We start from the raw sequence: 62,754 nt of genomic DNA on the forward strand, positions 1-62,754 counted from the left end.
CATTTGTGCTTTTTATATTCACTAAGACCAGTTGCTGTTCAATTCCCCATAAAAAGCTTGAAATATTCACAATGTTATGCTCAGAAAATTGTTTTTTAATTTTTTAAAAAATAGTATTTCTGCTGATAATAGAAATAAAATTAAAATTAGGAGCTGTGGTTTTTTTTAAATTTTGGGGTTTCAGAAGACAAATTCCAGCTATTTTCACAGAAACAGAATTCCATTCTACCCTTCTTTCAATTTCTCCCATTCCATAGTAAAATCAATCTCCATTGATAGCTTTTTTTTTCCCCATCATAGGTACAGGTTCATTCAGGTACATCCATTTTCTTGTCTGTCCTCAAAATAAAATCTGAATATTCATGCTAGGGAGAGGCTGTGCCACTGAGTTCAGTGGAATTTTGGTCTTTTAATTAAGCTAGGCCAGAATTTCTTCCTGAATGTGAATTCCTTCAAAAACTCCAACTTTTTATATCATTGTAAGCCATGCATATGTTTTAGGACTCCAACATATTTATTCCCTATTAGGATTTTTATCAAAATTAATTAGTGCTGCCTACAGTTCACATATGTGGTACAATCTCAAATTAGTTATTTTGGTGTTCCTGTACTTTATTTTACCATCACAGATTCAGTATTCACTGTATCAAAGGCATAATAGAAAAATACTCTTTTAAATGCTGGGGTTTTATCCTTTTTTAGTCTTATTGTTTCGTTCTCTTTTGAAAACTTAATTCATTAATAATTGTAAAAATTTTTCATGCCAGTAGTTTAGCCTCTTGTTGCCAAAGAAGTAAGCAAATTCCAGATCCCATATATTTAACTGTACTGACAGGCTAAAAAGTGAGGCTCTGCTGCATTTCTTCAGCTGAAGGTTTGCTTCAGGATTTTTCTGCTCCTATGTAATTAGGTTTTCCCAAATGAAAGGAGAAGTTTACATATTTCTCACAAAGAAATCCCCCAAACAAAACCAAAACAAACCCCCAAACCCAACAGCTTTTCCAGAGTCGTACGCCTGCTTTGACTATATTTTCTGAGCAGCATTATGCCCTGCAGCCAGGCTAAATTTGGACTGCTGGATACCTGAGACTGACACAAGCTGACCATGTTTGTGTGGGAAAGCAGGAATTTTTTTGTGTCATTTTTTGTTGGAATGCACATGTGTGTTCTAGGCTGCCATGTAGGCAGGCTGATCGCACGAGGAATGGCCAAACTCTCATGTCACATACAAACAGCTCTTAAACTGTTTTTGTGATTTCTCACAAGAAATGATGTCATGCTATCAATTATTTTTCCTGTGCAGATCTGTCTTTTCCTTTTGCATTAGGTCCTAGCACCTCCATTCCCGTGGTGTAAATGTGTCTAATCTTAGTCCAGTTTTTCAGGTCAGCAACCAAGAGAGTCTTTCCAAAGCAGAATACCACCCACCCTTGCTGAACACATGCAGGAGTATTGGAAAGACTGAGATGAATAACAAGTAATATTTTGGTACCTAGAAAACAACCTTTTCATATTCAGGTGTCAGAAGGGCTAGAATTAGAAACTTTAGACCATGAAGAGACCAGGAATTTCCACTCCTAGTTATCTAAAACTCTGCCTCTATCCCTAAAATGGATGTTATTCTCCCTGTACCTGTGCCAAACAAAACTTTTTATTTTTTTAAATTTTGTATCATTATGAATGAAACAGGGTATTAATGAAGAGGCAATTTATGTTAATCAAAAATAGGAATCAAAATTTCCTGAATTTTAATTAAATGTTTAAATATTCTGTTTCATCCAGAGGACGTGAATTGGAGAAAAGGATATACTTAGTAAATTTAAAGCATTCATTAACTGTGTGCCAACATTTTGAAATCCCACTAAACTTTATTCATGGATTTTGAAGCCAAAACATTTATAGATATAAATGCACAGGATTTTACAGAACTATTTCTATTTCCACTTTAGACAATGAGTTGTATAGTAGATTACTTTTTAATTGCTTTTAAAGTAATTCCTTAAAAAAAAAAGTTGTATATTTACTAAAGAAAATGTGTTTTATCCATAATTTCAAAGTTGCTAGCTTCATAATGAAAAGATTCACTATGTTTAAAGGAATGGTTTTTACTTTAACTTTGTCCCATCAGATATTCTAGACCTGTAGGAAAAGCCTGTTGGAACCTGTTGCTAAAAATTTGTCTGGTTGAGGAAAGGATAGCCAGCCACCTCTAAGTCAAATGGCAAAAAAAGGGCAAAGTCCTGAAAACCTCTTTGTGTGACCTTCTTGTGCCTGTGGCTGGAGACTTGTCTGTACTTTTCCATTGTTTGTGTTAAGGGAGATTAAATTAATGAGAAACTTCTTTCAAGTGGGAAGATTGACAAAATGGTAATCTGATCTAGGACTATTCATTCCAGATTTGGCAAGGGAAACTGAAATCTGGGCATTTCTGGCTGTTGTTAAAGGTGAGATTTGCTGGCTTGGGTGATCCCTGACCAACCCCTCATCCCACGGCACAGGAACCACTGTTCCAGTTCTCCAGCTCTAAAGAGAAGCCAGTGCATGGAGACACCAGGGGAAATCTCCAAGGCACACCAGAGACAAGGCTTTTGCTCATCTACAGAGACCTTGGGGTTTTCACCAAGGGTTTCATGAAGAGCTAAATAAAACCACACACTGCAATGAACATGTGTCCCTCAGGAGCTGAGACCTTGTCTGAACCTCAAAGATCTGGTACCTTTTCATCCTGTGTCTCTGCTTTCTGAATCAGGGATAGGAGGAAAAATTCCTTCTGTACCTCATGCCATCAATAGAATAAAGTATCAGCCCTAGTCCTCAGTATCACTCACTTCTGGCACTGCCATTATTCACTACTTTTGCTCATTCATTCATTTTGCTCATTCTTCTTGGAGCAGCCTGTGCAGGGACATCAAGGAGTGATGTAGAGTGGGCTGTGGGAAACAGAACAGCCTCGACTTACCTCCTGCATGATGTTATCCTCCAGCAGTGAGCTAAAACATTGCAGAAAGCCTCACTGCAGAGCAGGCATTTTACTTGCTCTTAACTGAACCACACTAAGAGAAAATGGTGAGATAGGAATAAATATGCAAAACATTTTTGGGAAATGTCTAGGCTGTTATAGATGCTTCACCAGGGTTTAGAAACTCTAGTGCTTTTATGTTCACTTCTTTTGCAATAATGAAAAGATTTTAAAATGCAGGATGAAAAGCTTATAACAAGCAGTGCTTTTCTGAGAGAACTCTAGAGAGATTACACAAATTTTCCTACAAGCACACTAAGTATAACTTCTGACTAGACTAGTGTAAGAAGAGAAGGTTTAGTGGCTCTTTAAAACTCAAGTGTGCCTGCTTAGTCAGTCCTAGCTCTCCTTCCACTCCCCCTTCTTCTGCTGCTGGGTAACTTTTGTTGCAATATGGGTGTGACTTTTGATGGAGCTTCCCCCTCCCAGTTATGTCATTACTTCAGTTCCTTTGAATCTGAATAAAAAGTGCAGCAAACTTCAGACTCATTGACTGCAGGCTTAGCAAGCGTCGGGGCTTTTCTTCTTTCTGCAGCTTGCAAGGATCTTTGGATTTTGCACAACAATTCCAAGAAAACAATGGCCAACTTCTCCTTCTGGACAGTTTTTGGATTATGTTTGCTGAAGCTCTGTCTAGCAGAAACAGGTAAGGTTTTTATGAATGAAAAGGCTTATGATTGCTAAGTTAATGCTTCAGACAGCAAGTGTGCTTCTGCTACATAGCTAACAGCTTTCCTGCATCTATAAACTTTTGTTATTTCAAGCGTTATCAGAGATGTTTTAGAAGTGTAATCTCAGTTGTGCTGGTCTGTACAATCACGGGGAGCTGCATGTTGCTTGTAAAGGGCAATTCCAAACCTGTAAAAACTGAATTGCAGAACATTAAAGAATGAAGTTTAAAGCAGGAACAGAACCACACTAGGGAATTCCCAGTGGCTCTGGTGAAGCTCAGTTTGACAATGTGACTCCAAACGCAGTTTGCTCTCCCAGCTCCCTTTCGGACTGCAGAAAAGGGGGGGGGTGGTGGAAGGAAGGGGGTGAGCCCCCCCAGCTTACAGCTGCATTCTGGAGTTTACATCAGCTAACCTACAGCTGAAACAAGCTGCATCTGGGCACAGCCTTGCTGAACAGGAGAAAAACTGCAGGGATCTCTGCTGAAATTGGGAGAGCTTTTGTGCCAGGCGTGCTTGCTTCTGACTTTCTAAGGTCTCTTCGGGGCTGACTGACGAGCTTTTGGGACAAAGGGGGTTGGAAGTGACAAAGTTCAGTTGTGTATCACTTACCTTCCTGCCACTTGGTTATCTGCTTCAAATATTTGTATTTAAAAATCTAAGGGTAATACAGAGGAAAAAATAAAAAATCCAAAGTGACAAAAAGCTTTTGAAATTTTACATGGTTCAGGCTCAACCATGTTTTAGGGGAATGACCATACTTTTAGCAGACTCTCACTGTGACTGCAACTGCCTCCAGGCATTTTGTGGTTAGGGATAACAGTTGTGCTTCTATATTGTTTTTGTACTCATCAGTTCCAGAGTCTAACAAAATGCATTTTTCATGGCCATTGTCACCCAAGGGCTGTGTGTGTGTCTGTGTGTGTATAGTAAATATGTGTCTCATTTGCTTGAGCAGCAGGGGATAGTTCTGTTAATGGTTGCAGCTCTGCCAGGCTGGGAATGGGTGTGTCATGGGGAACAAGTTCCCAGTGCTTCTGTGAGAGCTGAAGCAGCTTTCCTCATAGCTTTTCTTTCTAAAATCGTGTGTCCAATGTACCAAAATGCTCTTGCTAAGACCAGGTTTATAGACAAAGCCTTAAGAGAAAGGGCAGGGCTTCTGTAGGCAAGTAAGGTGTGTCTAAGATGTGTTTAAATCCTTGGCTTGGTCCACGTCTGTGCACTGTATAAATATCACAACTGCTCGGCTGATTTTTACTTCTGTGGAGTGTCCTGGAGTGTCCTAGAGAGCAGGGTCTGCACTGACTCTGGGAGCTGTGTGTTTTTACAGTGAGACAGAAAGCCCCATTATTGAGCCCTCAGCATTGTTACAAAAAGTGTGTCAAACTTCACATATGCCCTCCAGGGAAGTTTCTTTAGTGGCTTAGTAAGGTATTAGAATATAGCTACAGTATATTTGAGTTGGTATACAGTACATTCCAGCATGACTTTGTAGTCGGTAATGATTTGAAAACAGCAGTTGATGGTTTTGTTTTCTATTTTTAGCCAGTGATTTTGCTGTGTATCATAGACTGATTCCCCAATTGCTGGTGGGAAACTCCTGAACTGGAATTTTGATCCTTTTAGTACAGAATTTTATGGAATGAAAGAGGACCATGTTGCTCTTAATGTGATTTCAGAAGGAAAAATGAGATACAGAGAAAGCTGAAAAACTTACTCATCCTGATTTCTGTGGTGTTGTGACTATGCTGTCACTGATATGTGTCTCACTCTTGGTGTTGACATGACTTGTCTAAGGAGTCTGGATCCCAGAGTATATAGATGCTGACATCTTGGTTAATGATGTTTTCAGAGGAATTTTCTCCTGCAAGCATGATGTATTTGTAGAAATATTTTTCTCAAAGTTTTCCTTGATTAACGCAAAACCAATCCAAGAATTTTGACCCCCAAATTTGGAAGAAACTGAAAGAGAAGTAGTAGTGGTAAGGCTGAAATGGAAAGAGGGAGAATGAGTCTGCCCGTGGGAGGAAGGAGCTTGCCTGTTAGCACTGGAGAGGTTGCCAGAGCCCCATTCCAAGGTAGGGCTCTGAGACAGGGCTCCTGCAGCTGCTGGTAGCTCACAAAGGAAGAGACCTGCCTGCCCCTTGGTTTGCATATCTGTCCTGTAAATTTGTAAATAAAGCAGTTTGAAGAAGCTCTTTGTGCTAGTTTATTTTCACTCAGTCCTTCCAGTGTGTATCTTGGCAGTTTCCCAAAGCTGCAAAGTAACCAGACTTTATTAAGAGTTCACTTGAACTTTCCATCATTGTTTGGTGGAAGGGTTGCGGAGCTGTCCTGGAAACGCTCGCACACACAGACCCAGCAAAGCGTGGCAGGGGATTGTTTTGCAGTCTTTGGAGAAATGTTTGAAGATTCTTTAGGTGCTGGTGTTCACCACAATGAAGAGCCATTACCTTGAAAATAGGAAGTCAGAGAAAGGCTTAATGAGGACAGATAGCATCGTACAATTGAGGAAGAACTTTTTCAAGTAAATGCTTTTAAAACCACTGGTAGCCCTAGCCAAGGTTAAACTAAATGTTCATCCATATGTGGTCTGTCTTTCTTTCCAGAAGAGTTCCCATGACTTTTATAGTGATATAAAAGTCATATTATAGTGTGAATATTGCAGGTATTCATCTATCACCTAGACATGCATGAGGTTTGACTGTATCAAGAATGTGCCAGGAGTTGGAGACATCGTGACATGCTGATAGACAGATAAACACCAGAGAGAATCATGAGCTCATCATTACTCCTAAAATACCTGTTGAAAAGATGTGATAATATTTGATAATACTAGTTCTGAATGTAGTTGATAAGGAGACAGTAAATCAGTCAAGGAATTTAGAAGCTTTTAATATTCCAAATGCTGTAAAAAGGCTTCTCCATCTGCTTTCTGGTCCCCTTGCATCACATTTTTGTTCCAGAACTAAGGGGTAAGTGCTTGAAAATACAGTCAAAATGGAAGATGAGAATTCTCCCCTTCATATATCACTGTTTGGTCTTTTATTTTAAAGAGAATAATATGTGAGAGAGCAAGGGGAGGAGTTCTGCAAAACTCACCTCTAAAATTGGTTTCTCCAGGACCAAGGCTAAGTGTATATAGTTATTTGTGAAATATAACTTCACAGAGAGGGTAATTGTGAAACAAACATGACCCATCACAGTAATCTTGCTTACTTTGAAAACAATGCAACATTGCACTGAACAGTTAATGGTGTTTGAAACACATCATATTTTAGAATCAGCTGGCATCTGGGAGCATGCTGATTCAATTTGTCAGCATTTAACTGAATTCTTAAAATAGAGAAATGGAAACTTCCAACTTGCTAGAAAGCAGAGCACATCCACAGCCTAGTTTGGCCTTTGCCTTTACCTGTCAGGGTTTCTGTGTGATGAACCTGGTGGTTTGGACCATTCTCTGTGTGTTACCCACGACCGTGGGCAGGAAGCCAGTTTGGTGTAGCTGCTGGTCATTTTCCAGGAGTCCATCATCTCTTAACAGACAGCCATCTCTCCCTCCCAGAGAGGTAATAATAATTTCAAAGCTATCAGACACTGTAATTATCAGTGGCCATGATGGGTGCTGCTAATAGCAGTGGCAGAGAGGATTGTGTCAGGGCCGTGTTTATCGTTTCCTCCCCGCAGTAATATCAGTAGCAGCTGGCTGTGATTTCCCTCCCTCGCCGCAGCTGCCGGAGCTGCCCCCGCCCTAGAACATCCTATGAATGAGTCTGCAGGCAGTAATGTGCAGTGGCAACTGAGGAAAAGAGGGGTTTTCCTTGGAGAATCTTTCCAGTCAGACAGAAAGTTCAGCTAATTGCAACTTAAAGTTCAAACCTCTGTGACTGTTTCCTGCCTAACGAAACCTGCAGTCATTTTTTGAGTCTGTGCTTTCAATTAAGAACATAATTGAACTTTCTTTTGTAAGCACTGGCTTTGGGACTTTCCAGTTCCTCTACATGACAACACTGGCAACTTTATATAATGCAGCTGTCTTATTTTGGTATAATAACCTTCAATTCTCAAATTGTGAAACGTTAGAAAAAACCCACCCCAAACAACAAAAAACCTTAAAAGGAGTTGAAGAATAATCTTCAGTTTTAGCTGTTAAAAACATGAAAGCACAAGCAGGGTATGCTAATTCAAAGTAAAAATCACAGAGAAGACCTGAATTCTACTTACATTTGGAGTTTGAAAATACTTTGCTTCACGCTTTTTTTTCCCTCTCTTTTCTGTTGATGATTGATGTAGCTTAGTAGCTGGAAACTCTAAGAGACTGTGTTGTGTCTTATAAAAACAAAAAAAAAAAAAGAAAAAACGCCAGACATGCCCCAGCTGTGTTAAAACTTCATCTCTCTGCTGATTATGCTGTTCCAAAAGCAGTGTGAGAGGGTTGTAAAAGGGATTGCCAGGGCACATACTGTCAGCTGCCTAGGAAAAGGGCAGTAGCCTGCAATCCTCAACTTCACAATTAATGTTTTACTAAGTACCTGCTTTCATAAATAAGATGCTGCCTCTGAACGAACGTGTAATAGTAAAAAAAACCTGCCACGGCATAGCTTTTGTTAATTATGTATGTCTCACAGTGACAGCGTGTTAGCAAAACAGGTTCTCAGAAGTACATTTCCCTAGGGGGCTTTTTTATTGTTATTTTTGTTAATGGATAGGTGTCTGTAAAGAAGCAGGGTGTGGTGTGTGTGGGTAGCTGTAATGAATAGTTTCTTGCAGATTTCCCATACAGAAGCGAGAGGTTAGCTCAGTGGATGCTCTGTGGGCACCCGGACCCCTGTGAGCAGATGCGAGGCGGCAAGCAGGCTGCTGGCCAAACTGCTGTGTGAAATTGAGCAGCAGCCCTGGGCTGGCAGCCTCTCCGCGGGAGCTCGGCTTCCCAGCAGGGATGGGATGGTGCCAGGGCAGCGGGGCTGCGGCGCTGGCAGGGAGCGCTCGGAGCGCCCATGCCCGCTGGAAGCGGGGGAGATTGAGATTGGTATTGAGCTCTAAACTTTTAAACTCCTCTTTTTCCACAATGTAACCAAATCATTTTATAGCCTGCTGAGAAGAGATACTTGGTGGTTCCAGCTCATACTGAGTGGGCACAGCTAAGGTTTTAGAGAAGCACTTATCCCTTGACAATTCTTGTATTAAAAAATGGAGCGGGCTGGGAGCGCTCCTCCCGCAGCCTGGCCATGCGGGGCTTCGGCCCTGCTGGCTCTGATGGGAGCGCTTCACCTGCTCCTCGCCATCGGCCACCTTCCATCTCAAAGTGTCCCTGTCACGGAATGAGGGACTGACGCAGTATGTCACTGCTAAGGACAGCCAGCTCCATCCTGGGATGGGATGGTGCCAGGGCAGCGAGGTTGCGGCGCTGGCAGGGAGCGCTCGGAGCGCCCATGCCCGCTGGCAGCAGGCGGAGCGGGCTGGGAGCGCTCCTCCCGCAGCCTGGCCATGCGGGGCTTCGGCCCTGCTGGCTCTGATGGGAGCGCTTCACCTGCTCTTTGCCATCGGCCACCTCCCATCTCAGTGTCCCTGTCGCGGGATGAGGGACTGACACAGTATGTCGCTGCTAAGGACAGCCAGCTCCATCCTGGCGCTCTGGATAAAGGCACTGCACAAGGAAGATGGAGTAGTTTCCCGGGCAGGTTCAAGGGAAAGTAGTATTTGCCAGTTAGAAAGAAACGTGATCCATTCATGATGGAGACACTGAGGGTGTGCCCTGAACGCATCTTTCACTCACTTCCTTATTGTTCCTCCTCCTGCTTGATTAGGTGTCCTTCATTATTTACTCGTCCTTTCCCTTTTCCATCATTTACACAGGTGTGTAAATGTTGAAAAAAAAAGCTTATTTTTCTAATGAGTTTTCATATTTATAAATGTAGGCTTTTGTTCTCTGTTCTCATATGTTGTTTATACATAAATTTGACATATAGGAACCCTTAGAACATGGAAGTGAAATAGTACATATTTTCTTTTAATCAATTTCACCAGTAGCAGTGCTGTAAAAATCAGATAAAACTTTATTGCTCCAACAGTTTTATCCTGTTTACTTGTGTGTTTGCTATCTTTATATGCACTGAGGACTGGCAGCTTTTTAGAGTTCAATAGCAATTGTTTCCTGTTAGACAACAGCAAATGCAAAGTAGAGTTTCCTTAAATGCTTTCCTTCCATGCTTATCTTCTTATGATTAGTGATGTTTGAAGCTGTTTGCCAAGTGAGAACTGACTTACATCTTTTGCCCTGCTGTCAGAATGAGCACTTCTTTAGGTTCAAGAACTCGAAAATTTATTTAATACTTAGCTGAAGAATAGCTTCTTAAATTTAGTCCTTTTGCTCCTGTTTGAAGCAATACCTCCTAGTGATAAATATCAACTGTCTTATTGAGACTTTGGAGGTATTCCTACTTAAAGCTTGATGCTCTGGGAAAGGCTGTAAGGTGGAGTGTCCAGGGACTTTGGGAGATTGGTATTAACAAAATACCACTCTTCCATTGCACTATTCAGAGTAACTTTGTCTTGTGAGGAGCACAATCTGTCCTAGCACAGAAAATAAAAATGCCCTCCTTGAGATTGGCATTGAGCTCTAAACTTTTAAACTCCTCTTTTTCCACAATGTAACCAAATCATTTTATAGCCTGCTGAGAAGAGATACTTGGTGGTTCCAGCTCATACTGAGTGGGCACAGCTAAGGTTTTAGAGAAGCACTTATCCCCTTGACAATTCTTGCATTAAAAGCAGGAACTGCCAGACACTTTGAGCATGTGAGACACATTCCCATGGTGACTGCCTAGAGAAAAGTTTCTTTCCTGCATTTGTGGCTTGCCTCAGTAAAACCCTGGATCCATTTTCTCCCTGTTGTGGTAGAGAATATTGCAGAGCACTTCTAAGAGTGTCTATGATGATTTTTGTGTCTTGTGACATTTCTACAAGATCAGTTCTATTCACTCTTTTTTTTCTTTTTTTTTTTTTTTTCTCTCCTCCTTTTATTCTTATGGCTTAATTTCCTGGCTGCTTTTTGGGTGGGAAGGGATTACAGTAGTTTTGTTTATTTTCTCAGCATACTCTTGACCTGCCAAGTCTCACACATTATCCACTAGTGATACTGTTTGTGCTCACACTGGACAGAGCACAGCATGATCTCTTTTTTTAGAGCAGTGAAGCAAGGGCAATCTTGGAGCATCACAGAAGAGTAAGATCAGCACAGTTGTTCAGGTCATTTTCAAGGGCATCTCCAGGCATATACACTAGACAGTGTTTTCTGTCTCTGTGGGTTCATGTGGGTTAGAAGATGCCCAGTTGTCCAGTTTTCCAGGAGGAGACATATCCTGTGAGCAGGAGATTTTTGAGACCAATGACTAAATCAGAATTTGCTTTCCCATATTGCTTTGATGGGAGCTTATTTTAATTCAGGTAGTACATATAACAAGTTTGTGTTTCCTTCTGGAGCTGGAGATCACTTTTCTTCTCCTTTTATATTTTTTAACAATCCTATTACTTATGTATAAGCCAAGGGGACCAGACCTATTGTACATTGGTGCTGCTAAAATAATATATTGCATAAAGAATAGTGCAAGACTGGTAAGATGTTTCTACAGTGCCCTTAAAGAACAGTAGAATTTCTATCCAAAATTTTGTATTTGCAAATTAATAGACTCTTTAATTAACTTATTTTGCTGAGAAAATAAGGAAAAACTAAAAAAGCTCTCTATATCTAACTAGGCTACCCTTCAAAATAAAATGTTATTTGCTTCAATTGCTTCTGTGTTATGACAAACCCCTTAAAAATGTAGCCCAGCACTGAAAGTCTTAGGCCCAGCAAGGTTTATATCCATTAATAACCTACAAAAGTATTTATTGGTAACATTTACTTGAAACACATCCACATCTTCAAAGCTCGAGGCAGACATTTGTAACAAAAACAGGTGGTCTCCCCTCAGAATATCCTACAGTACCTTAAACATTCAAGCATTTCAACACCAGCACATGTCTGAGATGTATTCCTTCTGTTTTTCATCTGCTTGATTCTTCTGACTATTGTAGAAGAATTCTTGAAGCAGATTTGCTGTCTTAGGCTTTCTCAATGTATCACTTCGGAAATAGATGGTGTCTCTGTTGAAATTTTGTTCTGGTTTTTTTTTTTTTCCCTTCCATTGCACAGAGTTTACGTAAATATTACAACATTTGGTCAAGAAGGAGTTATCTGGTGGATTTCATCAACACCTTCAGCAGAGCTGGAGTCAGGCTGAATGTATTTAAATTACCCTAGAACTTCAAATCTGAAGTCTAGGTATAGTAGTATTTAACAGAGAAATAATACTCCCAACTAGTGAGAAAGAAGTGAACTGACAAACTGCTGCCAGCAGAAAATACTGATTTGTAATTTTTGTAGCCCATGGGAAGTCAGTGTTTTTATTCCCACTTCACAGGTAGGACAACAGAGAGACAGAAATGTAGCTGTAAATAGAACATCTTCTCCAAAGTCCAGCTCCTTGTCCCATTAACAAGACCAGTGTCTCTTTAGCCTCAGTTTCAGAAAGCAGGTATCATTTCACATCCAGGGCTATTCCAGATGAAAGAAGCATTATGATTAATTGTAAGAAAATCGTTCTTGTGCAATTATTATTCTACTGGGTAGGAAGTGAACAAGAACATGGAGGACCAGAGCATTCTCTGAAAACTGTTACCGTAAAAATGGGAAACTCTCTTCAGTTACTGTTTGGCAATCGGTCACTGAGTCTGGTTGTGCAATCCTTCTTCAGCCAAAAAATATGTGTGAGAAAATACCCCTTATGAGTAAGAGTAAGTGTTTTCCTAATTTTTGAAACACCCACATTGATGCCTTAAGTTATATCTTTCATATTTTGCAGATTCTGTACTGCATTAGTATATAACTCTGAACTTCATATGAAGTGTTCGCAAGTTCTCCTCACAGTTCTGTCAGACAAAACAATCCTTTTCCAGCCTGAGAACCAAGGGCACCATTGCAGCTTCAGGCCCCAAAAGCATAAACAACATCAAACTGAGGAGAGCAATCTGGGAGGATGGGACTTCATGACCTGAAGCTGTAATTGGACAATTAACCCCAACATGTAAATGGACCAAAACTTATAAAAGTGTGAAAACTCATGACCTGTTGTTCATCTTGGGTGCAGCCACAGCTGGGCTCTTGTTGTGCCCAAGGTGTATCCTTTGAAGGCCTTTTAATAAATACCTACTTCATTCCTTTAACACTGTCTAGCCTCTCTTCTAGGTAGCCTCTCAAGGCATCAATACAACCAACTTAAAATTTCTTAACAGTATTAGTCTTCTGTCTGACTTTATTACTCATAGTGCTCAGGTCATGCCATTTTATCAACACAGTCACAGTCACATCACAGTTGACTCACAGGAATTGCAAGGCAATGTATTGACACCTTTTTTCCACCCCTGATGTGATACAAATATATCCACAGTGATAGTCATGGCAACATGACTAATTGAAATATATCTTTTACTTTTTAACTTACTGGGTTTGGTATCTTGAATTGATTTCTATATTGGGAATAGCCCGATACCTCCCACCCTTCCGGAGAAAGTAGTTCTATGAGTCAGGTCAATCAGCAGTTTGTTACAGCAAGGTGTGTCTAAGACACGTTTTTAGGCTGTTCAAGGAAGACAAGAGGATCTATGCACAATGATTGGTAGCAAATCACCTGGAAAAGTGGTTTCTCACTGCATCAGCTACTTCTGCTGTATCTAAGACATCACAGAACCACACTATGGCTTGGGTTGGAAGGGACTTTAAAAATTACCTCAGTCCAACCCCTGCCATGGGCAGAGATGCCACCCTCTAAATGAGGTTGCTCAGGGCTCCATCTAGCCTGGTTATGAATGCTTCCAGGGGTGGAGCTTCTCTGGGCAGCCTTTTCCAGTGCCTCCCACCCTCACAATACGGAACTCGTTCCTAACATAAAATCTAAATATTTTCTCTTTTAGTTTAAAACTGTTCCCCTTGTTCTATCACCATCTGCCTGTGCAAAAACTCTCCCTCTTTAAAAAAATAATCCTTTAAGTACTGCAAGGCTGCAGTGAAGCCTCCTTAGTGCCTTCTCTTCTCTGGGTTGAAGAACCCCAGGTTTCTCAGCCTCTCTTTGTAGGAGGTGTGCTCCAGCCCTCCAGTCATTTTCATGGCCCTCATCTGGACTTGCTCTGAAAGGTCCATGTCCTTATGTTGGGGACCCCAGAGCTGGATGCAGTGCTCCAGGTGGGGTCTTACAAGGGCAGAGTAGAGGGAAATAATCACTTCTTTGCCCTGCTGGCCACGTTCCCTTGCATGCAGCTCAGGATGCTGTTGGTGTTTTGGGCTTGGAGCACACACAGGTGGCTCATGTTCAGCTTTTCATCCATGACAAATCCCAAGTTCTTCTCATCAGGACTGCTTTCAATGAGTTTTTCTCCTAGCCTGTACTCTTATGCCCTGGGTGGATGCTTTGTCTAGTGCTCTTGATAAACCATTTAATGAATTTTGCTTCAAGTAATGTCCTTGGTGGGAGTAAAAGTATTGTGGTGATTTATTAATTAGTAACTGTCTCAACTTTTGTATTTATTAAGATAGCAAATTCCCAAACTGATGTTTGAATTGACTCTTGCTCAAAATGAATCCAGTGTCATAGAACTCACTGTATCTGAGCTGAGGTCTGCCACTGTATCATTTACCATTCAAATGTGGATTCTGCTCTGGATCTTCTTGTAAAATCCAGCTATATCTCATGAAAACAAATTACTAGAGTCAGTGAGCATCACAACAAAATCACTGGCTTCACAATGATTGCAGCACTTTTGGGGAACAATGATGCTTCACTATTTGAGGATGATTACATTCACGCTATAGTGTATTGCCTTTATGTATCTCTACTGCCTAAATACATGTAGAATTTAATGTAGTATTTGAAATCACAGAATATCAAGGCCACACTGCCAGTGCCTCTTTCCCATTCTTCCCTCAAGCAAGAGAATCTTCATGACTGTCATGAAATTTTAAATTTAAATCAACTTTTTTTTTAATAGGAAAAATATCACTCTTCCCACCACATTTGTGATAGCAACAGCATTGTGTACATCTTAATATTTATTGCACACTCTAGTTGTTAAATGTGCCTTTTTATGAAACCAGTTCAAAAAGATTCATAACTAAGACAAGAAGAATTATTAAAGAAATTTAACTGCTTATGTAGCTTTGTGTATGAATAACCTGCATACATCTTAGGAAAGTTACTTGCTACTCAGCATTTTCAGTAGGAATCTCAAGATTCTTGAAACCCTAGTATATGTGTGGATAGAGCCACAAAGACTCCAGAAAATGGAAATATTTTGCCACCAAAAATTCCAGGAGGAGTTGCCTGCTGGCCTAGGCAATCTGGTTACAGGCTATGGGATCCCTGTCATTCTTGTATTAGGGGAAAAACAAAGGGAGTAGTGGATGTGAAAATATTCTCTTCGGAAAAACAAAGGGAATAGTGGAGGTGAAAATGTTCTCTTCCATCATCAGAAGCTTGCATAAGAACTTTTCCTTTGACTTCTGCAGATCATGTCCTACATTGTGAGGCATATTCTGAGCAGCCTTCCTTTCTTTGGTATATCTACCAGAGTCATGTTATCTTTGTTTTAACTGGCTGGTTTTCAGAGCTTTGGAAAATATTCCTGAGTTTCCTTTCTTTGATGGGACGAGTGACAGAGCAGGGAATAGGAGTAAGGTCCTTTGGGCTCCAGGCTGGGGATCTGTCTGATGAGTCTCTGTGTGTATGTGTGTGTCAACTGCTTTTATCCCAAATAACTAAATCAGTCTAACAGTGAAAATCAGACTCCAGCTACTGTTCTCCAGCTTTGTTGCATGTGTTTCTTCACGTGGGCTGCATGGAACTGATCCCAAGTGATTCTCCTCACAGCCCTTGTTACTCAGCCTGTGGGGTTAGACTGCTCACTGTACAGCCTGGAGCTCTCCTTGTATCGGCAGTGTTGATTTTGTTTCCATCATTTCGAGGGGGGCATATCAGATAACTAATTGCACACTATGATATCACTGCCTGCAATTTCTCCCCCGAGGTGCTGCGCAGCTGTACCATGTTCTGCTGGAGTCTGAAAGCTTTCAGCTCCCTATTGGGTGAGACTATTACAAAAAGACTAATATTAATGTCAGCAGCAAGGAGGTTTATCATAAGTGATGACACAGTATAGGCTCACTCAGGATGTTTACCAGGGCAACAGTTGCCACGTAGATAAAGAATGATTGGAAGATGCATTAGCAGATTCTTTTCTTCCTACAGCAACTGCTGAGGACTGAAGCATATTTCTTGTACTTACTTGCATTTTGAGTGACTCTGAGAATGCTTGATTTATTAATAGCACTACCCCCACACCCATTGTTTTAAAGTAGTAGCCAGGAGAGCTGTCAGTTAAGAGACTGGAGAATTTGGTCTGTCAGCAAACAGAAACAGAGACAGTGTCTGCAATGATCAGTAGGCAGAGTCATTCAGAAAAACAATTTAGAAGAAAGCCAGCAGCTTGAGCTTTGTCTTGCATCCCATTTCCAGAGTGCACTCTCAGAAGTGAGACAGAAATGCAAGGAATACTTGCTCACTTTTGTTGGAGAAAGGAGAACCTCCCACAGCACTGTACCCCACTCTGGCCCCTGTGCATGTGTCCAGCCACATTTCTTTTTTGCTGCAGAGATCCACGTCAGCCCACTTGGACCTCAAGGTTAGCATGGCTGTCTCATGACTTTTCAAGCAGTTAGCAGCACACAGGAAAGTGGGAAAGCTACACTCTAATTTGCTTTTTTAGACTGAATTACTAGGTACTGAAATATAACTGGGTAGTAGGAGCAGCTTAGGCACAACTTCAAAGAAAGTTCTGACTTTACACCTTTGGATCTATGGAGAGTCATCTCCACTTTCTTGTCACCACACCCAACTACTAAGAATACGTTGTCTCTATTTATAGCAGGAGCACCTTGCAAACATGCAGGTAAATCCCTTTTAAAGTGTTTTCCTGGACGTTGCTGTCTTTCAAAAGCCAGGTGTGCAGAGAATTTTTCCCTCCCTGAATATCACATATCTACTAGGGTTACAATAATGTGGGGGTTTTCTCTCCCATTACAATTTTCAAGGCTTAGAACATTTTTCTATGCCAAACTGAAATGAAAATATGACATTTTTAAAATCTCTGAGGGAAACATTTTTCTGGGTTCCTTAAACCATCTACATGTATTGCAGCCATGTAAACATTTAAACCTAACTTTCTTAAGTGATTTTTCTTTTTTTATTTTGTGCAAATGAATTATTTGAATTCCAGAATTAAGGGTAATTTCAAACTGAAAAACAAACTCCTTATTTTGCTTTATTTAAGTGTCCACGAGGTATACTTTGTAAACCAAAAATAGGGTTTATTGCCACTAAATCTGGAAATGTATTTCCTATAAATCATTGTAGGTTTCACAGCTTGGCAATACTCCAAGGAAAGTATTTAATCAGACAACTCCCAAGACTTACATTCGCTGTCACTATTTGGAAGAGCCTTGCTTGTGGTGCAGGTGGTCTATTTCTAGATTTGTTTCTCTGCCTTCTTTGGAGAATGTTGGTTAGGAGAACCAGAGTATCATGACTGGAGGACCACAAAACCAGCCACACTTAATGATGATGTGTGTGGCTTGATCCTTGGCACTTTTGTGTTGGGATGGTAAAGGACTGCCCGCTTCATTCACGTGGATCTTGCAAATTCAACGTCTGAATTTTGATCAGTGTGTAGTCATCCCAGTTTTGAGTGCTATTTTCCCAGCACAGTTTTCCTTTCCTCATCACCCCCGAGGGATTCAAGTATAGGTGTGTTTTAATGATGTCGACACGTGTCTATTAGTGACTGTGGCTGGGATTAATGAATCATTTTACATAACCTAGCAAACAGCTATCCAGTGGCTTTCATCACTGACTTGGGCTTTAGTCCAACTTCTGACATAAAGGTAAAAGCCTCCGCATCCTGTTACAGTTGCCTGGGCTGCATGTTGCTTGAGTGAAGTTTTTTACTGATAGACTATAAAAAAGGTAGAATGCTCAGCAAATAATGCTTTCCAGGTCCATGTGTGTTGAAGTGTATTTGGTAATCCCTGAACAATATTTTTTGTACATTTTAAGTTCTCACAGATGTCAAAATGGCAGTAATCAGACTTACATAATATATACATTGACAAAATGTTTTGGATCCTGAAATGTTTTATGAACCTATCCCTTATGAAATTTTGCATTCAGAGGCCATTTCCTCCAGTCAGAAATAAAATATGCATTCTTATTTAGCCATGAAGTAGTTTTTTTGAGAAGCAATTAGAAAACCAGGCATAACTAGAGATGGGTCTGAACTGAGAGACAAGATCTGGATTGTCTAGATCTCCTCTAGATTTTAGGACTCATATGGCCCAATTCATAGATTTGCCTGGAGAGGAATAGTAATGACTAGGATTTTATTTTAAATATATTTTAATCTGTTTCCAGTGTGTTATTTTTTGCTACTTCATTACTAGCATGCATTTAAAGCAGGTGATAATATTCATAATGTAGGTATCAGTGCTAAGCTGGTGGTTGCTCCTGTTCAGAAGTGTCAGTACAAAATTCAATAATCTGTGATTATAAGGAAACAATTACACATGTACGTCTGCCTAGAGCTAGGAATCAGTTTAATAAATCTAGAACCAAGTTCTTACAGTAAATGAAAATCCTGTATCTATTAAAACAAAGAGAATGAAAACTGTATGCACTGTCAAACCTCCAGTTCTGTCCCTGTTGTCAGGCCCCAGTTTAGCACATCCTGGTGAGCTATCAATCATCTTGAACCACAAACTGAAAAGGAAAATCCCCACCAAAACATCCCCCTAACGTTTCCTGGTTGCCATGCAATTCAGCCTGTGGTTTTACCAAGAAGTCTGTTAGCACGTACAAGTCTTACGCTTGCTTTCGCTCCGCTGGGCTGGGTGTTCGCAGATCTTCCACTTGGTTTGCTTTCATGTATCTCTGCACTTACTAAAAGAACTGCTGCTTTTTGTTTCTTTTTTTTTTTCCCCTCCAATAAAAGGCAGTGCCCATCTTGAGAATGAAACCCCCAGGTGGTGTCTTGAAAACAATGAAAACTGGGGAGTAGTGCATGAGGCATCCATACTATATACCAAAAATCTTCATGGAAAATTAATTCCAGTGGGAAGAGTTAGCGTGAGTCAGTGTTACTCATTATACATAAGGGTTGCAGAATCAGGGTGGAAATGGAAATTGCACCTGGTTTCTTACAGTGACAGTTTCTAACAAGCCTCTCCTATTAATTATCAGGGTGTAACTCACACTTCTCTGACAGGACAATGCTCTTTATTCTGTGTGAGGTGATCCCACCCCACCAGTGGGCTCTAGCTAGCCAATTGTCTGGGGAACCAAAGTTAGTGATTTTGGCTGACAAGTATTCATTGAATCTGGTTTAAATATGTGAATGAGGAGAGGAGAGAAAGGTTTGCATGCAGCTGCTTGAGAGAGGGCACCAGAAATCCCAGCAAGGACGGGGAGAAATGTGGAAGTTTATGCTTTCCATCTTCTTAAAGCTCAGCACAGACAGGAGCACTCCATGGCTTTGGTTTGTGTCACCCAGTCTCATGCTCTGGGTGAGATTAATGATTATAACAATTCAGATGTATTTCGTACCATTTGCGTTCTTCAAGGGCTATTATTAAACAGCTGTAGCAAATCATGTGAATGAAGGAAAAGAGGAAGGATTGTGTCCTGTCAGGCCCCAAAGCCAGACAGCTCTAGGAGGGGAAGGAGGGAAAGTTTACGTGCTGTTGGTGATTTCACAGTGAGTCCACTCTGAGTCAGGCCCTTTGAAGCTTCAAAAATGTTGAAAGGATCAGCAATAGTTTGTCATGCAGAATGAGTTTTACATTGCCTTGGCTCTTGGAACACAATAAAAATCCATCTTTTGCATAAGTGTGTTACAGCCAGCTAAGTGACATCATTATAAAATTAATGGATTTGACCTTCCTGCCCTATGGGAAAAGGTGAAATATGTGTTTTGATTTGAGTTTTCAGTCATGTTTCTTCTTTAATTTAAAAATTACTCTATAAGCCTCAGCATGGGGAAAAAAGTTAGGGTATTAATTTAGTTTAGATCCTATCATTTGTTTTTGATATGGTATTTATTGGTGTGGTTAGAATTTTTTATGTTAATTCAGTTAAGGGTCCCCATTGTATGAATGTTAAAATCTGAGACTATACAGTAAAAATGCTGCATTCCCTGATAGCTCTGGGTTTGTGTTTTGTCATTTTTTAAAATGTGGTAATTACTGCCTTCAAAGAGTAGATTCTGAATTTACACAATTTGCTTAAACTGTGAAATTCCATGTGAGTTTTGATCCTCAGAAATTCCATACTGCTTTGGTTCTTTTTCTGTGCTCAGCTCTTCATGAACAGAGTGTCTCTGCTGCAGCAGTGGTACTTTTGGAGTAGTAGGCGTAGCAGATATCATCAAAGTGAAGACAAAGATGCTGTCTCAGCATTACTTTAGGGCACAGTGCCAGCAGATTGGATGGCCTCAAACCCAGTTTTGAGAACTGGATTGCCACATTTTTGCCTGGGGTTTCCTGGACACCCACGTGATCTCCTCATGCTGCACTAGCCAGGCTGCCTGGGAGCTTTGCTGGGCTTTTTTTGCAGCTGGGCAGCACACGTGCAGTCAGCCTGGGACCTCCCAGCAGTGTCCTGGTGTGCAGGTCTACTCAGGCTGAGCATTTCCATGGAAAATGAACACATGTGTAGGCATGCAGCCCACAGGTAGTTCCATTAAGCCTATCTGTGTAACTTTTTAAATCAGCAGAACTCTAAGTTATTGACTCTCTAAGCGGAATTCTGACTATGAGTGAATATCAGAGTGGTAATAGAGCATAAATTGTGTGTTTAAAACCAGGAATGGGCTGAGGTTTGATGATAGCTAAATCAACTCACTCTAAACAAAAGCAAACTTCACTTTATAATTCAGTGAATCTAGGATTAACTGCAATCAAATGGAACCCAAAGCAAGTGTATGTGCTACCTGCTTTCACAGCAAAAGCTTTTTAGAAATTAGCCTAGAATTATCAGAAAATATGTTGATGCTCCAAGAAAACTTATCTCTAAAATCACTGAGCTTGTTTCTTTTAAGTAATCAAGTATAACTTTGTGATCTTATCCCTATATTTAACATTGTCTTGGGTCTCACAGAGTATGTTTAGGAAGAGAGAATCAAGAAGGGGAAACTAAAGAAAAAGTTTTCTTGTCTAGGTCATTTATGCTTAATACAGCTACTGCCTGGACAACTTCCAAAACATTATCAGGCTTTGAATATGAAATATTTAGAACCAAAGTAGAAGTCACTTGCATGGCAGATGTGAGAGCAGCTCCATCCTAGAAGTAGTCAAGGAGTGGTAGAAGTGCCTTGTGTTTTTGATTGGCATATGACAACAAAATATTAAAAATACAAAAAACTATAATCAACAAGACTGTTTAACAGCTCTGAAATACTAATTGATTTTGTCTAAATTAATTTTTTTTTGTCAGCCAATATACTGGGGAAGGTAGGATTGTTGGAGAAGAGTTTTTTTCCCGTTCATTTTGTGGGAAGGCTATCCAAGTAAGAATAATGATTAATTCTGTTGCCTATGGTGCAAGCATTCAAGACTGGATGCACAGATTTTGAGCTCCTTTGGACAAGCAAGCATCAATGCTATTGGACTCTACCTATGCTGTGAATAGTGGCTGTCCTCTCATGCATGACCCAGCTTGCCTTTAATCTGGCATTTTATCTCCTTGAGTGTTTCCTGTGAGCTATGGAAAGGAAAGTTCCTTGAGGTTTACACTGAGTAGATACCCTGTACACAGAATAACATTGATTTATGAATGGACAAAAGTAATTAAAGAAAGAGTGCATGCCTTGAATATTATAATTTGCTTTCACATTTATGCTACAGAACAAAATAGACTGTCAAGCAAAAATCACCTTAGGAAAGTTGCTCATTATGTATATTGTGTCAATGCAAATGTACATGAAGTGCATTTTGTGTCTTTTATAAAAACTGTTTTTATATGTCATCTTTTTTTTTTTTTTTCAAATAGACAGTAAGGACACAGCCTTTTAACATTGGAGAAGATCGGTCTATTTTTCCCTTTCTTGCACATGGAACTTCCATTAAAATTAAGATAAAAATGAGTCATGCTCCTCTTTGCACTGGAAATAATAGCTACTGCTATGAAGTGTGCTTTGCAGTTGTCATTCTAGTCTGGAGTTACAACAGCTTTTTTTCTGTTGAGGGAAAGATGGGGCAGAAGCACAATTAATTCACATTGCTTTGAAGTGTCCTGTTATTTCCCCATTTCTCTAGGCACATGATTATTCTTATTTGTATTGACGTTATTATCATTAACCCTTTCTTCTGCACATTAGTGTTAATGGTACATTAATTGTCCTAGATATCCTACAAAAACATGTTGTATTGCTATTTTTGGGAAGGCAGCGGGCTTGGTTCATGCCTCAGGCCAAAGAGGGAAAGGATGAGAAAGGTGATTGAAAGTGGCAGTGCTGCTTTTTCTGAATGAAAAGTACCTGCTACTTCTTGTGGGTTTGCTTTGAAAGCATTATTCTTGAAAAGAAACAATTTCCAGGTCTTCAGCCAAGCATTAGGAATACATTTTTAACATTCTCTTTCTTTTCTTTTGGTAACAGAATTCAATGTAAGTTGCAGATATGGAGGAGTTTTTCATGTTGAAAAAAATGGTCGCTACAGTCTCACACGGTCTGAAGCAGTTGAACTCTGCAGAGCTCTCAACAGTACCTTGGCAACACTAGAGCAGCTGAAGAAAGCTCATGAGCTTGGATTTGAAACTTGCAGGTAAAGAAACTCTTGAAAGCATAGTATGTCATGACACCACTGATGTAGTAATTACATTTGGCTTGTTGTAGGTGCTATGATTAGCTAAATAAGTTATATTCTATAATGAACAAAACATCTTTGTGCATGTGTATGCTTGCTCTGAGTCCAGTAATAAGTAAGTCCTTAGTGCATATAGTTTTTACCATTTATTTTTTTAAAGAAATCACAATCTCACCCAGATAAAATATAAAGATAACAAAAGATTGTCAGCATGATCAGCTAATTAGGAAGATGTTCAGATCCTAGTGTGTCATTGAACAATTGCTAGCATAAGGATGTGGACAGTAAAGACCCAGTGTGAGGTCAAAGGCTGAGGAGGGTGTATGCAGTGTATGGAACTCAGTCTTGCCAAGGAACAGTAAAAAGCAGCAGGAGGTAATGTGAGGGGTGAGCTCTTGACATCCCAGTGAAAAAATGGCCCCAGCACTAGTGCATTCTTGTAATCTGTGAATGGAGATGTTTCAGATGACAGCTACAGTAATTATTAAAAGTCCCAAAACCACGTTGTCAAGTGACCTAATTACCTGCTGTAATTAATGATGTATAGGGCAACAAATGTGGATGATACAGACTCCCTAATTTCTCAAAAAATAACTAGACCAAGAGACTAGAAGTTACAGAAAACTTTTAATTAAAAAAAAATAGGTGAATAAAAATATATGAGGCTGAACAATCACAATTTTCTCAGTGTTTCCTCACAGCAGAGGTGCTTCATCCCTCTGATCAACTTCATGACCCTCCTCTGGGCTCCAAAAGGTCCCTGTCCTTCTTGTGATGGGGACCCCAGAGCTGGACACAGCACTTCAGCTGGGGTCTCAGCAAAAGAGAGCAGAGAGGGGGAATCTCCTCCCTTGACCTGCTGCCCACGCTGCTTGGGACACAGCCCAGGATGCGTTTGGCTCTCTGGGCTGCAAGCAGGCACTGCTGGCTTGTGCCCTCTCATCCTAAATAATGTGTAGGGGTAGAGATTTCTATGCAAGCAATTAGGAGTATTCTAAACTATGGAAAGTATTTTCTAAAGCTAAAATATGAAAGCAATTGAAAGAAGAAGGATTTTTTTTTTCCCCAGGGGCAAGATGTAATTTTTAATTAATGTTACGATTCCCTAATTCACAATTTACCAGAGGACAGATTTGGACATGTAAGCCATGCAGACAGGATTTCTTCCTCCCTTCCTTCTGGCCAACCCTCCCACCCTATTAATTTCATTTGTTGATCCTGTGCTAGAAGTATTCCTTGTCAGTAAGCTTTAGCTCTTATTAAATGTGATTAGGAGAGGGAAAATATGCTGCATATAGCCATCCAAATGTGTGTGAATAAGATGAATCAACAGAACATAACACAAGTAGGTCAATATTGGTTTGTAAAGTGTCAGCATTATAAGCTTAATTGGGAGCGTGAGTAAAGTAATTTATAATTCCACCTACAAGAGTTTCAGAATTGCACGTATCTGCACATTGGACGTGAAACTCAAATGATGTTCCCAGATAAAAAACTGCAAAGCTGTGACATTTACTCCTCCCTGATAAATCATTACTTTCAAGAAGTAAAGCAAAACCCAAACAAAACTGCAGTTCTTGTTACCATTCTATCACATTTCCAGTTAAATACATTGGAATCAATCAGGTGTTACAGGATTGCAAAACAGTAATAATGTGTTTTACCTTATGTAACCACAGTTTTGACTGAATTATGTGAGCTCTGTGCACAATAATCACACTGTTCAACTGAAAGATATAGTAAGAATTTGTGGATGAATGATTCTTGTATTTGAATTTTTTACTAGGCCATTGGTTTTTGCAGATAATGATGTGCATTGCAATCATTCTTTAAACTTTCTCAGGTACCATAACTTGAGCCCCCAACGTTTCTGTGTGAAATGTTTCAGTGTGTTATGTCAAAGCAATGAACATGTGGATCCCTAAAGAATGGGAATTCAGTGTCAGGTAATACAAACTCACACTGAACAAAAAGTGCACTCACCTCCCTCACTTTCACTCCCTTGCTCTGGATCCGATCACCCTAGCTAGCTAATAAGATGCATATTTAATTTAAATGGATTTAGGTCTAGAAATTAAACACAAAATGATGTTGAGTGATGGGAGACTGATGCAGCTGCGTGTGACAAAGGAACACTCAAATGAAAAAGAAACAAAAAAGCATCAAAACAGTATCAACAAATGCATGCACCTTTAAAAAATAATGGCTTCTTTGTAGCTTCTTAATGTTTGAGGTGACATCTGCTATAGTAAGTAATATGGTTTATTCACCTCTGTTCTTCACAGGTATGGTTTCGTGGTGGGGCATATTGTTATCCCACGGATCAATCCCTATCATCTTTGTGCAGCAAATAAGACTGGCATTTACAGACTTCCAGCAAATACAACTGCTCGGTATGATGCATACTGTTACAATGCAACAGGTAAGGAGATGATTTTATGATGCAGTCTAGAAACAGGTTAACTAAAAATAACATATGTAATCTCCTATTTAAGGCACTGGGATGAGGGTTTATATAACGAACATAGCCTGGTTTTCAGCTGAGAAAAAATGCATTTTGTCAGCCTCTAAAAATGTATCTGTCATGTCAGCAATGACCATTTTGTTATCAATGTGTTTGGAACTAAATCACATTTCTGGCCTTGGGACAAACTTTGCAGCTTCAGAACAGTTCATTATCATGGCTTAGTGAAGTGAGCCACTGCAGCAGTGAATCTGAAAGACATAACTCTTGTCAGCCATTGCACTCAGCTCTTCTGTTCAAGCAGACATGAGCTTTACAGCCAAGAGCAGTTTTTGTGTTTTGGGAGTGGCTGCCACCTGCAGCAGCTCCAGGGCTGGCGATGGCCATCCCAGGCCCAGGGGCACGGCTGCTGCTCTCATTTGCAGATTCATTCAGTATTTGCTCAGGCAAATCTCCATTTAGACATGAGGCAGCTGGACAGCAACATGTGTCAGCAGCAGACCGTTTTCATCTAAGGTTTTGAACTTTTTAATAGTTGGAGATATTATAGCAAATTACTAGGAAAATGTATATAGTCTGTGACAAATGCTGAAGACACTGTTTGAAAATAAAATCTGAACTACCTTCAAGGATCTTGAATTTCAGTAGATTGTGACATTTGTAGTGGAAGCAGAGAGTTCTTGCAGAAAGTTGTAGGAAAAGTTCATTGTTGATTTGAACGCAGTGATACTTTTTTATTTTGCTCTCGGTAGTGATGTAATTAAAAATCTCTGCATTGGCATGGTGTCATGTGAGTTGCCATTGTCTGTCACTCACAGATGAGTACAATGGTGATGTCCATCCCCTCCAGATCTTTATAACTCCTCCCAGGAATTGCTCCCTACCAGCAGGTAGCTCATACACCAGTCCCAAGTGGGGCATTTCAGCCCACAGGAGCCAGCAGAGCTCACCAGAGCAGGGCACATGCTGCCTCTGCCTCGCCCTCCATGGAGGGGATGGAGTCTTGCCAGCTAAAAATGATTAGCCACAATGGCAGTGGGTCTGACTGCATTGAAACTGTAAAATAAGGCTGTTTTAACTGGCACTGATTGCAGACATTTTCTGGAGTGGTTATGGAAATGGAGAATCTCCTTGCTAGCTGGCAGAACAATCTCGAAGTGCCCCACCTGGGAAGGTGGTACATCAGTGGTGGTACATCCAAACATTTGTTTGGAAATTTGCTTTCAGTCCTCCTCATCTGAAGCTGATGAGGAGGACTGAAAGCAAATTTCACTATCTATACTTGATGTAGGCATACATGTTATTTTTTAATCCATTTTTTTCAAATTAATACTTTTTATTTTCCTTCTTTTACAGAAACAGAGGAAAAAACATGTGAGCCAGTTGTAAAAATAGATACTTCCTTACTCAGTAATCAGGATGAAACAGGTACTGTACTGATTAGAAAGATATGCACTTGCTCAGTTTTTAGTAACTGGTTATCTTATTTTTACGTAAACAATCAGTAATATTAAAAAAGACAAGCCAAACATAAGAAAAAGAAGTTAAGAGATGTTCAGTAGAAATTAAAGCAACTAGTCACTTGTCTTCCCCTAAAGCCTATGGAGTCTGGTTTATTTCAGGGTACCAAACATTTTTTATATAAATGAGCTGCTAATTCCTTTGACATAAAGGAATTTGCTTAAGACTGCAACCATCATACATCTGATTTGAGCTGTTTGTTAGAAAAGCTGCTGGGAGCTGAAAAAAGACTCATCATAAATTATTTCTTCCAACTCTAAATTCTGATTGACTTTACAAATGTCAAGACATTATGTTAAAATCAAGTAGTTTGATAAAAAATAAGTGACGCAGTCAGGCCCTACAAATGCAAAAAATATATAAATTGGCATATATGCATTAGACATATTTTAGGGATGCATTATCTAGGTTAGATTGTAGGGCAAAAGCGAGTGAACTGGTTTAATCCATAGGCACTAGTCATTATGATAGCTGTGCAGCTCCTTGACGTGGGTTCCGTTTGATTCCGTTTCCGCAGTCATTGACAACGCGGACGGCTCCCGCTACAACCCGGACGGCACACGGCACACCGGTGGAGAGTCCTCCACCTCGGGGCTGGATGATGAAAATGCAGGGAGTGGATCAATTCATGAGACAACTCCTATGGATGCCTCCATCACCAGGTCCAGCCCCTCGTATTATGGAAGTCCTACTCCAGTCTCACAGCTGCCAGATCATTCATCTGGAGGAGGCGAAAAAGGAATTCCTGAAAAAGACTATGGTAAGGACTGTAGGTTGACACTAATTTCATGGGGCCCTGCCAAATACAAATTCCATGTCCTTTTCTACTTATTTTATTTAATCTTTTTATGTTGCTAGCGTGACTGAAATGATCAGAGGTCTGAAAGACTCTCTCCCATTGAACATTAGGGACACAGATATAAGTCATCCTCTAAGCACAGTAAAGCTTACTTTGTGACCACAGGCTTTTTATCAAATCACCAATAAATTACCAGTGAAGGATACCAGTATTTTGCATCACTATTCTCAATACACGCTGAAATTAATTTAAAAAAAAAGCAAGAGCATTAGGATTATAAAATTACTTTTCATTGGTGGTGTACTCATGCATGCTATGCTTGTTTTGACATGTAGCTAGCACCATGAAAGGTAAATCCTAAGATTGTCTTGCTAAGAAACTAGGATCAGAAACATTCCCCACATTCCCCAAGGTGTGTGCAGTGTATTTCTGTTGGTTGCTGTTACAACTGTTACCACCTCTGCTTGCATGCATAGTCTAGATTTTTGGACTAAACCTCAGAATATATCTCAGCAGAGGGGAATATGAATAACTTCACTCATTGCTCTAGAATCCCTGTCCTCATGTTGTACAGGTACAATGAGATTTTGTATCACATAAACAGATCGTTGCCAGAATGTTCAATATCACTGTAATACATTCTCCTCTTCAAATGATCTGTTTGGGTGATATTCTTTCTGTGTTAGTGAGATAAACTTCTGTGGGGTCTGCATCTTTCTTCTTTCTTGGACCAGTAAATGAAGGAATGAAGCTTGCAGGGTGGAATAGTTGAAGAACTTGTGAGTTCTGTATTGCAACTGAACTTATGAAAGAGTAATGATTTATCCATCACCCTACAGATGATGGATTTCCATCTACATCACCTGACATCACTTCCAGGATGGTGGCTGGTGATTTCCATGAAGGAGATGATGGACAGTATCCTGCAAGTACTAGTAAGATTTGTGTTTCATAATAACTACATTACACACAGATCACATTAAAAACTGCTTTCTTCTTCCAGAAGGGCGTTCTGGTAAGTGGTGAAGTATGCAACATCTCAAAAATTGGAAAGGCATTGAAATAGACTACTTTCTAGACTGGTTAAGTGGGAAATGAGCTTCACTCTCTGAGATAAGGGGAGCAAAATCATTTACAGTAGGTTTGCTGCAATGCTTGTACCTGAGCTCAGAAAGACTGCTGTTTTGGGTTTTCCACAGCTGGTTTATCAATTTATGAGGAATCACAAATTAGTACAACCTATTATCACTTGAAGTCAATTTATTTCTGAGGAAGAAAAGGATATTTTTGTAGATTTGTGATGTTATTCTACTATATTTGTGGTTGTGAATGTAGATTATCCATGTCAAAAACCATGGCCTTGCTAACCAAGGCAGGGCTTTATATGGTAGCTCCAGTTACCAAGCTATTTTTGCACTGAAAAAACTAATTTCATCCTTGCTGTTGGCAGTATGCATGAGAAAAAATTGGGGTCTGTGGTGACTCCACAGTCTTTGAGGACCCAAAAGAACAGTAGCCATCTTGTCTTCTTTGTCCTTAAATAGCTTTACTGAGTTGGAAAAACTGCTTGGAATGTTATCGAATATGTAGTGCATAGCAGCTACAACAAATAAAAAGTTTTTGAAGTCCTATTCCACATTTTAAAGTGGAAATAACATACATATGTTCACACTAGTTCTTATGGTTAGAGTGATAAAGATCTTCGCCTCAGAAAATACAGTGAACATTAAGGGAGAACATTTTAATTATACAGAGGAAATCTACAGAGGCTTGTTGTAGTAAACATCAAACTGATAGAAATGAAAGCTTCTTCCCACTGGCCTTTTTATTTTTTTCCCCATCAGGGGAATCCATGTTGCTTGATTGTCTTTTGGTTGCTGATAGCTGGTCAAATGGTCTGAGTGACTTGGAGAAATGGTGCCCTCATCACTGTATTTAGAGGAAGAATGATTGTATGCATTACAGTTAGCAAAAGCTTTGCTAAAAGACATAAATTATTAAACCCAAACATCTTTTCTCAGAAGACATGAAGATTAGTAACACCTTATATGTATGTAGACAGAAAAAGGAATATTGGGTTGATTTTACCCCCAACCTTGAAAAAAAGTAGAGAATTTTCTGGTGCTTGTTTCCAGCGAAAGCTTTTGTTACAAAATGTTGCCTGTAAAGGGTGGAGGTTCAGAAAATCCCACCTGGTAATAGTGGAGAGTTTGGTTGACTCTGGTGGTGATTTTTCCTTCCTATGTGTTTGCTTTTGTGTGCACATGTGACTTCATGTTTCCTTGGGCTGGTGTTTCTGTACCCTCTGCAAAAACCTGTGCATTGTTTCTGTACAGGAAAGCTTTCTGTTTTCATTTTAATACTTGATTATCTAATGTATTGGTCCTAAATATGTGTGTCCATTCCTCTTGCTAGCAGTTCTCTCTCATGGGCAAGACTGTTTTACAGAGGGAAAACTGGGGATATTTAACATCTGAAAAGATCAAAGAAGCTATGGGTCAATGTGATAAAATATGTCAAGAATGAGAAAGGCGTACCACAGAAGTGATAGCATTGGCATGTTTGTTTACAGGGTTAGGATTGATAAACTGGTTCTCTAGAGAGAAAAAAAAACGTTATGAAAGTAATGCTCCTGGGCTTTCCTGATAGCTTTGGCTGTTACCCAGCAACATCACTTTAACACAGAAGTGTTTAACTCATTTAGTTTAATTTTACTGCATTATAAAGGAGTCAGTAACTTAGCATTCCTTTTAGAAAGACACAAAGTATAGGCTGTGCATTTCTCTGAGAAGTCACCAAATATTCAGTAGCACAGGAAAAAATGACATGGAGAGCAGTCCTAAAAAGAAGGAATAAAGCCATGTCCCAATATCTGTTACTTAGCAGTGCAGGCTCAGTGGAATATCCTGGTCACAAATTAATTTCCCAGAGAAAGATCCCAGACAGGGAAGTAGAAAATTAAGATATAAGTAAAGTATTTGTTGTATATCTTCAGATTGCTGAAAATCAATCAGTCTGTCTATCTGTCTATCTGTCTAAGTCTGTAGTGTGCTAAAGTGAGAAACAAAATTGGTGGCTTTCCACTGTACTACAGTTCATTTGTAAAGTTAATTCTTTTTTAAAAGATATCTAGCTTAATCTAAAGAATTCTGTGCTATGGTTTGAAATGAGCAATTTGCACAGCTCCTTGTTCTTCAGATGATACACATTCATTCTTTCTCTGGATTTGGGCATCACTAGTGGTGTTCTCCATCAAGCTAATGGGCCAGATTAATACAACATCAGCACTTTACCTCTTTGACTTCCTCTCTTTGTCCAGACAGGTTTTACTCTTTGTTATTAGCCAATTATGATTCACCTCTGGGTGTGCCATGATTCAGATGTAGAACTTTTATTGATTATTGAACTACCTACATGAACAGTAACTCTGACGGATTTTTTTTCATCCATATATGATAGACACATTTATATCTTTTTGCATACCAGTACCTATATAGATGCACATGAGAAGAAAAGGTTGTACATTCTTGTAATTATTCAAAGCAGAAAGATCTTTCCATTCAGAAATATCTATCACAAATGTATAGAATTTAATATTCAATATGCTGTGCTCTGAGGAAATGTTGTGGATTGGTAATGTGACAAAACTAAAGTTGCGTCTCTCTACCTGTAATACACTAATGCCTACCTGGAAAGTGGTTGTGGTGTAAAAGTAGCTGCCAGCGTCAAGCATGTGCTTTTTGAAAGTCCTCAGTTCTGAGCTCAGATCATTGGCAGCATTGGCTTTGTGGATACTTCTTCCATCTTCTGTTTTTTTGTCATCTTGGTGGATGTTCCTCACTCTGGGCTCTATTTCCAAGACTAACTACTCTCTCCTGCTGTCAGAGCCTGTGAGGGACTCATTAACCTTATGGAAGGTGGAGGGGTGAAAAGCCCACAAGGCTTTTTGGTGGCTGCTCTCAAGGGAGCACGCTCTTTCCTGGGTCTGCCAAAAGTGCTTGCATCTGGCTAGGCATTGGAGGAATGTAATGGCAGCATGGGTTCATGCATTCGCCCTGCTCTCACATCCATCTCTGGGCATGAGCGTGCTCAAGGTGCTGCTGCTGGTGGACTGGACTTTGCTGGAGGAAGAGTTGCTTCTCAAGAAGTAATCCCAAGATCTTGGTTAAATGAGCCATGTCCTAACAGCTCCAGGGCCTCATCATGACAGCCTGGAGAAAACCACCACCCAAGCTTGGTGGAATCCGTTCCCAGACAACTGGTGGTGGTCGAATCCTGGAGAGAAGACGCAAGAGCCCACGGCAGCAACCAGGGGTAAAGAATGCCATGCTCAGAGGCTGCTTGGATGAGGGGCTGAATTACCAGAGAGCAGGGCAGCACGGTGCCCAAGCTCTAGGTGGAAGGGGGGATGGATGTGTGGCATTTGTCACTGCTGTTCATTGCACCGTGCTTGAAGCAGGAAAATCAAAGTCCAGGGCTCCCTGTCCCAGACTGTAGATGTGGTAGCAATAGAGGAGTTGTGCACACTGTCCTTGTGCCATGGAGCCATTCTGCCTGTCTGAAAGGGATGAGTATGGGAGTCATTGTGTAAAGCGTGCACCTGGGTCTGTCCTTCTTCCTGTTTGGAAGCAGTCTCAGAGCAGGCTGTTCCAATGAGAAGGACTTGTAGAGGAGAGGAAGGAAAGGTTTTCAAGCCAGTGCTCTGCTCTACCTGCTGTATGCTGTGGCATGGAAAGAGTCCCAAGATGTATCTAAGAGCTGTCGAGGGGCAGCTTCAGCAGGGCCATGTCAGAGTGGAGAATCCCTTGTGAGTGAAAAGGCCAGGAGCAGCTATGGCCCCTGGGAATTTACGGGGCTGTAAATTCTCCTCTGTGATTGTAAGGCTGTGATTTTGGGAGGCAGGAAAGCTAAAGTGCCACCAGCAGAAGGCCTTGTGGGTTAGGGCTTCATGGCAGATTTAACATCATCACAGCAGGTGTGACCTCCAGTGGCAGTGATTCAGATGATGAAGACTCTTCTGAGGAGGTTGTGCATCTCACAATGTTTCCAGGCTGGGGCAGGAGTGTGGCCAAGGAGGAGACTGCTCTGAGTACGAGTAAGGAACTTCTCTTGTCTTTGGTTGGGTTGTTCTTTAGTCTGTCCTGCCTGAATCTCCTCCTGCTTAGGTGTACATATATTGTTTGAAAATTGGATGGTCTCATCAGCTCTTTTTCAAACACACTTTCCATCTCACAAAAAAGCTCAATTTACAACATTTGGGTACCATATAGCTAAAAACACCACCTTCTTTTGATTCTTGAATTGTTATCTTCCTTCTCATTTGACTGGTGGATTTTCCTTGTGACTTCTTGGGAGTCAAGGACTGATTTCACTTTGTAGGGAATTTCCAACATCCTTGAAGTGGCATGATTATTTCTCTTTGTCTGCCAACAATTAGTTTGCTTGCTTAGCATGGTGCATGAAAAGACGGTAGATTCCTGTAGTTTTTATAAGCAGAAGTCTCTTTCCATCTTTAAATATTGGCCTTAAATGTAGGTATCCTGCTATTTGATATACTGTGTTCTGAGAATAGGCTGTGCATTGGTCACAGGATGCAAGTAAAGCTGCTCCTATCTCTCCATACTGTACTGGTGTGTGATGTCTGAAAGGAGTTTCTGGTGTGCATTTAGCTGCCAGCATCAGGCCAAGGGGAGTGCATGTGTCTTTTGAGAGGAATGGCCTTGGTCCTGATCTCAGGTCCTTGGCAGCATTGGCTTCATGGGCTTGTCTGTAGAAGACCAGTTTTCTTCTCTGGGTGTGCTTATCTCTGGGTATTCCTTTTGCCTATCATGGATACTTCTTCCATCTTTTGTATGAGATTTTATGTCAACTTGGTGAATGTTCCTCACTCTGGGCTCTATTTCCAAGACTAACTACTCTCTCCTGCTGTCAGAGCCGGTGATGGACTCATTAACCTTATGGAAGGTGGAGGGGTGAAAAGCCCACAAGGCTTTTTGGTGGCTGCTCTCAAGGGAGCACGCTCTTTCCTGGATCTGCCAAAAGTGCTTGCATCTGGCTAGGCATTGGAGGAATGTAATGGCAGCATGGGTTCATGCATTCGCCCTGCTCTCACATCCATCTCTGGGCATGAGCGTGCTCAAGGTGCTGCTGCTGGTGGACTGGACTTTGCTGGAGGAAGAGTTGCTTCTCAAGAAGGATTCCCAAGATCTTGGTTAAATGAGCCATGTCCTAACAGCTCCAGGGCCTCATCATGACAGCCTGGAGAAAACCACCACCCAAGCTTGGTGGAATCCGTTCCCAGACAACTGGTGGTGGTCGAATCCTGGAGAGAAGACGCAAGAGCCCACGGCAGCAACCAGGGGTAAAGAATGCCATGCTCAGAGGCTGCTTGGATGAGGGGCTGAATTACCAGAGAGCAGGGCAGCACGGTGCCCAAGCTCTAGGTGGAAGGGGGGATGGATGTGTGGCATTTGTCACTGCTGTTCATTGCACCGTGCTTGAAGCAGGAAAGTCAAAGTCCAGGGCTCCCTGTCCCAGACTGTAGATGTGGTAGCAATAGAGCAGTTGTGCACACTGTCCTTGTGCCATGGAGCCATTCTGCCTGTCTGAAAGGGATGAGTATGGGAGTCATTGTGTAAAGCGTGCACCTGGGTCTGTCCTTCTTCCTGTTTGGAAGCAGTCTCAGAGCAGGCTGTTCCAATGAGAAGGACTTGTAGAGGAGAGGAAGGAAAGGTTTTCAAGCCAGTGCTCTGCTCTACCTGCTGTATGCTGTGAGCATGGAAAGAGTCCCAAGATGTATGTAAGAGCTGTCGAGGGGCAGCTTCAGCAGGGCCATGTCAGAGTGGAGAATCCCTTGTGAGTGAAAAGGCCAGGAGCAGCTATGGCCCCTGGGAATTTACGGGGCTGTAAATTCTCCTCTGTGATTGTAAGGCTGTGATTTTGGGAGGCAGGAAAGCTAAAGTGCCACCAGCAGAAGGCCTTGTGGGTTAGGGCTTCATGGCAGATTTAACATCATCACAGCAGGTGTGACCTCCAGTGGCAGTGATTCAGATGATGAAGACTCTTCTGAGGAGGTTGTGCATCCCACAATGTTTCCAGGCTGGGGCAGGAGTGTGGCCAAGGAGGAGACTGCTCTGAGTACGAGTAAGGAACTTCTCTTGTCTTTGGTTGGGTTGTTCTTTAGTCTGTCCTGCCTGAATCTCCTCCTGCTTAGGTGTACATATATTGTTTGAAAATTGGATGATCTCATCAGCTCTTTTTCAAACACACTTTCCATCTCACAAAAAAGCTCAATTTACAACATTTGGGTACCATATAGCTAAAAACACCACCTTCTTTTGATTCTTGAATTGTTATCTTCCTTCTCATTTGACTGGTGGATTTTCCTTGTGACTTCTTGGGAGTCGAGGACTGATTTCACTTTGTAGGGAATTTCCAACATCCTTGAAGTGGCATGATTATTTCTCTTTGTCTGCCAACAATTAGTTTGCTTGCTTAGCATGGTGCATGAAAAGACGGTAGATTCCTGTAGTTTTTCTAAGCAGAAGTCTCTTTCCATCTTTAAATATTGGCCTTAAATGTAGGTATCCTGCTATTTGATATACTGTGTTCTGAGAATAGGCTGTGCATTGGTCACAGGATGCAAGTAAAGCTGCTCCTATCTCTCCATGCTGTACTGGTGTGTGATGTCTGAAAGGAGTTTCTGGCGTGCATTTAGCTGCCAGCATCAGGCCAAGGGGAGTGCATGTGTCTTTTGAGAGGAATGGCCTTGGTCCTGATCTCAGGTCCTTGGCAGCATTGGCTTCATGGGCTTGTCTGTAGAATACCAGTTTTCTTCTCTGGGTGTGCTTATCTCTGGGTATTCCTTTTGCCTATCATGGATACTTCTTCCATCTTTTGTATGAGATTTTATGTCAACTTGGTGAATGTTCCTCACTCTGGGCTCTATTTCCAAGACTAACTACTCTCTCCTGCTGTCAGAGCCGGTGATGGACTCATTAACCTTATGGAAGGTGGAGGGGTGAAAAGCCCACAAGGCTTTTTGGTGGCTGCTCTCAAGGGAGCACGCTCTTTCCTGGATCTGCCAAAAGTGCTTGCATCTGGCTAGGCATTGGAGGAATGTAATGGCAGCATGGGTTCATGCATTCGCCCTGCTCTCACATCCATCTCTGGGCATGAGCGTGCTCAAGGTGCTGCTGCTGGTGGACTGGACTTTGCTGGAGGAAGAGTTGCTTCTCAAGAAGGATTCCCAAGATCTTGGTTAAATGAGCCATGTCCTAACAGCTCCAGGGCCTCATCATGACAGCCTGGAGAAAACCACCACCCAAGCTTGGTGGAATCCGTTCCCAGACAACTGGTGGTGGTCGAATCCTGGAGAGAAGACGCAAGAGCCCACGGCAGCAACCAGGGGTAAAGAATGCCATGCTCAGAGGCTGCTTGGATGAGGGGCTGAATTACCAGAGAGCAGGGCAGCACGGTGCCCAAGCTCTAGGTGGAAGGGGGGATGGATGTGTGGCATTTGTCACTGCTGTTCATTGCACCGTGCTTGAAGCAGGAAAATCAAAGTCCAGGGCTCCCTGTCCCAGACTGTAGATGTGGTAGCAATAGAGGAGTTGTGCACACTGTCCTTGTGCCATGGAGCCATTCTGCCTGTCTGAAAGGGATGAGTATGGGAGTCATTGTGTAAAGCGTGCACCTGGGTCTGTCCTTCTTCCTGTTTGGAAGCAGTCTCAGAGCAGGCTGTTCCAATGAGAAGGACTTGTAGAGGAGAGGAAGGAAAGGTTTTCAAGCCAGTGCTCTGCTCTACCTGCTGTATGCTGTGAGCATGGAAAGAGTCCCAAGATGTATGTAAGAGCTGTCGAGGGGCAGCTTCAGCAGGGCCATGTCAGAGTGGAGAATCCCTTGTGAGTGAAAAGGCCAGGAGCAGCTATGGCCCCTGGGAATTTACGGGGCTGTAAATTCTCCTCTGTGATTGTAAGGCTGTGATTTTGGGAGGCAGGAAAGCTAAAGTGCCACCAGCAGAAGGCCTTGTGGGTTAGGGCTTCATGGCAGATTTAACATCATCACAGCAGGTGTGACCTCCAGTGGCAGTGATTCAGATGATGAAGACTCTTCTGAGGAGGTTGTGCATCCCACAATGTTTCCAGGCTGGGGCAGGAGTGTGGCCAAGGAGGAGACTGCTCTGAGTACGAGTAAGGAACTTCTCTTGTCTTTGGTTGGGTTGTTCTTTAGTCTGTCCTGCCTGAATCTCCTCCTGCTTAGGTGTACATATATTGTTTGAAAATTGGATGGTCTCATCAGCTCTTTTTCAAACACACTTTCCATCTCACAAAAAAGCTCAATTTACAACATTTGGGTACCATATAGCTAAAAACACCACCTTCTTTTGATTCTTGAATTGTTATCTTCCTTCTCATTTGACTGGTGGATTTTCCTTGTGACTTCTTGGGAGTCAAGGACTGATTTCACTTTGTAGGGAATTTCCAACATCCTTGAAGTGGCATGATTATTTCTCTTTGTCTGCCAACAATTAGTTTGCTTGCTTAGCATGGTGCATGAAAAGACGGTAGATTCCTGTAGTTTTTATAAGCAGAAGTCTCTTTCCATCTTTAAATATTGGCCTTAAATGTAGGTATCCTGCTATTTGATATACTGTGTTCTGAGAATAGGCTGTGCATTGGTCACAGGATGCAAGTAAAGCTGCTCCTATCTCTCCATACTGTACTGGTGTGTGATGTCTGAAAGGAGTTTCTGGTGTGCATTTAGCTGCCAGCATCAGGCCAAGGGGAGTGCATGTGTCTTTTGAGAGGAATGGCCTTGGTCCTGATCTCAGGTCCTTGGCAGCATTGGCTTCATGGGCTTGTCTGTAGAAGACCAGTTTTCTTCTCTGGGTGTGCTTATCTCTGGGTATTCCTTTTGCCTATCATGGATACTTCTTCCATCTTTTGTATGAGATTTTATGTCAACTTGGTGAATGTTCCTCACTCTGGGCTCTATTTCCAAGACTAACTACTCTCTCCTGCTGTCAGAGCCGGTGATGGACTCATTAACCTTATGGAAGGTGGAGGGGTGAAAAGCCCACAAGGCTTTTTGGTGGCTGCTCTCAAGGGAGCACGCTCTTTCCTGGATCTGCCAAAAGTGCTTGCATCTGGCTAGGCATTGGAGGAATGTAATGGCAGCATGGGTTCATGCATTCGCCCTGCTCTCACATCCATCTCTGGGCATGAGCGTGCTCAAGGTGCTGCTGCTGGTGGACTGGACTTTGCTGGAGGAAGAGTTGCTTCTCAAGAAGGATTCCCAAGATCTTGGTTAAATGAGCCATGTCCTAACAGCTCCAGGGCCTCATCATGACAGCCTGGAGAAAACCACCACCCAAGCTTGGTGGAATCCGTTCCCAGACAACTGGTGGTGGTCGAATCCTGGAGAGAAGACGCAAGAGCCCACGGCAGCAACCAGGGGTAAAGAATGCCATGCTCAGAGGCTGCTTGGATGAGGGGCTGAATTACCAGAGAGCAGGGCAGCACGGTGCCCAAGCTCTAGGTGGAAGGGGGGATGGATGTGTGGCATTTGTCACTGCTGTTCATTGCACCGTGCTTGAAGCAGGAAAGTCAAAGTCCAGGGCTCCCTGTCCCAGACTGTAGATGTGGTAGCAATAGAGCAGTTGTGCACACTGTCCTTGTGCCATGGAGCCATTCTGCCTGTCTGAAAGGGATGAGTATGGGAGTCATTGTGTAAAGCGTGCACCTGGGTCTGTCCTTCTTCCTGTTTGGAAGCAGTCTCAGAGCAGGCTGTTCCAATGAGAAGGACTTGTAGAGGAGAGGAAGGAAAGGTTTTCAAGCCAGTGCTCTGCTCTACCTGCTGTATGCTGTGAGCATGGAAAGAGTCCCAAGATGTATGTAAGAGCTGTCGAGGGGCAGCTTCAGCAGGGCCATGTCAGAGTGGAGAATCCCTTGTGAGTGAAAAGGCCAGGAGCAGCTATGGCCCCTGGGAATTTACGGGGCTGTAAATTCTCCTCTGTGATTGTAAGGCTGTGATTTTGGGAGGCAGGAAAGCTAAAGTGCCACCAGCAGAAGGCCTTGTGGGTTAGGGCTTCATGGCAGATTTAACATCATCACAGCAGGTGTGACCTCCAGTGGCAGTGATTCAGATGATGAAGACTCTTCTGAGGAGGTTGTGCATCCCACAATGTTTCCAGGCTGGGGCAGGAGTGTGGCCAAGGAGGAGACTGCTCTGAGTACGAGTAAGGAACTTCTCTTGTCTTTGGTTGGGTTGTTCTTTAGTCTGTCCTGCCTGAATCTCCTCCTGCTTAGGTGTACATATATTGTTTGAAAATTGGATGATCTCATCAGCTCTTTTTCAAACACACTTTCCATCTCACAAAAAAGCTCAATTTACAACATTTGGGTACCATATAGCTAAAAACACCACCTTCTTTTGATTCTTGAATTGTTATCTTCCTTCTCATTTGACTGGTGGATTTTCCTTGTGACTTCTTGGGAGTCGAGGACTGATTTCACTTTGTAGGGAATTTCCAACATCCTTGAAGTGGCATGATTATTTCTCTTTGTCTGCCAACAATTAGTTTGCTTGCTTAGCATGGTGCATGAAAAGACGGTAGATTCCTGTAGTTTTTCTAAGCAGAAGTCTCTTTCCATCTTTAAATATTGGCCTTAAATGTAGGTATCCTGCTATTTGATATACTGTGTTCTGAGAATAGGCTGTGCATTGGTCACAGGATGCAAGTAAAGCTGCTCCTATCTCTCCATGCTGTACTGGTGTGTGATGTCTGAAAGGAGTTTCTGGCGTGCATTTAGCTGCCAGCATCAGGCCAAGGGGAGTGCATGTGTCTTTTGAGAGGAATGGCCTTGGTCCTGATCTCAGGTCCTTGGCAGCATTGGCTTCATGGGCTTGTCTGTAGAATACCAGTTTTCTTCTCTGGGTGTGCTTATCTCTGGGTATTCCTTTTGCCTATCATGGATACTTCTTCCATCTTTTGTATGAGATTTTATGTCAACTTGGTGAATGTTCCTCACTCTGGGCTCTATTTCCAAGACTAACTACTCTCTCCTGCTGTCAGAGCCGGTGATGGACTCATTAACCTTATGGAAGGTGGAGGGGTGAAAAGCCCACAAGGCTTTTTGGTGGCTGCTCTCAAGGGAGCACGCTCTTTCCTGGGACTGCCAAAAGTGCTTGCATCTGGCTAGGCATTGGAGGAATGTAATGGCAGCATGGGTTCATGCATTCGCCCTGCTCTCACATCCATCTCTGGGCATGAGCGTGCTCAAGGTGCTGCTGCTGGTGGACTGGACTTTGCTGGAGGAAGAGTTGCTTCTCAAGAAGGATTCCCAAGATCTTGGTTAAATGAGCCATGTCCTAACAGCTCCAGGGCCTCATCATGACAGCCTGGAGAAAACCACCACCCAAGCTTGGTGGAATCCGTTCCCAGACAACTGGTGGTGGTCGAATCCTGGAGAGAAGACGCAAGAGCCCACGGCAGCAACCAGGGGTAAAGAATGCCATGCTCAGAGGCTGCTTGGATGAGGGGCTGAATTACCAGAGAGCAGGGCAGCACGGTGCCCAAGCTCTAGGTGGAAGGGGGGATGGATGTGTGGCATTTGTCACTGCTGTTCATTGCACCGTGCTTGAAGCAGGAAAATCAAAGTCCAGGGCTCCCTGTCCCAGACTGTAGATGTGGTAGCAATAGAGGAGTTGTGCACACTGTCCTTGTGCCATGGAGCCATTCTGCCTGTCTGAAAGGGATGAGTATGGGAGTCATTGTGTAAAGTGTGCACCTGGGTCTGTCCTTCTTCCTGTTTGGAAGCAGTCTCAGAGCAGGCTGTTCCAATGAGAAGGACTTGTAGAGGAGAGGAAGGAAAGGTTTTCAAGCCAGTGCTCTGCTCTACCTGCTGTATGCTGTGAGCATGGAAAGAGTCCCAAGATGTATGTAAGAGCTGTCGAGGGGCAGCTTCAGCAGGGCCATGTCAGAGTGGAGAATCCCTTGTGAGTGAAAAGGCCAGGAGCAGCTATGGCCCCTGGGAATTTACGGGGCTGTAAATTCTCCTCTGTGATTGTAAGGCTGTGATTTTGGGAGGCAGGAAAGCTAAAGTGCCACCAGCAGAAGGCCTTGTGGGTTAGGGCTTCATGGCAGATTTAACATCATCACAGCAGGTGTGACCTCCAGTGGCAGTGATTCAGATGATGAGGACTCTTCTGAGGAGGTTGTGCATCCCACAATGTTTCCAGGCTGGGGCAGGAGTGTGGCCAAGGATGAGACTGCTCCGAGTATGAGTAAGGAACTTCTGTTGTCTTTAGATTTTTTCTGTTTTGCTTTTCCTGTCTTACCTGATTCTCCACCTGCTTTGTTATTAATTTATTTTGTGAAAATTGGATGATCTTCTCATCACCTCTTCTCTTCAGAAATACATCTTTTGTGACTGGAAAATTATCTCAGATCCCTAGCAGAAAATAATATCCGTTTTTTCACTACTTAAAATTAATGTCTCAGTTTCATGTTTGTTCAAATGTTTCCATTTTTTCAATGTTTTCCAAAACAAAACAAAACAAAAAAATCTTTTATTCCATTGTTTTATTTTAGTGCTAAAATAATTCTACATCATGATATATATATCCTACATCTATTCAATAGCAGACTTCCTCTCTGTTGATGATGATCAGGCACAATTTGGAAGCCAAACCCCACGTCCCTTATTCATTGGGAATTGTCAACAATACAGTCTTGCATTTGCTGCCTTCTGCACATATGCAGGCTTCTAACATCATCTCAGTTGTTTTGTGACCTCAGATGTCTAGGCATCATCCAGTATTATAACTGAGATATTTTAAAACATAGCCCTATTTTCCTCATAGGAAAGTCCCACAGTGGTCATCTGAGGACTCTTCTTTAATTGAAAAGCCCTCCATAGGTGAAATAATTTTGTCTGAAAACCAGAAAAACACCACATATGAAGGTCAAAGCTAAATGCTGTGTGTCACTGAAGTGCACAGACTGCTACTTGGCCTTATGACCAGGGAATGGCCCCAGGCCTGGGGGTTTTTTAACATAGATGTTGCTGTTAATGACTGTACTCTAATGCTCTTACTTGTACAAAGATATTAATCTGTTCTATTTCTGTAATTTTATTTAATTTAGGTACATCTTAATGTGTCTGTTGTCTGTGCTCTTATTTAATCAGCAGTCACTCTTCATAAGCCTTTTATTTTTTTGAAGATAGTGCAGTATTTGCATTTTTTCAACAGTGGTTTTGGTTTTTAGTAGAAAATGCAAAATCAGGAATTCATCTTGCTTTGGGACTTCTTATGCTTTTTCCTATTCTTTGGATAGTTTTGGTGTTTATTTATCTTTGAGACTCTGCATTGGTAGCTTGTCTCACAGATGTACTCTATTCCATACCTTTGACAGCCTAGTGGTGTCTGCATGATCCATGGGTGAAAGTCTATTCAGTCTCCGGTCACAGACTCTTGTAGAAGTTCTGTTTTATCTTTTTAATTGTATTATAACTTCCTTGACTAATATAGGCTTCCTGCTGCTTGTCAAGGTGCTCTCATTTTTTTGTTGACCTTCACTTTTTTGCTCAGTAGTGGATATTCTAACATGGTGCTTCTTGGGTACTTCTTGAGTGCTCAGCAACATGTTTTATGTGTATTGAGATACCTGCCATATTCCTTAGGTCCAGCATTATTCTTAAAACATGAGTTTAAATTCCTACAATTGCTCTAATGGTTCTGCATTGCTTCTACTGTACATTATTCTTCTGCTGCTTGTTTTTCCCTCTTTTCTTGGGAAGTTTTGCATCTGTCCAATGCAAAGAAAAGAGCAACTGGTTTGATGTGAAGGGATTTGATAAGAAGAGTGAAGAGACTACAGCTAGGCTATGCAAGAAGTTCCATTTTCCATCACCTTTATGGCACACACAGACAGCAGATTTAGAGCATTGTCAGCATTGAATCCTCCATTGTCCCAACAGCTGTGGACTCTCAACACGAAACACTTCTGGAAATCACCACACAAGACCATTGGAACCCCACCTTTACAGATGAAGAGGAGCAGTATTCTAGCTCTGCTAGCAGGGGTAAAGCAATCAAGCATTTCAGATAATACTCAGATTTCTGATATAATTCAGTGAAGAATGACACTTGGGGTGCAGTTGTTTGCAATTCCCACACCATTAGAGTCAGTTCATCAGTTCAGAGTAATTCCTTTACATTATTTGTACTAGAGCCCTCAAAGGTGGCATCTGGAACATTCATCTGTCATTTCAAGTCTATCTTATGTATCTAAAGTTCATTTCTTGCCACTTCTCCTCACATCTCTGGTGTTTTAAAATTTGCACTGCCCTTAGTGCGCAATAAAACTGACCAGACTGTAACTTTTGGTGAGGAAGAAAATTCGTTTTTCTACTTCCAAATTTCTACTGTAAAATCTGGAGACAAAAGACAAAAAATGGAGCTAGTGTTTCCAATACATAAATTGTCCTACAAAGGATAATACACTACCTCCAGATGAACTGGAGGTGAAAATTTTGCTACCACTGTTAGTGCCAGTAGCCAACTGAGATACCAAAATGTTCAATTCTGTAGGCAAAAGCTACAGAGTGCATCCTCAAGCTATTTTTCTGTGTCTTTCTGGTTCTGAGATTGTTTTGAACAGCAGAAGATTATGCCATTGGCATTAGAACTGATTCTGTAATCACACAGAAATGTTTTTTGTGATAACTTTCTTTTAGTGGTGGAGTATTGTTAGATCAGTTGTATTCATACATTGATTAATATTACCTCTTTTTTTGTAAGACAATATATTTATAGTCGGTTTAATTTAAAAATAATTAACTACATTTGCATGAACGCTGTCTTTACAAATATTTCATAGCCTGAATGTGAAGATAAATATTCCTCTGGTTTCTCTCTTCTTGGGAAATAGCATAGTTTCTCTCCCTGGTAACTTATGACATGTATGACACATCCAGTTCATTCTTTGCATGCTCTGATTGAGGACCTTAGCTTTACTTTCATATACCATTCATGGAAATATTTGATACTTAAGGCAAATATATTTCCAGCTGAGTTCTTATGCTTATCTTAGGTTTACTGATGTATCTTTTCTAAACCTTTGTTAGAACATCTATTATGGTGGTGGTACTTCAGCTGATTTCTGACTGCATCTTCTGCTGTGTAAACACCAGCAAGTTAAAGAGTAAGCAATGAATTAATTTCATTGGTAAGAGCTTTAATTATTATTGAGTTCAAAATAAGAATGCTTATCTACTTATATGAACTTGCTTATTTAATTCATCCAATCTCAGAAGAAATTGCAATATCCTTAGGGCCAGCTTTGTAATTATGCAATTGAGATAACTCAAAAGAAAAGGTTCATCAGTGTTTTACTTTAAAAACACAGAATACAAACACACTTAACAGTTAAGTTTGTATTAAGAAATATGAAATAGAGATGCAAGCTATTGTTTCTATGAGCTCTTCTAGTTCTCAGATATCTCTTATCTTCTACTGGTCTTTGGGATCCTTTCCAATATACTTAAAACTTCTGCTGCTCCTGGTGATGCTTTTGTGTGATCAGGTTTCCAAAGGACTTCTGTATCCTTTCATCTTTCATTTCATATGAAATGCAACAACAAGAAAAAGCCAAAATGCAAAAGCCAAATACCCTTGTTATGTAGACTATGATGATAAGGATAAAATTATGCTGTTGAGTATTTTGATCATTATTGATTCAATCACAATCTTACCAGCACTAGTTACAAGTGAAAATGAAAAACATCAAGGACCAACCCAACATCCGCTATTACACAGCCTTCATTCTGGAGGGATCAGTCAAGAACAAAATCCTGCAAATACCACTGGCAGTATTGAACTTGAACAAGAATTTCCTACTGCAGGTGAAAATTATTTTGGAAAGGAAACTTCTACAGGTAATATTGCAGGTCACATTTTAGTAAATTTTCACGGTTTTCTAAAGATTTAGTTTTAGGATGTTTTACTATCATTTTTGCATTCTGAGGCCATAATACAGATTCTGTGAATAAACCTCAGCAATTTTGATATGATTATTTTTTAAATTAGTCTGTTCTTCAGACTTTCCCCAGATGTTTCTCTTCTATTTTTCTTGTATGTCAAGAACTTTAGAAGGTTTATTCTGTAACTGTCTCCTGTGTTTTGTGTTGTGTGTCATGCAGTCACAAGCTTTCAACAAGCTATCTGCCAGGGTTTTGTCTGCAGGAAACAGAGAAGGCTTAAATGGAAAAATAATAATGTGTGCTGCGTGTTTCACTCCTTTGGCAACTGTGTTCACTCCCCTGCTGCAAGCCATTCTTGGCCCTGGCATTTTTTTTTCCAGTTTTTGTTAATGACAGTTATATCTACAAAAATTTTCTCAAATGTCTACTCATCCCACTTTTGAACTGTAGCAATATGAAGGGAAAACAAAGCATAATACAGAATAAGAGTGAGGCTTCTCTCTTTCATTGGTTGAATCAATTGAAACATACAAGATAATACTGTCAAGGTGGTAACTGAAAATTAATATATTTTAATTTCTGTTCCTGTGAGTGTGCCAAAGTTACGAGTTAATGACAGATGTCCTGTACTAAGCACTGCCAACAGTGAATGCACCCCAGTCATCATCTGCTCTTGTGGATTATCAAATACAGGTCTCTGATAATCTGTTATACCAGACTACTATAGCAATACATAATGGCCTAATTGTAATTAAAATTGTAACACACTGTGGGAAATATCCTGTTTTTTTCCCACCCTTATTGGGTTGAAGGGGTTAAGAAGGTTTAGGCTTTTTTACACTATTTGGGTCCTCTTTTGCTTTGATTGTGTAATAAAATCTGCAGGTCAGGTGACATGGATGGTGTTTTTCTAAATAACTACAAGCTCAGATATTTTCCAGCTGTATGCTGTCTTATTCCTTGCGTGCACCATTCACAAACCTGAACCATGACCTAGCATTACCCTTTGTCACACCTCTTTGTGTGTTTTCCTGGAGATGCTGCAACTAATGAAACAGTGAAACTTTGAGGAGAAGAAATTGGATATAGTCAACATACTCAAATTTTGTGATTAAAATCTTACTGTTGGGTCATATCCTTGCAGTTATTTACGTCTGCGGTTTTTAATTCTGCATTAGTGAATTTTGCTTTAATATTCAACAATGCAAAGTTGAAAGCAAGATTCAGATAAATACCTCTGAGAACCTTGATTCTGAAAAGCATGTGCTCAGTTTGAGGAAGGATTTGGGCGAGAAGCAAATCTACTTTACATCTCTTTGCCATTAAATGTAGTAGACATGTGAGCAAGACCTGTCATAAAGACAAGAACTGAAGAGGAGAATAATGTGAGAAATGGATCTTTATATACTGAGTTCATAATTGCTTCACCATCACCATAACAGCTGTGGTCCCCAGCCGTGGGGCCAAACAGAATGACTCGGAGCGAGAGCCACCGGTGTATCCAGGCTGGGAGCAGGGACAGGATTATGCCACAGAGCCTGCTGTAATGGATAGAGTTACTCCTTCCAGAGAGAGCAATCATGAAAGAGACTCTACCTCTACAGGTACTAGTAATAATGTCTGTTATGTATCTTGCATCACTTCTGTCTCTCAGGTGGCCTCTCCTGGACAGATATGGCATGAACTTGTAGACAGGAGTAATTACTGATCTCTTAAAATAATCTCATGAACTGTAGGGTGATTAATTTTCTCTGTGCCCTGTCTGGATGGTGGTAAAACAGAAGATTTCAATTTTAACTTCAATTTTAGTTTGATAAAATATTTGTTCTTTACTTGCCAACACCACTTATAGGGCTTTTCACTCCTTAGTGAAGCATGACTGTGAAATTGCATCCAGCTCACTACATAAGTTATATTATTTTGTACTGCCAGACTGTCTTTGTCATAAAGTCAAATCCATACTTATTCATAATTGTACCTCAAGAGGTTAATGCATTCAGATTGTGAATATTTACTTGGAGAAAGAGTGTTCTTTTCTTTTTTGAAATCTTTTTTGAAATCTTTATCCCTCTGGTTCATTCATAGAATGATCAGAGGCTGGAATCTATAGAACTGGCATGACACAGCAATGCATTCTCATAAAACACAGTATTTATAACATCAAAATAGTGTTCTAAAAACATGGTGTGATCTCTTCTTCTGGAGGTCTCTCCTCTCCATCTGCCCCTGGAATCTGTATATTTTGCCAACATCTTGCTCCAACGTGCTGAGCGTAGATGTGGAGCTGAAGGGTCTCTCAGGAGCCAGTGACAGTGTGGAGGCAGAAGCAAAGGCCTTCATGTCTTCTTGACTGTCAGTATTTCAGTACTGATGCCTGTAATGTGAAACACACTGCAGCAGCAAGTGACAGTGCCAAGGAAGCTGAGACTCTGTAGGTAGCCTGGGATGCAGGTCAGGGAATTCTTCTGGCTTCTGCCTCTGTGTCTTTCCCTGGGCCCACAGCCCTTTTTGATTAAGTAAAAAAGCAGGCAAGAATGGATATGTCTCACCAAAACTGTGGGAGAGCAGTGGTGATGTACACAAGGTCCCCCTTCTCTGCCCTTTTCGTGGAAAGAAAAGGGTAACAGTGCTTTAAGGGGAGCAGGAGCCTTGGATGGGATGGTAGTGGAAAGGCCACAGCAGCACACAGGTGGAATTAACAGCTATTAAATAATCTGTGCTTAAATCATCTGTTGTTAAACCATCATAGCAGCTGTTGCCTCTCCTGATGGTGCTCACCACAAAGAGCCAACTCAATCACTTCTGCCTTGGGATCATGAATCAGAAATGAGCACTGAAGGCAGCATGAATCCCACGGATGCCCCTGGGGATGAAGTTCTCCACAGGACCACAGCCTCTGTGATCAAAGCTGGTAATGACTCTCCTCCAATGGGTTCCAGTAAAAATAATGGATTGTACTCATTTCTCCTGTCTGGTGTGAAATGAGACATTATTTCTTCTGAAACCGACTTCTCTCCTTGTCTTTCTTATCTTCAAAGTGTGCATTCTTGTTGTGAAATTACAGTGCAAATGTTTTTATGATTTTCTTGCATGTGAATATCCCAACAAGAATTCCTGTCTGCTTAAGGATATTGTTTTTCCTGTGTGCCCTGTTTCTTATGTCCCCTGACTTTGCTCAGGTGTATTTTTAACTGAGAAAGCAGTTGCTTTTTGGTGGTGGCTGGTAGTGTAAATGCTTGGTTTTCATGTCTGGTCATTCCTGGTCTTAATATTTCAACATATTCTCTTAATACTGTAAAATTTGAAATAATTTATTGGAGTTTGTTCATGTAGTGATGCAAGGTTCTAACTTAAATTCCCAAACTCTGTATCTTATCCATTTAAAATTATTTTCATTCAAAATACTTTTTTATTTAATACAATAAGATTTTTTTTTATCACACTGTAGTTGTTTGGAACTTCTTGCATCTTTTCTTCCTGCATTTTCTAAAAAAGACATTTAAAGAAAAAAATAGCTGCTATCCTTTTGCTTTTCTTCCTCTAAATCGATTTTTATCTGGGTTATTTAATCCTCAACATTTAGGATTTGACAGAGAGCTATGAAAACTACAAATTGTGTGGATTATAAATACAGCTTGTAGATTAGAAAGTTTGTGTTCTCTGTCATCTGCTTATGTTTTCTGAATATGAATGAGATTCTGTAAAATTTCCCAGTTCACTGTTTTCAAGCTTTATGAGGTCCAACAGGTCAGTGGCAAATACGAAAACCCAAGTGTGATTTTGGAATTTTTTCAGATGTTATTAATTAAGTCATTCTAATCTGAATTCCTGTGTAACAACAGGAATTCTTATACTCACTCTAAAAACAATATTGCTGTAGTGAAGGAAGAGACATGTCAAAGAGAGTGTGTCATGTGCAGAGGATAATCTTTGCTTGTGGCTTTGTTTTGTTTTGTTTTGTTTTTCTTCATAGTCTACATAGGCAAATAAATTAAAAAGGTAGAGTTTACTAAAAATAAAGAGGGAGTAACATATAAGGTGCGTTTTAAAAATGTTTTTGAAGTTAACTTGGCCATCATCACAACAGTGACAGCCTCCACTGACATTCTGGCACCAGAAGATATAACCCAGGAAGCATGGGCACCTCACCTTGTGGTAACATCTGCTTCCTCTCCTGAGGGTGCCCACCACAAAGAGCCAACTCAAGCACCTCTGCCTTCAGATGATGCACCAGGACAGGGCACTGAGGGCATCACAAATCCCACGGATACGCCCAGAGATGAAGTCCTCCACAGGACCACAGCCAGTGTGACCAAAGCTGGTAATGACTCTCTTCTGATGGGTACCAGCAAGAATAATGGATCATTCTCATTTCTCATGTCTGGTGGGAAATGAGACATTATCTCTGCTGAAGATGGCTCCTTTCACTATCTTTCTCATCCTGGGGATCTTCATTCTTAGTGTGGACTTGCAGTGAAAAATCTGTCTGAGGATCTGTGGACGAGGCCTAAGGGACTCCTTGCTGGTGTGCTTGGTGGTTTCTGACCTTTGCTGAAGCATGTTTTTGGATGATCTCCCAAATGTTCTGCGAGATATGCACTTTGGTGATTCCGAATCCCCAGCCTCGTCTTCCCTTCTTGTGCATCAGTGGGATTAGGCTGGATATGCTTTGGCACCATGACTGGTGTGGTGGAGGTGCTCTGCCAGGTTAATCAGATGACTTGATCCTGCAACTCAGCAGTGGCACCATCACTGGGCAGTGGTGTCCCAGCAGTGAGGGCAGTGCATTCACAGAAGAATTGCATCCCTTAAATTCTGCCATCAGTTTCTTACTTCTCTTCCCCTGTGTATTGCAGGGCAAGACTGACAGAGGTGAGGCTGCTCACTCCTGAGTTACAGGGTCAGGTTCTTGCTGCTAAAGTCTCTTCCTCTAAAGGTCTCCCCTTTCCATCTGTCACTGGGATCTGTGTATGTCACCAACATCTTGCTCCAACATGCTGAACGTAGATGTGGAGCTGAAGGGTCTCTCAGAAGCCAGTGACAGTGTGGAAGAAGAAGGAGAGCCCTTCATGTCCTTTCCCCCCCCTTCTGTGCTTTGCATGAGGAAGGTGAAGGTGCTCTCTGGTTTGCTGTGGCCCAGGAAAGGATGTGGGTGGTGGTTTTTGTGAGTGCTCCCTGATCATGCCACCATCATGGCAGTCACAGAGTCCGTGGATGATGCTGACCAAGAGAAAGCAACCAAGGAGCCACTGGCACCTGGCACTGCACCTGGAAGGGAAGGTGAACCAGCAAACACCACAGATGGTTTCCATGTCCATGGGATACCTGGAGTTTTTTCAGACATTGAGGACCGTTTTATTCCCTTGCAGACTCCTCTTACTACCAGTAAGAATAGTTAATTATAACCTTTTTCATTTATCCATCAGGAAGCTGTTATGGTGGACAATGGCTGTTGTCCAAAAATGTGTACTAAGCATAACGGTAAATGGTTGTCATGTTTTGATTTCCTTTGTTATTGGTTTAACCTGCTGATAAGATGTCATGAATGGGATCTCTTTCTAGTAAAATCATTAGTTAAAGGCTGAAAATAGTGTTTTGCAAATAAGCTTTTCTTATATTCTGTTATCAGCCTGTGGTAACACAAGTATTGAAATGAAGAAGTGAAAACTTTCTGCTCGTGCCCATGCATTTGTGATAGCATTTGTCTTTCTTTGTTTTGAGGGGCACAAATGACAGCTATGTAACCCTTAACTATCTGTCACTTTTTCACCTTTTGTAACCTTTAAAATTAGCTGAATAAGTACAAAAGAAAGGTGATTCTCTGTGACACAGTTTTTTCCCTAGCTGTATGTTCTGTTGGTATCTTTCCAGTGATTATTTGTAGCTGTAACTGACATTTCATTTGTGAGCAGCCTTGTTTTTCAGAGGGTTATTCTTCTGATGAAGTTAGTGCAGTTCACAGTGTTTGCCTATTATACTACATGCAGCCTTTGGTGGTTTTTTGAATGTGTGGTCACATGCTAATAACATGGGAAATGAAGGGACTTTTCTGTATTCCCAAATGTAGTTTCCACACAAATAACCATCCTAACAGTAAGGGGTTTTTTCCCAATTCAGCTAATCCAAAGACTGTTTTCATGCATTTTCTTGGAAGTTAGTGGAACCATTCCAGAGCAGAATTTCACCAATGCTCTGTGGATATTCACTGCATATAAACAAGATTATGTACCTATATTTTTACAGCATTATACAGAAAACACTTGAAATCTAATTCTTTTAATAATTCATTAGTATTATGAAGTTCTACTTCACACTAATATATTGTGAGGTAGAACTTGGGCTAATTATTTTTTCAAGAATTTTGTATAAACCAGTAAATTCAACTCTAACAAAATTGCCTGGTTATAGTATTTTGACATAGGCATAGCACTATAAATGCAAATTATGTATTTGTCAGAATTTTATTGGAAAGCTAAATCTGTTTTAAAAAAAGTCTTCCTACTAAAACTCATTTCTTTCATTTCACAGGCCCTATTCACCTAATTAATTGAAGCTGCCTTCTTCATTTTATGTGCAGACATTACACACTATGAAAAAATTTTTGCTACCTTTCTGTTTTGAGCACATAAAACCTGTAAGAACAGGTTTGAATCTTTTCCAGTGGGAATATCTTTCTCAGTGGGAATATTGTCAGTACCCTGGCAAAAGGCTCAGAAGGCCATTTTCTCCAAGCTCTTCCTCTTTTCATTTACCTTCTCTTGGTGCTTTTTAAGAGCACAGTTTACAGGAACCACTAAGACACCACCATTGTTATCAGAAAGCTTATTGAAGGGTGCATTCATTTGTAATGCTGCCCAGTATAGGTGAGATGGAATGGAAAAGATTCATGAATGGATTGTTAAAGGCCTTCCCTGATCAAATGAATGGTTTGACGTACTGTACCACTTTTTTTTCACTTGCTGTTTTTCTACAGCAATGTTTAAGCTGTGGTCAGACCACACTGAGCGTCCAAGTGTCCACAGCATAACAAGTCAGTCTGCTGAAGGGTTAGAAAAAACAACTGTCTGTTAAGAAAAAGATCTGGTGTGTTACCAAAATGAAATGTGGAGGGCTTCTGAGGCTCCCTCCCTGCCCCTTGCAAGCACCTCCCCAGAGCCAGAACCACAGGGAACGTGGCTGACCCTTGCTGCTTCTTCTCAGTGCTCAGAAGAGCTGCAAATGCATCATGTTTCCATGCACACAAATTTTAAAAAATGTCTGCCTTTCTAAGGGGTTTTGTGGAGGAAAAGCTCAAAAATCTGCTGAGATGTAGTGTAGACAAGTTAGTAGGTCCCTCTTGGTTAGCTTTCTTTGCTGCTAGATCAAGACTCTTCATTTGTGCTCTGTTCTTTGTTGTGAGATAGCACCAAACAACACGCCAGTCAATAAGTTTCTTGTTAATAAAAATAATAAAAACATCTGGAAAATTCATGAGCTGCTTGCTGGCTGTGCTTCACAGGGGGAATAAAACATGTTTCTCAGTTTTGCATTTCCCAGCTGTTACTAGGAAATGAGATCAGAAATACTGGGCAGAAATTAATTGTAATGTGTGATAAAGAAAAAGAACTTTACAGCTGATTCGAGTTAGTGTTTAATTTCTTAGAGTCTGGAAGAATTCAGAGAGGTGGAGATCTGTGATATATTTTTTGTAGTGATAATGAAGCAGCAGTCCCAAATGAAATTACTCTATCTATAGTCTGCTGATAATTTTAGACTTGGGATACCCTTATGGAAATAGCATGGGCCAGGAATGTAATTGCCTAAAAGTTCAAGCAGTATGGCCAGCTTAGAAAATATAAGAGACTGATTTAATATCTAATACCATCTTGGAACCAAATTACACAACTTATTAAAAAGGACAAGAGGATCCACATCTAAGTTTGCAGAGAACACTTTTTTAATATTATGAAAAGAATAATTTCAATTTTTAGAGTCCCACTCTATAGCTGCCAAAGTCACAAGAATTCAGAGAACTATTGTTCAATTTTATGCAGCATTAGAGTTTTAGGTGTTCAGTTTTATCCTGTGTCAGAATAGAACTGAAACATATGAGGGAGACAAGAGGGGAAAGCCATGAGTTTTGCTTCTCAAAATATTAAAGCCAGCCATAATTCTGATGAGTGTCATGCTTACAGTCTGTGTGATAGTTTTCAGTGTAAAAACTCATTAACTGCTGCAGCCTGGACTTTCCACAGTGTGATTTTTACATTGTTTAAGTTGCAGTCTTCCTTGGTCGCTGTTAAATATCCATCAAGCATATGTGGCCTAATGGCTGGGGTGTTTTGTTCTTTAGGCTCTACCTCTAGTGTATATGGAAACCAAGGACCACACAAGGGACATGAGGAATCCACGACTTCCCCTGGAGAGACGGCCACAACAAAAATAGACTCACAGCCAAGGTCGGCCCGTGTACCAGGTGGGTTTTGGAAGTCAAATGTTTTAAAAATCCAAGGACATAATTCTCTTCCTATGAACTGAAGTAAGAGATGAAAATGAAGGTCAAATGCAGTTGTTCAGGCTTTGCTCTGGAGCAGATAATATTCAGCATTTCAAAAGTAGTCTGAAAGATGGAGCACATTGTAACTCATGTAGTTTTTCAGCAATATTAAGATGAGAGAAACCCTGCATTTGGGGAATGGGTTCAATTAACTTTTAAAAACTAAAATTAAATCAAGTAAAACTTTGTAAAGTTATATGCATAGCATCATATCCATGAGAATGTTCAGTGAAAATAACAGCTGAGACAAGCTCTCCAGAAGAGAGTGTGCAGACTAAAACAGAATAAAAAGAAGCCAACACCATGACACAGCTGCAAAAGAATGCAAATATATTCTGGGACTCATTAGTGGTAAAGTCATTTTTAAAACAGAGAAAGTAATTATTCCACTGTACTTAGGCCAAACAAGTCCAGAGGTGAAACTCTGTGTTCATTTCAAGGCATTGCATTAGTCACAGGAAGAAAATGGAGAAGAGCACCCAGAAAATTTTGGGATGGTAACTTTTGAAGCACTTTTTGGAGAACTCATCATTTGCAGGGAGATCTGAAGGGAGATATAAGAAAAGCATGCTATGAAACGAATGCCTATCAGTTTTTCACCATGGAGTACTAATAATTAACTGATTAAAAGAGGTAATTTGTCGCAAATTAAATGTGTGAGTCTTGTTAAACAAGGAACAATTGTTTCAAGCAAAGAAAATCCAGGCCATAGCTCTTGGGAGAGGACCCCCATCTGTAATGGTAGCAGAGCTATAATGGTAGTAGAAAGTAGGCTACTGGCAAGGTTGTGAAACCTGCTTTTCTAAAAATGTGCTGAAACTCATCCTGCTTCTGTGCCTGAGACTGTAGGTGTGTCATGCTAAGCTTTTTCTTTTGCCATTGGAGTAAATCAGGGGAACAGCTCCTCTTCACCTATGCCCACCAAAGTCCTTGCAGGTGACAACAGTGATGGGGTATTTCATCTGAGCTGGCCTGTGTATAGCTGAGTGATGAAAATGTGTTTGATTTGCACTGAAAGACTGTGTACACCAAACAAACATTCCTGGAAGCTAGGAAAAGAGTGTGGCAGCTAATAGGAAGTAGAAGAGGCAGTTGTGTGACATGGCAAAGCCCCATGAGACACACTCACACGCTCTCTTGCCCTCCCTCGTCTGTCCCTGCAGACTGGCTGATCATTGTGGCTGCTCTCGTGGTGCTGGCATTGATCCTGGCCGTGTGCATTGCTGTCAACAGCCGCAGAAGGTAAGGCCACCCCTCCACACTTCCAAACACACTGCCTCGCTTCTCTCTTCCCAAAGCTCTCTCAAGGAGGAGCAAACCACAGGAAAGGGCATCCTCTGCAAAGCTCTGTGGCTTGTGGTGTGGGGACCCAGGTGTCCATGTCCTGCACAGGTCACACATCAGCCTCCACACTCACCTGGAGCCTCTCACATGGAGTCAGCAGCTACATGAGCCATTCAGTCTTGGAAATGGAAACTAACTGTGTATAGATCCCAGGAAATTGATGGCCCTCTGCCTATTAGTTATTAATGGGAAAATCGTGTTCCCAGAGAGTGGAAGTGGTGAGATGAACATAGACAGTAACAAGCACAGGATGAGCCAGGAATAATCTTCCACCATTAAAGCATTGTCTGTGTGCACTGTGAAGGGCTGTCCTAGACGACCCAAGGGATTCTGTGGAAACCTGCTACTCTCTTTCTTCTGAGCAAGAGCCAGTATCACAGCTGGCAGTCACAAGCATACATGCTAACATTGCTCTCAGAGCTCTCAGCAGCTTTATGTACTCCCTTTTACAGATGAGGAGGCTGAGGAGTGAAAAGTAATGCAATGATCTGTGCAAAGTTACCTGGGAAATTGGAAAAACTCTAGCCTAAAGGATGGGCTATAATATTCTTACCTCTTTCTTTTCTCTGGGGCCTGTTCTGAGGTTAATTCCCAATTATCTTCAACAGCTTTTTCCTACTTAAATGTTAAAATTGAGCTTTTTAACAGAGTACCCATTTGCTACTTGAATGTTGGATTTTAAATCCTTTTTCATCAGAATGACCATATAACATGTGGAGATTTTTGTGCAGGAAGCAGTGAGCACATTTTTTCCTACTCTCTTGGTTGCAGAGCACTCTGAGCTGCTCTTTTAAGAGGCTGTGGGGCTCCACAGCTCCTTGTTGGTGTCTTTTGGCATTTTATGGCTGCAGAGCAGGAAATCATTCCCAAGGGTGTGTGTAACATTAGCAGAGTGAACTGAGCTACTTCAGATAAAATTCAGACTCATCTATGAGTCAGTAGGCATGAAAAAAATGCTATTTCAGAAGCATCTTAGTAAAACTGAGCAGCCAAATCAGTCCTTCAGGAATAAATACGCTTCATTTAAGAAGAAGGGACTTAAAAGTCCAACTTCCCAGACACATTGTCCCCGTTAGGCATGCTGGGCTCTGCACATTCACTTTACACGAGGCTGTTTGAGGACAAGTAGGATGTCCAGCACTGTGTAGCCAGGGAGTCAGCTAAGCAGTAAATCTGACAGCTGTGTAAGTAGTGCTTTTTTACTGCTCTGAAGGATGCCCAGCCCATCATAACCAGAGTGCATCAGCTTTGGACTGGTGGCCCTTTAAAAGACAGTGTGTGTGCAGGTGTGTTCTGATTCAGAGCTACATATAAAGTTTATTGGGCAGCCCTGCAGCAAGAGTAACTCTAAAAGCACAGTACCTATTTCCTACCTGAACATCATCCCAAGGAGCTCTGCTGCAGGCAGCAGCTAGAATAGTTCTCCATACTTCCTTACTCTTGGTTGGCTTCTAAGCTTGACATGCTAATACAAAGGAAAAAACAGTTGCCTTGTTTAGTGAGGTGAGAGCTTGATCCAGATTTTCTGCTTGCTTAAGAATTTGTGAATTTTAAAGCTGTGGTCCCAAGCCTGGATTTTGAAGGTGTCCTCATAGTGGGGCTATTAACAAAGTTCATAAATGTAAATAAATTCAAAAGACAGAAAAAAATTTCTAGCCTTCAGTAATAAATGTTTTTGCCACATGTAGTAACAGTGAATACAAATTAGATAAGTGAGCTCCTGATAAATTTTATGCATATATTGGTGGATGCTTTCAAAAATAAAACATGCAATATGGAGAAACTTTACGCTTTGTATGATACAAGTCTGGACTGGCATACACAAGTTTAATTTCCAATCAGCTTTTCTTAAATACTGACCTTCAGTATTTTATTATTTTTGTTCTACTCTATTTATAATATTCTATTTTTATTTCTTTCTAGATGTGGGCAGAAGAAAAAGCTAGTGATTAACAATGGCAAAGGGGCAGTGGAGGACAGGAAGACAAGTGAATTGAATGGAGATATCAGCAAATCACAAGAAATGGTGCACTTGGTGCATAAAGAACAGTCAAATGACCGAACACAAGCATGTGATGAATTCCTGACTGTCAATGAAACACAAAATCATCACGAGTTTGACATGAAGACTGGAGTGTAATGGTACAACACTGCCAAGCAGAGCAGGGCTGGGGAAACCAAAATCATGTGGAACTTGAACAGGAATTCACAGATGCACTGTGCTACTGATGTCTTTTGAACATAAGCATAAGTTCTATTTCTTTTTAATCACTTTGCAACGATGTCTGAGTTTAAAAATTGACAGATGCTTTTTGAATCACACCCCAAGATTCGAGTAATGCTTTCAGTTCCCAGTCCCTTCACAGAGGACTCTCACTGTGTCCTGGATGTTAGGAGGCATACAAGTTTACATCATTATTCCCCAGATGGAAGGTCTTCACTGTGTGAAGATAAAGAAGTATCCAGTCACTCCATCTTACAGATATTTAAAGTATTAAACATGCCATGGTGGAGAAATAAGTGAGAAAAGATGTCAAGAGTAAAAAAAATCAAGTTTAAACCCAAAAGGCATCTTCTACAATGTCTGCAACAGCAGAATCCTTCAGAAATGCCTTCCAGCCAGGAATAGCTGGGGGTACATTCAAAATCTGCCAGTATAAACAAAAAGTGACATTTTATAATTATGTGTGGCTTGGTCTGCAACAAAGGAAACCCAGAAGGACAAAATTTATTCATCTGTATTATTAAATATCTATGGACATACAGCAAGTCTTCTCAGGAGGGGTAATAAAGGCATGAAAACATGAGCTGAAACATAATAAACTTCTGTTCTTTATTTTCCTAGCAACCTGTACAATTATCCTTCAGTTTTTGAGGTGTTCATTGCTCTTTTCCCCACCTCATTCATTGGTCCAAGTTTGTGCATGTTTCTAATGAGCCTGTTAGTTAGGATAATGAATAAAACAAAATGACCCCAGCTCTAGCATATATGCACAAATCAAGCAATTGAGATCACTAGGGAAGCTGACAGTATTTTATTCCTGAAAATAGGTCTCCATTTTGTGCTCCATTTTACTAAGGAGATGCTGAGCCTATTGAATTTTTTCCCCCATAACTATTATATTATCCAAGATTACTGATATTTTAAAAGCTGCTTTTCTATGATCTCACTCATTTCCTCTGAATTCTATTTAATCTACATTTTTTTCCATCAGCTTTTTAAAAACACCAAAAAGAAACATTGCTGGCTTTTTGGTACCAGAAGTTCAATTTCTACAGGAAAGATCAAAGCAAAGGAAAGGAAACTCTTCCCAGCCATGTAATATAGTAGAGTAGTTGAGCTGCATTGTTACATGCTTTTGTTATGTCCTTTTGTGTCTGATATGTAAAGTATTTGTATGAAGCTATGATGCTGTGCATTATATTGATATGAATTGTCAGGAAAACAATTATTTACTGCCAGTGGTCTGTGCCATTTTTATGAAAGCTTATTGGAATGGAGGGAGAATTGTAACTTCTAATTGGACTCCCCCCAGGAAATGCAGGGAAAAATGTTGGTCTGTGTCAGCTGTGGGAGGTGGATGCTCTGTGGCAGGGCTGTTCAGGAGTTCTGGTCACTGACCATAGCCCCTCTCTCTGAAACTGCTCTGCTAAAATATGTTATATTATGTTCTCCATCTGAAGCAGTTTGGAGGATCAATATTCAGCTGGCTAAATACTGACTTTAGCCAGCACTGATCTTTACTGGAACATAAAGCACAAGACTGTTGATTTTATTTCTGAGTCACAGCCCTCCAGCAGTTTCCCATGTGCTTCATGGAAATGCTCAAGTGCCCTGGTATCTGCTGGCAGATCTGCTCAGGGCAATTTACACCTGGGCAAAAAGTCCCAAGACAAGGTGATGTTTTAAAATACACACAGGATGTTCTCTGACTTAATGCAGGTCAGATATTTCATTTGTGAACAGTGCATTGATTTTTGTTTAATGTTTTTAAGGACACTTTTCTATTTCTCATGAGAAATCAAAATGATCTGCTGAAGGCTCTGTTGAAACTGGTGTTAGGTACTCATTCCACTAAGTATGGAGATCCAGAGTTAGAATTAAAAATCTTTAAATCCTAACTGAATATAGGTCTCAGTGTGAAGGATGTATTTCACTGTCTTGGAGGCTAAACTTCTCTTTAAAAAAACCAAAAAAGTCTGTGGCACGTTATTAATCTCCCTGTTCAGCTATTGAATGAAGAAATCCACAAACTTCTTCATAATTTATCTTACAGTCAGTGGATATAAAAGCACAGGCAACACTGGTTGGGTTCTTTGTATATTTTTAAATGAGAGATGCTCAAGAGGCAATGCCATTATTTTATATATGCTGATTCTTTTTAGATTATGTCCTGTGACTTATGTGTAATTGTTTCATTTTAGTTTTGAAACTAGACTGCCATTTCATATGTATAATACAGTACATATTTTTATTAATCTTGCTTTTGTTATGAGGGGTTGTTTGTTGTGTGTATGTATTTTTATATAGAGCACTTGATATATTTGCATATTTATTTAACAGATTAATCAGAATTAAAGAAAATGCCATCTCTAAATTGCAACTAGAAATAGTCTTGCTAAAAACACATTGGACTTTAAAATCAGCTTCCAAAATAAACCTGATTCCACACTGAGGATGAGATGTAAGTCCAGCTGCTAGTGGGAGAGAAGTCTTCAGCTGGATAGTCATGTTGAGTGCTGTGATCATTTTTTCTGCTTGCAAATCCCAAGCCAGGCTGAGGTGAATGCTGTGTGACCTGCTCTGCTCTGCTGGCCTCCCACGGGCTCCACAGGGGCTCTGGCAGGGAGTGATGAGCTCAGCTTTACCCCAGATGCAGACAGCAGCTACAGCAGCTTGGTTCCATTTCAGATCAACCCAGTAAGGTCTTGAGGACCATTCCTGGCTCACAGAACCACCATGTGAAAAGTGCAGCACCCAGCAAGGTCCAGCCCTTCCTCTGGGTGCTGGCAGACAAATCAGCTGTGACTGACAACTCTCACTGCATCTTGGTCTGTCCTTGCTTGGTGCCTAAGAAGAATGAGGATCTCTCCTAAAAATGCTAAGGAGCCTGTGATCAGCTTCTGTTAATTCTTTTGTCTTGAAAAGTTTCAAATAAATGTGATCCAGACCAGTGGAGATTCTGTCTAAAGCAGCGAGCATATTTAAGAGAGTCTCTGTATGTTTTATGGGAATGTAATATTTTCATGAAGCAATGCAGGCTGATTGTTTCATCTGTATTTCCTTGAAGCTCTGAAAAGGAATATTTGATTAAAGCAGAGAAAGGATGTGCAGCTGTCATGTCTACCTTTGTGGATGTGAAACCCTTTCCACAATACCAGCTCCAAAACTGTACTTTTGCAGTCTTTCATAGGATAGGGAGGACTTTTGTGTGTCCCTTGTCAACAACAACAGCCTCTGTACTAATTAGTTTGAAGCATTTTGCCTGGAATATTTTTAGGAGACAATTGCCAAGTGTCTCTTTAGCACATATCATTCTGGTTAGGGCTGGTCCTAATTATTCCTTCTGTAGATGAAGGAAATAAATCCTCTGAGAACTGTGTTCTGCCTCCACATACAAAGACACCAGGGTATTTTGTAAGTCAGCAATTAATGGGTTTATTTTAAGCTATATTAGGCCATTAGGCAATAATTATTTCTTAAGTTTTATTAAACAGTTCAAGGGTCTAATGCCTCTGAGTCTCTGCAAGAGCTCTGATTAGTAAAACACCAGCCCTTTTGGTAACCACAGGCTCTGACTACTTCTTCTCTGAGGAGGGGAAAGGACAAAAGGTGGCAGGAAAAGGGCTGTTCCCTCGGGGTGTGGTTCCAGCTGTGTGGGAGTGGGTGACAAAATTCCTGTTCCTTAAGGGTGGAAAAAATTGTGCAAAGGTGTTTTGGGCATGAATCTGGGGGGTTCATGATGGAGGGAGAGCACAATTTCTGGGAAAGGATGTAAAGGGAAAGTGAAATTTCTCTACTACACCTGGGAAAGTACCTTCAACACTCCCAGCACTCTGGCACTCAAATATTTCACAACTCTGAGTAGGAAAAAAGAGCCTTTTCCTGTGAACCTCCCCCACCTCCAAGCCATCCTCCAAATCTACCACCTCATTTGCAAACTGATTTTGAATTTTCCCCTGGTAGCTCATTTCTCACTGCTGCATGTGGCATCCCCCATGCTGGGGGCAAGCAGCTGTGGCAGTGAGGAGAGGCAAATTTAGGCCAGAGGAGTGACAGTGTGCTCTGTACAGCACAGAGACTGCCCTTTTTGTCTTCTCTTTCTCACCCCTTTGGAGTAAAGTTAGTAAAGGCAAGACTTCAAAAACATTTCTGAGAGGGGCTGATTTGATTTTTATTAATGCCTTAACATCTATTACACATGAGGTGAAAAATTACTGCAGGGACTGTAGAGGTGCTGAAAGCCCTGCCACATGCCAGGTGTCAAGGATGCCTGGGAAAAAATGCCTGGGAAATGGAGCTGTGGGAGCAGCCTTGGCAGATAAAAGCAGTTACTCTCTCCATCTCCCTTTTCCTCTCTCTGGTCTCTTTTCTATCCCACTCTGGTCAGAACCACATCCTTTCTCTATCAATAAATGGTTCTCAGGGATTTGCTGCTTTTGGGCATCATTTTCATCCAAGAAATCTATCAGAAGGAATCCTCCCTGACTCCTCTAGCAGTGGGATGGGACAATTCTGCCCCTTGCTTGTCTTCCTGTTTTGAAAGTGCAAGACTGATACAGATCTTCACATTGGTCAAGTGAGCTGCTGCACAGGGGTTTTGAAAAGTTCAAACTCTAGAAGAGAATCCACAAATCCATCAAAGCAGCTCTCCTGCCCTCAAGAGAGTTGATTTTTGTTAAAGTGCAGGTAAAGCAGGGGCAGTGAAAGCTTTACCTATGCTTTAAACACAGCCTTTCAATTTTGTCTGCATGGTTCCAGCAACCAATAGAAAGGTTTTGTCTGAGTGACACCTTCAAGGAGTCTCAGACCTTTTATTTAAAAAGTTTTATTACAAGGAATTTATTTATTCCTACTCTACTGGAAAAAGTGTCTTGGATGAAAAAGTGGGGGAATGAGACCCACCTTTATATGTTCTCTGCCACAAAAAGGTGTGCACTGAACACTGATGTGAATTTCTTTAGGTTTTTTTTTAAAGAAAATTTTAAAAATTATGAAGTTTTGGATCAGAAAAAGTCCACAAAAACTGTCAAAAAAGAAGATGACTTTTTTTCTCAGAAACTGATGTTGTTTCAGCTAGTTTTAATATTCCAGATAAAAGATACAGCTGTACAAATTTCCTTTTTTACTTTCGTTTTCTTTTGGGTATTTTTGGTGTTTTTTTGGTTTTTTTTGTGGTTTTTTTGTTGGGTTTTTTTTTTGGTGGGGGAAGATTCTCCATGTCTAATCCATAGTATAGCTTTCCCTTTGTACTAAAATGAAATTCTTAGAAGTAATTTATGGTCCCACTGGAAAAAAAAAGACATGCAAATTTACATCAAAACAGGATTGTTTAAGTCTAAGATGTCCTAAATTTAAGTCCATTTACCAGAAAAGCCTCCAGCTTTTTTTTTTGAAAATTAAGAAAAAGTCTCACTCAAATACCCACTTAACTTAGAATTTAGGTCAGCAGCAGCTTTCTGCTGGTGCTGAAGCTGAGGCCCAGCTGAGATGAGGGGTCCCTAGGCTGGCAGGGGTAAAGCAGCACATGGCTCCCAGGCAGTGGAGACTCTCTATATCCAGAAAGTTTAGGTCTGCTGAGTTTGTCCCGAAGTCCTTGTAACTCTCAGAGCAACCCAGGGCAGAGGGGGATGCAATAAGGCATTTTCCACTTCTCTGGAGGCTCTAAATTTTGTACCTGGCATCTGAAAGCCTTGCCTTGGGCAGTTGTGATAGGATGGGGTCTGCTTTAACACCCATATTGCCAGTCTCATGTGGAAGTGTTTAAATTGTTTGGTAATGTTTGGTACCAAATGGCTTTGGTGCAGCTGAGTTTTAGCTTTAACTCTAAATTTACTTGTAGTCATGATGTGTACCTCATCTAGCTTCTGGCAGGACAGAAGGCTTTTCTTTCCTGGATAAATCTAAAAAAGCCCCCTTAGCTCATTTTCAGTGACCACATTTTCCCTTGCATGAATTGAGATTCCACGCTTCCATTTTTTCTTATAAGAAACAGTAATAAACTGTTCTGCCCCATGATGTGGTTAAAGTCTGAGTTTATATTTCTATTATTTATATTTGTGTTTATATTTATACTTAGATTTAGATTTAGATTTTATCTTTTTATCTAAAGTACTTTTTTAAAAAGCAAGCTTCCTGTTCAGGGCTGCTGCTGCAGGTTGCCAGCAGCCCCTCACCAGAGCTAGCTTGGG

The 62,754-nt window shown here is 41.0% G+C and overlaps 1 protein-coding gene and 1 long non-coding RNA gene across 51 annotated transcripts; one reads left to right on the plus strand and one right to left on the minus strand.

Moving 5' to 3' along the window:
* The first annotated feature begins 3,469 nt into the window (after positions 1–3,469).
* CD44 (CD44 molecule (Indian blood group)) lies at positions 3,470–59,670 on the plus strand. Of its 50 annotated transcripts, none has more exons than XM_050975770.1 (25): positions 3,472–3,665; positions 22,483–22,648; positions 24,976–25,112; positions 26,511–26,582; positions 27,193–27,435; positions 28,314–28,409; positions 31,663–31,788; positions 32,447–32,569; positions 33,710–33,835; positions 34,495–34,617; positions 35,758–35,883; positions 36,543–36,665; positions 37,806–37,931; positions 38,591–38,713; positions 39,854–39,979; positions 40,639–40,761; positions 42,459–42,563; positions 44,238–44,417; positions 45,905–46,066; positions 47,212–47,373; positions 48,550–48,783; positions 49,662–49,847; positions 52,795–52,917; positions 54,162–54,240; positions 56,266–59,670. In XM_050975770.1, exons 1-25 carry the CDS (start codon positions 3,599–3,601, stop codon positions 56,480–56,482), a joined length of 3,474 nt encoding a protein of 1,157 aa, XP_050831727.1. In that variant the 5' UTR covers positions 3,472–3,598; the 3' UTR covers positions 56,483–59,670. The 50 variants fall into 50 exon arrangements, with proteins under 50 accessions (XP_050831734.1, XP_050831727.1, XP_050831728.1 ...); XM_050975771.1 differs by having other exon boundaries at positions 40,642–40,761; XM_050975776.1 differs by having other exon boundaries at positions 38,594–38,713.
* Positions 5,887–8,622, minus strand: LOC127059727 (uncharacterized). Its single transcript, XR_007777824.1, has 2 exons — positions 7,915–8,622; positions 5,887–6,143 (listed from the first exon to the last, which is right to left on the minus strand). It is a non-coding gene; the product is annotated as an uncharacterized LOC127059727 (long non-coding RNA).
* Positions 59,671–62,754: the final 3,084 nt, after the last annotated feature.

The sequence above is a fragment of the Serinus canaria genome, chromosome 5 (genome assembly GCF_022539315.1).
Source record: "Serinus canaria isolate serCan28SL12 chromosome 5, serCan2020, whole genome shotgun sequence".
Taxonomy (NCBI): Eukaryota; Metazoa; Chordata; class Aves; order Passeriformes; family Fringillidae; genus Serinus; species Serinus canaria.

Coding starts and splice junctions, on each gene's coding strand:
- CD44 (XM_050975770.1), top strand. CDS start 3,599: ATGGCCAACTTCTCCTTCTGGACAGTTTTTGGATTATGTTTGCTGAAG. Junction 22,649..24,975: donor CTTGGATTTGAAACTTGCAG/GTAAAGAAACTC, acceptor TGTTCTTCACAG/GTATGGTTTCGTGGTGGGGC. Junction 52,918..54,161: donor AAGGTCGGCCCGTGTACCAG/GTGGGTTTTGGA, acceptor CTGTCCCTGCAG/ACTGGCTGATCATTGTGGCT.